Here is a 72,089-nt window from a genome sequence, read left to right on the forward strand (position 1 = left end):
TAGCTTCAACTAAGTCTCGAACCATTGTTGCCAAATATGGAGTACGGTTTGTTGCCAAATACAGAGTACGGTTCGAGTTCGCGATTTGTTCGGGTACGGAATTCCTTAGTAACTACAGTATCATTCGTCACAGAGTACACATAGACAATATGATATTCAGTTTGATTTGTTAAATATATAAATAGTTTGATTGTAAAAACATTTATAATTATACATTTTGCAACTATTATTTATTATAAGGAATTATTTGTGTTTTATGGAATTGATTACTTGTAAGCAATTATTTGTTTACAAATGAAAGACAATTAATTTACTTAACTGTTTAAACAGAATATAATAGGGAGATCAAATTCTTAAACCAAATTGGCAAATTAAATGATGTGTCACTAATAGGAAATAATCCAATTATCAACATCCATATCATCTGGTTTATAAAAATTTGGTTAAAAAGTTTAGGTAATATTAGGGAGACCAAATTTTAAAACCAAATTGTATAAACCAGATGATGTGTTTTAGACATGGCAATTAATTCCTCAACCCGCTAACATGACACGAAAACGACACCAAAATAACGGGTTTCAAATCAACATAACAACTAATCATGTCATTATCAGGTCACTTGTTAAAAACTCATTAATAACAGGTCATTAACGGGTTTACACAAGTTACCATGAGTAACCCATTTCAACCGATTAAGAAAAAAAAATTATTGATAATTTTAGAGTTAAACTACTAAAAAAGCTTACCATAAAATACAAGAGTCATAGTGTATATTTGGACATTAAATATGTATTGTTGTATTATTATTCTATATAAGTACAAAAAAAAAATTGGAAATTGACATAAATAGGCTATTTTCTTAATCTTTGGACCAAAATAAGACAAACCAAGCATGCACACCATGCACAAAAGTGAAATGATGAAAATACCCACATATAAATTGTAAAAACTCACAGCTCATTATGCCATTTTTCAATTTCGAATTTGGGGGAGGGAGAGCTGTGAGCTGTGTGGGCTTTTGGGTTGAGCTCAAATGTGTGAGGTTTGATTTCGAAGAGAATGAAGTTGAGAGAGAGATGAGAGGAGTGAGCTGGGTTTTGGGTTGAGCTCATAGCTTTAATTTCAAACACAGGGATGTCAAGAGAAAAGTGAAAAGAGTGAGGTCAGGGTTTTTTGGGTTTGAGGTTAGATCTGTGAACTTTGTGTATTATTCTTCCATACTTAAAGATAGAACATTTGTGCCATATTTTCTGTTTTGGCCGGAAAGTTCTATTTTTTCCTGTGATTGAAGCTTCGGCAGGCATAGTAAGGTAGGGTGTTTAGTTCCAAGTTTTTATATCAATAATTTATGGAATAAATGGGTTGTTTCTAAGATGAACTAATACTTAAAAGTTAAATTAGGTTTGTGTTTCATGTTGGGGCCTATGGGTTGTGGAAAAAAACATTACCTTTTGACATGCTAGAATACTGGGTATGTTCCAAGTTTTGTTTCAAGTGTCCAATTGCAGAAATTTGTGAAAAAATTTCCATTATGTGCATATGGCGTGCATAGTGTGCAAGGCTATAACTTAATATGAGAAGAAAGAATGTTCTAAGGCTGGAGTAAGGTGGATCAGAATACGAAGACCTTTGAAGTTCGGTCATGGACTCAACATGCTCCGTTGCAAAGCTAAATACACAGAGCAGCGATGCCACCATCATCTTGTTCCAGAATAAGTGGGCGAAGTCTGCATCGTTGAGATTGCCCATGCTTGTACATTTCCACCTTTCACTGTGATGCACAAATTTGGTTTTAACACCTCAAAAGTCCAGTAATTGATTAATAGCTTTGGACTCATCGAGCTGCATAAATGAATCAGCAATGCCACCATCATCCAGTTCCGTATAAGTGGGCTAAGTCCTTCGACTTTGTTGAGATTGATCATTCTTGTTCCGAAAGATACAAAAACCTGATCTAGTATGGAGTCAATAAGGTTTCTATATTCTTTGAAATTCCTACAATCTAGGGATTTGGCTTGCGCCGCAAGTAATCACACTCCTAAGACAGTGCAATATTTACTAAGGGTGGGCAAACGGGGTGGGTTATAGGGATTCGGGGTTGGTTCGGGGCTGGTCCAAATAATTTATAGAGAAAATGGGGCGGGGCGAGGCGAGGCTGGTTCAAGTAAATAATGGGGTGGGGTGGATCCAATTTTGAATACAAGGGCCCCCGGCCCAGACCGTATCACACACATACAATTCATACGAGTCTTCTCACTAACTCAATTCTCACTTTCACGATCTCTCTCATGAACCCAAACTAAATCTCCTCAACCTTCCCTCTCGAATCTGTATAGTCAATAGTCAAGTTCTTCCGCTGGTTCATGGATCCAGGTGCTGAGATTCCAACCTCCTCGTTTGATATATTCTTTAATTGTAAGTACTAAGTCATTTGCAGCCGCCGCTGCCGCCTCCTCCTCCTCCTTCTGTTGCTTCAACCTCAATACTCCATCGAACCTCTGACCTCACCACCTCCTAGGCCCCTGCTTCTCTTCTTCTCGCCACCCAATTTCAGTTTTATTTTATGAATTCGAATTTGGGGATTTAGGAATTAGGGGTTAATTTCCTAAATTATTCGATTGAGGGATTCAATATTGCTATTTGTGTGTTGTGGCTTTGTGGATTATCAAATGGGTGGACCATTTGTTTTCAATTGATTTTTGTATGATTTTATTTTTCGTTAATTCTGTGGTTGGGGCCTGTGAAATGCTTGAAAAATGTTGGATTTATTTTGGATTTGTGCGTTTCATTTCACCTATTGGATTTCTTTTGGTTTGGGGCCTGGGATATTCTTGAAACTTAAAATGGTTATTAACAGGAAAAGAATAAAATAAAGGACCCGTGGACCCGTAGGAAAAGACCCGTTTCAGCCTATTTTAAATAGGCCAAGTTAGGTACGGTTCCAAATCTGAAACACCCACCACCTGCCTCACCCCACCCCATTGCATTTACAAACAGGTCTGGTCTGGTCCCTCTAATTTTGGGCCTGGCCTGGCCCATGCCGACCCCTAATATTTACTTTTAGATATCCTCTAGGATTCTTCCGGTTTAGCATGGATTCTATATCCAAAAAGGCCTTTCTCTTGACTAATATAAGTACAAACCTTTAGGGTTCAATTCTGGTAGCGCAATTATGACATACTTTATTTCGTTGCCTACTGGTTGTATCTTATCAATTGCTTACTAACTTGACTGTCGGAGAGTTTTTGCCCGGCACCCCACTAGTTCCAAGGTTACTTTGTGGTTATTTGCTATTTTACGACTAGTGGAGTCTGGCCATTTCCACCCCACGCGGTGGTGCGTGAATTTAGGTCCAACAATTTCTCTCTCTCTCTCTCTCTCTCTCTCTCTCTCTCTCTCTCTCTCTCTCTCTCTCTCTCTCTCTCGAACGACTTATGCAATTATCCTTTTTTTTTGTTTTTGTTTTGTCAATTTTAGCTTTTAAATCTTAAAATAAAAATTTGTAGGATTAATCCATGTGGCACCAAATGATTGGATAGTTGGAACATACTTGTGTGCCGCATCAGCAAATTGATGTAAAACTTGATGGGAAGCTAATGGAAGGACCAAATGGATTTGTGAAACTCATTTTCCAGGACCAAATCCTGATAAAACCCTATTAACATTATAATTGATAGTTAAATTTGTACTCCTGAGAACATTTTTTTAAGTGGAATAATAAATTGGTATCGAACTTGACATATATGAGGTTCAAACCTAATATTTATCAATTGCAAATGAAGAAAAAATATCACTAAACCATAGTACTAAATAGCTATATACTTCTAAAAATTTAAACCAACTGTGCCATTATCATGAAACATAGTTAATAATTGTATTATCTTCAAGTTTGGAAAAACTGAAGCAATTAACAATCATGCGTGTTAGAAGTAGTGGATTGCCTTAATAGGTATGGTTTGCTTTTTCAACCCACTGCATCACAGATTTAGATCTTTGCCAAATTCTAGTGTAATTTAAAGTAGCAATATCCCTAATCGTGTTCTTGTCAAATTCCCCAAGTGTGCTGTGTTCATTTCGAAATGATCCTGCCCTTGAACACAAATACTTCCTAATATTGTATTTGAAGCAGTTCGAATTCCTTATGATCTGCAACTGAAAAAAGTTCTTGCTAATGGTAAAAAAGGAGTGTTGAAAAGCTCACTACTTTGTAGCCTTTAATGCGCCCTACAGGAGATTTCTACTAACGCGATTTTTTCTAATAAACGCCTGTCCAATTCAAAAAAGTTTCTCTCACCCAGCTGCTATTTCTTACTGTCACCCACAGATAGTGATCTAGTCTCTCGTGGGGTAATATGTTACTTAAAAGAGAAAACCTGAGGCTAAGGGTACGTGAGCTTCAAAGCTGGAATTTCTGAGTCTATATACATATATTGAGAATAATTGAGAGCAATGAGATTAGAGTGAATTAAGAGGAACAGCCTATTTTATCTTCATTTGTAATCTTGTTTACTTTGATATTGGATCACTCAGAAGTGAGCCTAACTTACGGTTAACCTCATTATATCTTGTGTTTGTGGTTAGCCATCTTTAGGAAATATTTCCTAGCAGCACCGTTTTTCCTTTTAATCCAAATTATTGAGCCACTTAATATTATGATCTAGTAATATTCTTCTTTACTTATAAGTGAGAGGTCTTAGGTTCGCTTATCGCCAAAGGTGAATTTGAACCACATTATTATGGCATGCCCATTGTAAAGCTTGGTCCAATCCAACCTAGACTTGTAAACGGGTCGGGTTTATTGGGTGTGAGTCGGATTTAACCCGACCCGTTAATTTAATGGATCATCCGAATCCAACCCATTAAGTTAACGGACCATCCGAACCCAACCTGTTAAACTAATAAGTCAGCCGTTTTACCCATTTCACCCGTTAACAATTTTTTTGTTTTTGCATTTCATCCAAAACAAGAAAAGATTGGTGCTTTCAGTTGTTTTCTTCTGCTACCTCAAAACCCAAGTCTCCCTTGCAGCTGACTCCATCACCGCCAACCAATATCTTTATTGCGATTCAAAACCCAAGTCCTTACCCTGTCCCGGTACGCTTTACTTCGTCCTCCAATTCTTATATCAGTACAATATACATATATATACCTCTACATATATATATATATATATTATATTTTTATGCATTTCAGTTCTTTGCTTGTAACACTGAGATTTGTACTCTCTCTACCGCAACAGCAAAAGTCTTAGCATTTCAGAGACACCCAAAAGATTTTACAGTGCAGAGAGAAATAGAGAGAGAGAGAGAGAGAGAGAAAGATTTGGGTTTTGAGGTTGAGGTTCCAGTGGAGTTCGAGGTTGAGGACCTGAGGTCCGGGCAGAGTTCCCAGTTTTGAGTAAAGTTCTTGTTTTTGTTTTTTTGGTAGTCTTAGGTTTACGAAATTGGACAGAGTGAGGGTTTTCTATTAGGAACATTGAAATTACACAAAAGTTCTCAACAACGGGTGTTAACGGGTAGTTAATGGGTTTCGCGGGTTCACTCAAAATGATTCGTTATTTAACGAGTTGACCCGTTAACCACCTGGCCCGTTTAGCATTCACCCGAATACTAATTTTAACAGGTTGAGTTAACGGGTCAAGTTGAAAATACCTGGTCTACTCCAACCCACCCCTTGTTATATAGATGATATCATTTGGTCAAAAGAAAAAAAAAAAAAAATTATTGGAGATGGACTTGGGTGGACCGGGGACTCTCCCACGGGCTAAGTTCAGTCATACAGAAACCTTAACCCATAAAATAAATTCTACATTCAAAACATGTCACAGACTTTGAATACATGATTGATTAAGTTGTACTGCATACAGAATCAATTAAGGGGGCGAAGAAGACACCAAAAAGGGAGAATGGGACACTAATTAAAAAGTAGAGATGTTGAAGAAAATTAGCTCCTGGACTTGAAAGGAATGGCCCTGATGACTATCTGGTGGTAGATAGCAGCAAGAGCAGCACCAATGAATGGTCCAACCCAGAAGATCCACTGCAAACAGAATAGATTGTGTACAAAACCATCATTAATAAACCGAAAACTCATCACGAAATTGCCTAATTAGTTTTGATTAATTCACTTACGTGGTCATCCCAAGCGTGCTCCTTGTTGTAGACAATGGCGGCTCCAAGACTCCTGGCAGGGTTGATGCCGGTTCCAGTGATGGGGATGGTGGCCAAGTGAACCAAGAACACTGCAAAACCAATGGGAAGAGGGGCCAAAATCTGCATACAGATATATATACACTCCAAGTTAAATTACAGTCCAAACTCCAAAGGAATGATCTTTCTATCCACAGAGCTTCAGAGAATGATATAGTATTAACTTAGGCTAAACAAAATTAACAATTGTTCGAAAGTGTCATCATTTGGTCAACTCCTGGAATGAACATAATTTGGACAACGATCCGATACGTATCGTGGGTATCGGATATTGACCCTCGTCCAAATTTAAAGTATTTGTGCAGCATAAGGTAAGAGACCATACAAATTAGATTGCCAAGCACATGTATAATTTCTTGTTGCTATTGTTAAATGGTAGGTCACATTGCCTAAACAAGGATTAAACTAACACCCCCTTTTCCATTTATACGCATATATACAAAGAAGGAGGATTCTCTTTCCTTCTAATCTTTCTTCCATTCTCTCTCCTCCCATTTGAATGGTTACGGTTAAACAATGTCAACATCTTATATTGGTTTTTTCATAGAGACAATAAGACAAAAAGTAATATATGAGAGGATAAAAGGGAAAGGGATGGGAATAGTAGAGGTAAGAATCCTACTTCTTATACAAAACCCACCAAACACCAGTGTGGGACTCACATGCACGTGAAACCTTCTGAGTAACAGCAGAATTTTCCACCTTAAGGCACCAGAAACAAACAAAAGCAAGCACATGGCAAGCATCATTGTTTCCCAGGATTCACAGAACTGGAGAAATGACAGATTTTACAGTCCCAATGACTAGATCCAATAACAATTTCATCCATTTGGGCAGCTTGGATGGAATTATATACCCATTTAAACATAATCTCAGAAAAGCCAAATTCTGGAATGTACCAGCTCAAACAAGAATCAACAAACAATTTAATCCATCAGACTATTAATTAACCAAAAGATTCGGCACCAGCTCAAAGAAGTACTAGTCCATGGAAAAAGTAATCAACTTCTAATTCAAATTAGCAAAACAATTAACAATTCTAGAAGCTTCAAAAGCATACATATAAGTCAGAGATGATAACAAAGATTAGTAAAAATAATAATACTTACAGGGACATGAGAGTCTCTGGCATTCCTCTTGGCATCAGTAGCGGAGAAGACAGTGTAAACAAGGACAAAAGTACCAACAATCTCAGCTCCAAGGCCATCACCCTTGGTGTAGCCATGGTTAACAAGGTTGGCTCCACCACCCAAAAGCTCATACTGGTTCTTCTGAAAGCCCTTCACAACACCAGCACCAGCAATTGCACCAAGGGTCTGCATCACTATGTAGAAAATGGCTCTGGTAAGGGAGAGTTTCCTTGCCAGGAAGAGCCCAAAGGTCACTGCTGGGTTGATGTGCCCTCCTGGTACATGCAATTGAAAACACACAGATCTTGTCACAAAAAGTATTTTATCACAACATTTCAAGCATCGAAGGTAGCAAATCCAGGTTAAAAGTTTAAAGAATCAAATAGTTGACCCATATCCAATAATTTAAAGAAACGTACAAAAAATTACCCTACAGTGAAAAAATGACGAAACCCATGAAATATACACCAACAGAAAGATGTTTTCCAGTGAAAGTTACCCAACTTCATGCAAAAAATTGAAAACTGAAGATATGGGAAGGGAGTAGAAGAAAAATAAAGAAAACCAATATCAAAGTAATTTGAAAAAAACACAAAATATTTATCCAAAAAAAAAAAAAAAAAAAGGGAAGAAATTCGACCCATGAAATGTACACCAAAAGAAAGCATTTTTTCAGTGAAAGTTACAAACTTTATGAAAAATATTGAAAACTGAAGAGATGGGAAGGGAGAAGGAACAGACCTGAGATACCAGCAGTGGAGTAAACAAGGGCAAAGATGGTCCCACCAAAGGCCCAAGCAATTCCTTGGATGCCCACAGAGGCACACTTGCCTAGTAGTTCTTTTGACACCCATGACAGTAAGGATGGTGATGTAAAGGAACAGGAAGGTGGCAACGAACTCAGCAATGCCAGCTCTGTAGAAGGACCAGGAGGTGAGCTCACCTGGCTCAAACAATGGAGCTGGTGGTGGCTCCTTGTAGTCCTTGTGTGTCTGTGCAGAGGTCCCAATGGGTTGCCTCTCTGGGAACTTGTTTGCTCCAAGCTTCACATCTTCTTCCTTGCCCTCCATGGCTGAGCTTTCTCTCTCTAGGTGGTCTGGTTTTACACTCAGAGCTAGGGTTTTGTGAGTTGCAAGAAAAGGCTGAGATATGAGGCGAACTTCTATGGCTGAGATATAAGGCGAACTTTTATGGCTGAGATGGATAATATCAGTCTATTATTATTATTATTATTTATTTTTAACAAACGATGGTTTTTATATAAAAAGGTATGCTTAATTTTATAATGAGATAATAATAAAGTGGTTTAAATTCGTTTTTGACGATAATTAAATTTAAAATCTTATACTTATAAGTAATAAGAAATATCAATATGATTATTTTCCAAAATAAAAAACATTATTTGTGGTAGTCCTTAATGAAACTAATGTAATTAGTGCTAATTAATGTTTAGAATAATATTAATGAAGAGGGCTTTAGAGATTTTGTTTAGAACAATATTAAGGAGAGGGTTATAAAGATTCGGAGATGGTTCTGGAAGGGGCAGGACTTGCCGAAGGATTGCTGACACGTTGTGGTTGGTTTGTTTTTATGTTCTTAAACTCTACGACAGTTTTCCTTAATTATTTATCTGGATTTGTCGGGCTTTTAGAAATTAAGGAATGATTTCGGTTCGGTAACCAATACCGAAAATTGAATCAAACTAGTTTAAGAATTAAAAATCTGTATTCAAACCAAACCATATTTTTTAGGTTTTCAAAAAGAAAATTATTATTAGGACTCTAAAAATCTCATTTTGCACTCTAAATTTTCTATAATTAGAAATAAAAATATATTTATGAGAAGTGTAGTTTAAAACTTTTGGAATGTTGATAACAGTTCCCTTCAGAAATTCGAGAATCGAATTGGTTCGGTAAAAGCATATCGAAAAAGAAGAAGAAAGGAGAAATTGCGGGAGGATTCCTAATAGCAGCAAGCTTGCAAATAAGAAACAACCATCAAATTCTTAAACTCTCAAATTCAACTCATCCCCTAATAATTTATCCCAAATTAAAACCCTCAATTTTGAAATAGAACCCCCATTTGGAAATTAAGACCCAAATTCCCTTTCACAAATTCTTAAACCTTGAAATTCATCCCATGATCTTAGTAATTTATTCCAAATTAAAACCTTAAATTTAAAATTTATCCCCAATTTGAAATGAAGATCCTTAATTTCTCAATTTCATAATTCGTAGTTAGACTTACTTTGAAGGAGAGAGACAAGCGGGACAAAGTGGTGTTGGCGGGGTGCCGTCTAGAACAAGGAGAGAGACAATTGAAGGAGTGGTAGTGGTGATTGGGTTCAAGATAGAGAAAGAGAGAAAGAGAGAGAGAGAGAGAGAGAGAGAGAGAGAGAGAGAGAGAGAATTGACTCTTGTTGTGAGATTGTATCGTGTGGTATATTGTTGCTGGAGAAAAAGATAGAGAGAAACCGTCGGAGTCTAAGGAGAGAGACTGTCAAAGTTGAGAGAGAGAGAGAGAAAGATGGGTGAAGTTGTTGAGTCGAGAGAGAAGATCACAAGTTCTGAGGTGAGGTCGAGAGAGAGTTGAGTTTAAGTCAATGGTTGAGAGTAAATCACAACCAATCTAACGACAAAAGGGTTGGCTCTTCAAAAATCTCATTCTGCTCTTCACAAATGTATTTTTTTTTAAATATAGACAGTTTGAAGTGCAAAATGAAAATTTTAAAGTGTCCATAACAATTTCCAATAAAAATTATATCTCGATTTTCCCCAACTAATGTGTCTGTAATCCTTAAACACATACTGAGTTTTTTGGAATTTTTCAGTTCAGTTACCAAATGGTTCAATATAATGGGCTCGATATTTTTTCGAGTCTGTTTTGTTACAATTGAGATCGGGTTTGATTTTTTCGATCATTTTTCCAGCCCTATTTGGAAAGCTATTTCATCAGTTGTTTTGTTAAATTCATCTAGGTAGCGTTTGGTACGTGGGACGGGATGTAACGTAGTGGGACGAGGCGTTCCGTCCTACGTTTGATGCGCCAAATTGACTAGGACGCGTCGTCCCATGGAATGAATTTTAGTCATTTTTTGGTTCTACTTTACCCTCTGGAACGACTTGTTCTAGCCCATAGGACACAAAATTATAATTTTTTGGACAACAATACCCCTCATCTTTTTCATTAATTCCACTGTCTATCCCTCTCTCTCCCGTAGCCTCCCTCTCTCTCGTAGCTTCGTTACCCTCCCTGTCCCTTGTAGCCTCCTCCACCACAAACCCAGCAACCCAAAAACAATCCTTTTTTCTGTGAAAATCACTCTTTATGGACAAGGATAGTGATGAAATGTCTGTATTCAGTTTGAAAGAGCAAGAGAAAGACCTTGATTTATTGTAATTACAACTCTTTGGGAAAATGCAGATGCTGCTTTTTTTGTTTTGATGATGATGATGATGCCAGGACAACAACAGACTGGTTTTGCTAAAAAATTCTGCCATCCATGGCCGATCGATCGATCTCTTAATTCAATTTCCACCAAAACCCCTAAACAAACAAACACCAAACCCGGTTCTGTCGCATAGCAGAGAGGAGACCACGGCCGTCGGTTCAGTCCCTCCGTGCTCCACCTTCTTCTCCGGCGCTGTCACCTTCGCGCTCCACCTTCTTCTCCGACACTCCGACAAAGCCTCTGTAAATTGAAAAAAAAAAACAATTTGGGATTTTTCTGTCTTTGGTGTGAAGAGAAAGAAATTAAAAGAAGAGAAATATGGGTTTGAATTGAAGAGAAAGTATGGGTTTGATTTTTACTGGGATCAATCTGGGCATGCAAAGAACAAGAAACATAAGGAAGAAGAGAAAGCACATAAATGGGGGAGAGAGAGAGAGTCAAATAAAAAGGGTAAGTTAGTCATTTAATCCCATTTTGTCCTGTTCCATCTTGCCAGTACCAAACATGACACAAAATCTTTGTTCTGTCCCATTCCATCCAGTTCTGTCACATCCCGGCCCGGGGCGCACCACTTCCTGGGCCCGCTCCACCACCTTAGCACGATATTGTCCGCTTTGGGCCCCGACCACGCCCTCACGGTTTTGTTTCTGGGAACTCACACGAGAACTTCTCGATGGGTCACCCATCCTGGGAATGCTCTCGCGCGCTACTCGCTTAACTTCGGAGTTCCTACGGAACCCGAAGCCAGTGAGCTCCCAAAAGGCCTCGTGCTAGGTAAGGATGGGAATATACATTTAAGGATCACCCCTGGGCGATGTGGGATGTCACAATCCACCCCCCTTAGGGGCCCGACGTCCTCGTCGGCACACACGCGACCAGGGTTAGGCTCTGATACCAAATTGTCACATCCCAGCCTGGGGCGCACCACTTCCCGGGCCCGCTCCACCACCGTAGCACGATATTGTCCGCTTTGGGCCCCGACCACGCCCTCACGGTTTTGTTTCTGGGAACTCACACGAGAACTTCTTGATGGGTCACCCATCCTGGGAATGCTCTCGCGCGCTACTTGCTTAACTTCGGAGTTTCTACAGAACCCGAAGCCAGTGAGCTCCCAAAAGGCCTCGTGCTAGGTAAGGATTGGAATATACATTTAAGGATCACCCCTGGGCGATGTGGGATGTCACAAGTTCCGTCCCATCTGCGTACCAAACGGTACCCTAGTTCCCACACCTAATCCCCAATAAACAATGTGTAAATAGAATTTGGTATATATATGTAGTTACATGTTGTGGTCCAATTTTCAAATTATTTAAACAATTTTTTCTACTTTCTTCTTGGGGAGGGGAGATAGGTGGTCCTTTTTTTTCTTACCAAGTAAAAGCTGGTTGTTTTATATGATAACTGTATGCCTTGCATGTTGCAATATAACGGTATAATCGTTAAATTAATCGTTAAATTATGAAATAAAAGTAGTTAAAAAACCTATAATCACATCGAGCGGTGATATATGTTCAAATTTATCAATTACACTGTTAGTCTAGCATCACAGATACACACTGTTTGGATACTGATTACTGGTCAGTTTAAATATAATTTTGTGGACACAATTTTTGTTCGGACACATTATTGGTCGCCATTATACACACAATTGTATTTCTGTTTGGACAATTGAATTTTTAATCATTGGATTTATATACATTTTTAGTTTATATTTCTCACTGGTTTAACAAATTTATGTGAGTATATATGGAGGGACATGACAAAATCTCTCCTCAATATGACCTTTTTATTGTTTGGTTCAATCATTTACAAATTTTTTTGGGTTTAGAACTCTAACTTTTTACCACTTAGTACTACAGTTTAGTTGTATTCCTCTTCATTTGTAAGTGAGATGTTTTAAGTTCGACTTTGACTAAAGGTGAATTTAAACCACATTTTTACTAGCTCGTTATGAGACTAAGCCCACCTCACTTTAATATACAAAAAATTGTTTTTTGTAGGAAAAAAAAAATTCCAACTATTTTTTTTTAATTGGGTTTGACGTTGCAAAACTTGGGGCGGTAAATGGTGAGGTGTCTAAGTTCGTTTGTGAATCTCAACGGCATGGAAAGCAGAGCTGCCTACAAATTGAGTTCAACGGGCGGGAAATATATGGCTAAGAAAATTTGGCCGTTAATTTTGTGACCGTTTTCGAAACTGACAACCCTTTGTAAACCACATGGACACCCAATGACGTACGACATGATCGCCGGGTACTATACTATGACAATAGTTTTGCTTACAATCCAACTTATTATCTTATTTATTATTATTGAATAAATTTAAATTTCGAGTTTTACGTGATAAATAGATGCAAATTTCAAAATTTAAAGTTATCCAATGACAACAAGTAGAACGATAAGGGTTACCAACACTTGAACATAGTGAGTAAAAATACACCCCCCTACTATATACTAATGCATAATATCTATGTCGAACAACAAGGACAGGACCATATTGTCCACAACTCCAAGCCTACAGTTGAGATGGTGAATAAGTAATCTCATTTACTACTAAATACCATGTTTTGGTTTCGAGAACGCTAATTACGATCAATCGCTCATGTGTTTTGAGTAACTTTTAATCATTAATGCATGATGCATCTAAAACGCACAATGCATCATAGTCTTAAATCACCCTGAAAATTTTGTGGACATCGTTAGTAGCATTATTCTTAGTTATATAAGGAGATTTTAACTTTGATGTAGAGTGTGCAAATAGCTATAGCTAGTTCAATTACGCTCATGTTTGCATACTTGATTTAAATTTAAATTAAGTGTGTATATCACAGGAAAGAGTATATGTGATTGCATTGAATTGCAATATAATGTTTTAATCCTCTTCATATATTTTTCGATTGAATGTTCAAATTCTAACATGTTTATAGAATAGAGAATGTGTATTATACTACTATAATTATTCATAATCAGTGATTACCTAGTAAATGAACATTAACCTAAGCATCTACAATATCTAACCCAAACAAAAATAGAGGAGTAGGGGCAAGTTTATCGTGGACAACTCAAGACTCATGGTCATGGGATGCCTTCTTGTTCTTGGTCTTCTGCCGCAACTCACATGCAACCTCCAGCCCCACAATGCAGCCTTAGGCCCCGTGACAACTCTATGTGACATTAAAAACAACAAAAACCAGAAATAGGGCTCTCTATATCTCAAAATCCCATAAAGAAAAAAGATATCCGATATAACACGACAGTTGGCGTAACAGTGTTGATCTATATCTTTTGTGTTTCTCTACTTTTCTATGTCAAAATAGACACCACCCATCAACTAGGATCACCAAATCCCACTTAAGCCAAGGAACCAACAATTGAATAAATAACATAAGTTTAGTCAGGCAACAAAATAAGTGACACCAAAAGTCAGATTAACAATATTTTGTGTCATGTAAACTGCTCTCAAATGAAGACTTAATATATATGTGTGTGTTTTTTATGTTTTATTGGTTTAATTGTACAAGAAATGTATGTAATAGCTGTGATAACTTAAACCCTAGTCACGACACAAACTTATCCCGAAAAATAATGTTCATACCTCAGTTGCGACACAAACCCTTACCTCACTCATATCTCACTCGAACCCACCAACGTACGTGGGCCTAGGCTTTTGATCCCAAACACCTCACACTCACACGTGGCATGCGCATCACACGCCAGATGAAAGCATTGTGAGCCCATGGGGTCAGGCCTATCGGCCATTCCATAATAGAGTTGATGACTCTTTGGCTAACCAATGGTTCAAATAACATGATCGTTGATTGATCCAACAGTCATATCTCAAATTTTTTATATATTATTTATTTTTACTCATAATCCAACAACTATAATCAAATTGAGATCAACTTTACCGGTAATATATATATATATATATATATATATATATATATATTCAACGGCCCTAATTTAAATTAACTGCTAAACAAATAATAATAATAATAATAATTTAACTCAAATTCTACCCTAAAAACTCTATAAATACCTATGTGTATGTTCAAACATCCATACAAAAATTATTTATTTCATACAATTCTTCCATTATTCTTCTACCCACTTTCAAGATTATTTCTTCCCATTTTCAAATTTTTTGAAATGCCAAAGATCATGTAAGAAGGCCTAATGGTCAAAGTGGTGAAGATATAGCTTTATGCGCATGAGTGTCATGTGTTTCATGTTGTTCCAAGACTTTCATGCGATGAAGATATAACATTTGAATGGAAATTGTAACCCTGAGTTAATTTGAATTCATTAGGTGTCGAATCATATCCATGGAGATCTTGTACACAAGAATTCAAGAGGTATTTTGTTAGTAAACAAATTAATTCTTAGCATGACAAACTCTGACCTAGATCGAGGCATGCTAGCTGTCACGTGAGAGTAACGTAACCATATGCACAATACGGAAGCAATATTGATATAGAGAAATATAAATAAATACAAACCAAGTATACCAACAATACCAGTTAAGAAAAGGTGCTAGTGCGAGATTAAGTGTGAAATACACAACCAGAGCATAAATAACCTAGGTGCAGTCCGACAGGATAAGTACTAATTATACAACACCCAAAGGTGATCCTACATTTGTGAATTATGTCAGAAACTCCGCTGGAAACCTCGTAAGCCACCAACGATAACTCCTACCTAGAACCTGGATAAGCGCAAAACAAAAAGTGTGAGTGGGCAAAAACAAAGCTTTTCAAAACCATTTCATTTCTCAAATGTTCTAACCCCTCACTGTAAAACCTGTATAATTTCCTAGAAAATAGAATATAAATATATATATATATATATTCGTATCTCAAAACCATGCGCAACAAGCTTTAATCATAAATATGCCATGCCAAATATCTCAATACGACAGAATAAGTAACTCAGGTAAAATAGATCAATGAGAAATAACATATCAGCCGGATCCACCTAAAGTGGCATGTACGACTGAACTCCTAGCTTATACATCATACCTGCACACGAGTCGGAACCACCTATAGTGGTCTGTACGACAAGACTGGGTGTAAATAAATACGCTCTAGTGCTATGATCACGTGAAGACTGTACAAATAATCGCGGGTCACCTACGAGTCGGAACCACCTATAGTGGTCTGTACAACAGGACTGTGCACCTAACTTGGATCCAAGGTGAGCGTATGGTGTTGGAGGTGAACATCACGTGAATGACTGTGCCCTAACCATGGCAGGAGCACTAACACCGAGGTGCATGCTTATGAGCTCTCAACACATCTCACATAATCATCAATTTACATAAACAATCTACAACTCACCTAGTACTTACTTGAGCGTCCACATCGTCAAATCACATTTATGCATACTATATTAATTCAATGATCTACTTATAAATCAATATGCGTGGCATTTCTAAACATAAATTCATTTAGATCGATTTCTGGGAAAAATCTGAAGTATATAGGTATATACGGAAAACCAAAAGCCCATCATTGGTATGTGGAAGCATCGTAGCCTCCAAGCCTTGATTGACTATGCTTGTCCTGAGGATAGGTCTCACCTATATGCGAAACAACTATAAAAATGTTAATTTAGAGCACATAAACGAAACTAGCTAATAACTTCTCAAACATTGCTCAAATGGGGTGTTTGAATATACCAACGTGATTTACTCAACATCACAAACATCCCCATATTTTTAGAAAAATTTTCAACCACCCACGCGCTTACCAAGGCACGGCCAGACGCGCCGACCACGCGCAGGCACGTGCCTGGCACACGTACAGAAACCCTAACGGTGTTAGGAAATATTCCGTCCAAAAATGGAATATACCGTTATATATACCTGACGCCGTTAGTATATTCCGTCAAAGTTGACGGAATATTCTTCGTCTTCTCCGGTGATCCTCGCCGGAACTGCCGCTGGCCGTCGTCTACGTTGCCAGAAACTGGAAAAACTTAGAACTTCAATATCTTCTTCATTTCTCAACCAAAATCCATAAAATTTGTACCAAAATGAAGCTTACAATGAGAAGAACATAATCATACCACTTTGGGACCTAAACCCACTGGAAAGTCACCTGAAAAAAACCTTCGATATTCTGGCCAAACCTGCAACTCGCTAAACCTGAGCTTCCTGACGTCCAAATCATTTCAAATTACTCCCCGAACTTCATGCAGATGTTTCAAGGTTCCCTATAACCTTAAAACTCGTTGAAAACTTCACGATCATGAGTGCATAAACAGTACTCCAAATCGGGGTTCTTGGTTTCTCGGGAAAATGAAGGCTTCATGTCTAACCAAAGGTATCAATGGGTTTCTGAGATTGCAAGGAACTCAAAAGCAACCTCCTCGACATTGATCCGTGGTTTGAAAGCTGAGTTCAAAGAGTGACCATACAATTTGTACGGACAATGGATGGAAGCTGAGAAAAGGAGAGAGAGAGTGTCAACGGGATGCTTGGGTGTGTGAGTGTATGTGTGGTCCAGTTTATAGCTAACCAAAACAAAGAAAAATAAAACCTAAATCCTAAAGAGTTCAAAAGTCTAGGAAAACTAGGAATTGGACCACAACCAAAAATATATCACACATAACACGTCTCAACATCCAAGGGTAAATTAGACATTTCATATCGTCGATAAAAATAATTCGGGACGGGCTGTCACATAGCAAATATATTATATTACGTACACTGATAACAGCTAAAAATATTGTTCGTAAAAGATAATTTCAATTATTGAAATGGTACGAGGGCTTAAGAAAGATTGAAATACGGAAATGTATGTCAAATGTACTTATAATGGGTAAAAAAAAAAAAACTAATGAAAAAGGCTTGAAAACTTTGAATTTTAATAAAAAACCATGCAATAACTTTATTTAATAGTTAGGACAAAATCCAATACTAAACTAGTCCAATTAAAATGGCCCAAACAATGAGTTTTCTATTTTGTCCCCAATAGCAAGCCTTTGTTTGTTATGGATATCTCAGCTGTGCTGTGTCTCCCCCATTTCTTCATGATTGACAGTAGACGATCTCCTCCTGAAGAAGAAAAGGAAAGAAGAAGAGAGATCGTTGCCAGTGACCCAACACCAATCATTCTCTTATCCGATCACCCACCTCTAATCCCTTCTCTTCTATAGCAATCATGACTCGTCGTCCTCTGTTGTAAACAACACCAATTCTTAAAGACGACCTCCAGCAATGGACGTCGTCGTTTCGAAAAGTCTTGTCTTGCGATTGTTGAAGCCTTGGCTTGAATCTTGCAGACGATTGCATAGTCGTCCCATTAAACTGTCAAAAACCTCCTTCTAGCAATCTCCCTTTCATTTTGCCTTTTTTATTTTTTAAAAAAAAATTAATAAAAAGTTGTTAGTTTGATTTTTCATTTTATTGTTGATTAACTTTTGCTAAGCTGTTGGGCATAAGTGCTTGGTACCTTGGAGAATAGCAGGAATCAAGACCACACGTCCTCATTATCTTGTGCAATGTATTAATCTTTTTGGAGAAATTTTATTTGATGTGACTAAAGCTTTTGTGAATTCTTCACCGAAAGGAAAAAAAGTTCATGTAGATAGCTATATGTTATGTCAGTGATCCAATTTTTTGTGTTTAGATTAGTTGGTTTTTCTGACCAAAAAAAAAAGAGATTAGTTGATTTTTTACTATTAATTTTAATAGTCGCTTGTATACTCATATTCAAACGTAAAGATATAGTATTTGGCTTAAGACATGTATGTTAATTTGTGGTGAGTTTAGTGTTTTCGTGCAATTAAAACACAAAATAGGTAAAGAAATCCCTCTAGTTTAGTCTTTCGTTCAATTAATTTTGAATTGAATCATGCCCTAAGATAAATTGAAAACTGCAACTAAGAAAAGAAGACTAAAGCTGAAATCACTTACTGGAAGACTTCTGCTTCTTTCTGCCTACTTCAATTGGGTGGTAGATGAGGATTTGGAGGCATTTGAGGTTTGAACTCTAGTTCTCTTCCTAGTAGGGGTTACCCGCGGGCCGGGCAAAGTAAGACGAGGTTGAGGCCGCTCCTCGAGCTCGAACTTTGATGACTCTACCATAGTTGCCCTTGCCCGCCGAGGTGCTTGGGTCTCCACTTCAGGCCCAGCTTCATCTTCTGAGTCATCGAAGAGCTCGAAGATGTCTCCAGTATCTCCAGCAGCTTGGCTGGACCTAACTTCTTACCTTGCTGCCTCAGTCACGGCTTCTTGAAGGACCAGTGCATTTGCAACTTCCTTTTCTGGCCCGACATCCACCTCTTCAGTGTTGCCTTGGGCTACAAAATCAAAATAACCAAATAAGAGTTAATGGAGGAAAGATTATGAAAGCACACCAAAGCATTACAAAGAGAAGGGTAATGAGATATAACTATTAGAAGAAGCTGGTTCTTCTGGTTGTTCGCTTCCTTCCAGTTGTCAAGCTCTTTTTTCTTCGGGTAAGACTTGAAAAAAAGTTGCCCAAAGAGGCGATCATGGTCCTATCTGATGTCTTCATTGTATTTCTTCGACTACTTAGCCTCCGACCAAGTTGCAAAGGATGAAGTACATTTAAAGTTAAGGGCCACATTATGGGCAATGCAGCTCATCACTTCCAAGCTACGCTGAGCTGCTTGGAAAGTCATGTCGGGGGAAGAATGGAGGCAATATGAGGTTCTACAGTGCATAGAATCATCGAAGGGCAATGGGATCGTCTGCATGAAGCCTAGCTGCCTACCACAGAAATTTGGGTGGTAGACCTTTAGCCCGCGTTCATAGCCACAATTGCTCTGAACTCCCCAGGGCAAGTCTTGCTCTTAGATACATCTTACAAATTTCTCCTTGCAGAGGTTACTGGCATCTTCCCTGAATGCGTTTTGGAAGATTTGGTCCAAGAACTAGGGATACCTTCTCAGCACGGAGGCACCTTACTCTAAGTCTGCCTGAATTCGACAAACTCTAAAGAAATATAGGCAGGCAAGTGTTGAATGGTTAATGGGAGACGCTTGTCAAAATGTGTGCTGCAGCCACTCATTTTGGGAACTTCAATCTGGGCGCCCGGAATTCAGGGAAATACCACTGGATCCACAATTGGACCATCCAGGTTGGTCCATTGAGATTGGTCTTGAATGGCTTACCTCTGGTCATCTCGTACAGCAGGTTGTAGAGATGTGCGAGGAGGAAAGGCCCCATGGCCACGTCATTGAATGAGTGTAAGGCCTCTACCAATGAGATCCACTCTAACTTCACTCATTTGGATTTGTTGGGGAACACATGTTTGTTCAGCCAGTATAGGAGGAAATACATGTATTCTTGATCCATATTTACAATGGATGAGGGCGGGCTGAAGGTCTTCTTGGTAAAGAGGATAAAACCCATGAAGGACATCCCATAACTTTTGAAGGTTTAAGGGGTGCACTCTAACCAAGTAATAGAATCAGAAAGCTTTTAGCAATCGGGTAAGAAGGGGAAGAGCAATCATGGATCACATCCATGAACCTATCTGAGGGCCTTAGCCCGAAGACTTGAGCTGTGTCGAGGATAGTGGGAGATATAGGACCCATTCTAAAGTCGAATGTGTTGGTCCCAATGTTCCAGAAAAGGAAAGCCATGGTCAAGAGCTTAGGCTTGGTAATGACAGTAATCTTGGAGAGCATGATGAACTTGTAGATGCCATTGTACATCTACTACTTCTTCCAAATTTGCACGAGCTCACTCACCCACTGCGGCCATGCCTCATCCTTCGTCAGTGAGAAGCCTCTTCGATGATTGGACCATTAGGAGGTCGAGATGCCAGCCTCAGCAGAATAGGGATTTTGGGTGAACCAGGTAGCAGAAGGCATGTTACTTTCCACTGCGATTGGGACTTGGGCAATCCAGGTTGATCCTAAAAAATGAACATCTCCTTCCTCAAAGAATATTAAGGAGTTCAAGCTAGCTTGAGGATTATGAAGGTCGTTGAGTCGGCGACACGTAGTGTTGATCCCCTTACCAGACTCGCATGCAGGACGAGTTTTGGGTGCCATTGATTGATTGAGTTTGGAGAAGAAAATAAAGAAGGCTGAAGACAAAAAGCAAGAATGAACTACGAAGGCAAGAGAATTCTGGGAAATCTGGGAAGTTTGGAAGCTCAGAAAATAGGATTGCTAAAGGTATTTAGCCGAGAAATTTAAATGGAGATTATATAATGGGCAGTTAGTTAACGTTGGAAATCGTGGGTTAGTACAAAGTGGTGCAAGTCCCAGCGTAAAGCGGGTGGTTGATGTTTAATCATTATTAATGTCTCGGTTGGAAGACTGTACAATGATTAAAGGGGGTGCTATTTGGGTTGATATTTAAACATTGGGCTTTGCATTAAGGAAAGCCCAAAGGCGCCAAAACAAGTTGAACTTGCCTGAAGCCCAGCATTGAAGCCTAAAGCAAACTAAAGCCTTTCCAGCCAAGGCATAAGCTATGTGCCTTTGATTGAAGTGACAACTGACAAGGACCAACTCACTATCAGCCAAAAAGCACTTTCTAATGGCATTACAAGTAAATAGATGATGACTCACTGCCCTCCGAGAGTTATCAGCTAAGAATAAAGCCAAGGTAGTTGGGCCAAACTGCCTATAAAAGGGGAAAGAGAGAACAGAGATAAGGGCACTCAAACAACCAATCAGTCAACATACAAACTCTGCTCTCAAGCCAGTTCATACCCAGAAAAAGCTGAAACTCGCCCAGATTTAGTCCTTTTAGCAATAGTTCCTTTAGAAAAGCTATCTTTTGTTTAGTGTAAAAGCTTTACTACCTTCCCTTAATTAGTGTTGTAGTATCGATTCCCTCATGTAAAGCCTATTTACCATCCATCATTTTTAGCATACAACCTCTGTAAGCCCAAAAAGAAGTGGTTGCAATAGTTTAACCTTGCCCGACAAGGTTAAATCTTGCCTAAGTCTCTTTATTTGTACTTTCATTTGGTAGATCTGTCACTTCATGTACTTTTTAGTATGTATTCAAGTCATTTCCAATTGTTTTTGATAGGAGCATATTTAGGCGACTTACTTAGCTTGTTTTCGTGCATCTATGTTGTTAATTCATAGTTGTTTTAGTAGTTTAAGCCATTTTCGTGTGTTTTTAGGTTCATATGGCTAAGGAAGCAAAAAGATGCATTTTGGAGCATTTTGGAGCAAAATTGGGCTTGGAATGGATAGCATATGATTGGAGCCAAAGTGTTGGACGAATTTGAAGGCCTTGTATTCATTTTGGACATAAAACAAAGGGCCTAGCCCATTCTCTCTTAAACCAACCCCAAGGCCATGCATTTCCTTCCAATTCCAAAGCCCACAATCACTTCAAAAGCCATGCAAAGAACCATCCATTCCATAAAAAACAATCCATCAATTCACATGCAAAACCACCATTAACACACATGCACCCAAACAAAGCCAACCTAGCTAACCCTACATGCATTTCTTTATTCATTCTTCATCACATGCATTCATCATAATTTCCAACACAAAACAGCCAACACATGCAACAAAACAACTCCTTTGCCGTGAGCTTCCCAATTCCTTTCCAACATCTCACATGCATTTCCACCTTCCTACTTCATCATTTCACCACATTCTCCCTCTTTAACTCACATGCATTCATTATTCATTCACTTTGCATTCCCTTTGCAATTACACCCCACATGTCCATTTAATCATTCAACCACATTCCCATTAACCACAAAACAAATCACACAACATTACCCAATGCCGTGCACTCTCCATCACAATTTCAGCTTTCCTCCTTGCAATTCCACATGCATTCACTTCATCATTACACCACCACTCATTCTTTAATCCACATGCACATTCAATCATTCACTCAAGCACCCTTGTGCCATGTTTCCCCCTTTGTTCCCACCCATCACATGCATCATCATCAAACAAACAAGCCTTTGCCGTGGGCTTTCCATACATTTCCAGCTTTCCCTTTTATTTCCACATGCAATTCTTCATCATTGCAGCCACAAACACCTTAAACAAACAGCCATATACATCTCCACTCCTCCTATAAATACCCTTGCATTCATTCATTCACCATCTCATCTCATTCACAACACAACACACCACAAACACTTCCATTTTCTTCCTTAGCCGTGAGTGTCTCTCCATTTTCTGCACCATTTTCTCCACCACTCCTCATCCATTTCCATAATCCCCCAATCCATTCAACACACCAACAACATCCCTTAGTCCTTGTGCCACAATAAAGAGGAAGATAAGAGGGCCTAAACGTTCATACAATTCACGTTTGAGTTGTTGGAATGTTTACGCGTTTCTTTGATTTCAATGTTTAAATTCAATTCTCTTTGTTTTGTAATATGAGGAATGGAAGAGAAGAGTGCCTAAACGTTCATACAATTCAAGATTGAGTTGTTGGAATGTTTAGGTGTTTCTTTGATTTCAAAGTTATGAGGAACTAAACCCTTTTTGGCTAGGGGTGATTTCAATACCATGATTATTTATGTAATATGAATTGATGAATTCCGGTTATGAACTCTTGATTCGTGAATGCAATTGGCTTAACTATTTGATGATTAACTTATTTGTGTTTGTTGATTGAGGGTCGACACTTAATTAGCATGCATGAATATGTGGCTAAAGTTTAAGAAGGTTTCACATAATCGTTACTAACTTATACTTGAAAGTAGTGAAGGTCGCTTGTCACGATCGCGTTAAGTTTAATTCTTAGCATGAGTAACATGATGTCATAGTTGCAAATGCTTTGTCAATGCTTATGGTTTTCATTTTTCTTAATGATCTTCGATTGTATCTCTATTATGATGACATGTAGGGAACTTTTGAGAATGTTTTGGGTTGTCGAATGATGCCATCCAATCCAATAATATAAGGAAAATCTGAGGATTAACTAGTGATGTCACGGTTAATTTGGGGCATTGTCGTTCATAATTCAATGAAGGAATAACTGGAAATTGATTCATATGCATAAATATCATGTGTGGAGAAAGAACCTCTAGCTAATTCACCAACCATCTTATTTCATCAATTTCATATTTACATTCTGTCTAGTTATTAACTTGTTTCGTTATTTCAATTTTCGTCAAACCTCAATCCCCCTTTTGCTTTAATGTTCAATATAGTTAGAAATCAATTTAGTTTGTGTTTTTAAAGCATTTTGATTCTTTTGGTTTGTCTTAGTGTTTTAACGTTTAGTTTCACATTCTTTGAGTCTAGTTTAGTGTTTTATATTGTTTTTACGTTTTTAAGTCAATTTAGAAGGTTTTAGCAAGCCCTCCTAATCCCCGGTCTAGAACGATCCCTCACTTATCCATTCTACTACAATTGTCAAACGAGGGTTTAATTTGAGTGTCAAGTAATTTTCGCATCAAATTTTGGCGCCGTTGCCGGGGATTAGCAACTTTGCTAGTCCCTTGTCTTTATTTTTATTTTTTTTTGTTTTTCGTGCATTCTTATTTCAGATTCTTAGTTTGTTTGTTTTCTTGTTTTTCAGGTACTGTGTATGACTCGTAGCTCTCGGCCTATTATAGAGAACATCTCCGACTTTGACGGTGATTTTGAACGCACTTTGAGGAGAACGAGGAGTCAACAAGAGCCACCACAACCTGGGCTTGAAGAAGACGAAGTAGGTGAAGAAGAAAAGCCCACGGATCAGATTTTTGAAGAAGAACAAGCCATGGCAGGAGATAATAGAACCATCAAGGAGCTTTCGGCCTCGGGTTTGGATAATGCATTGCCTCTGTGTATCCAATACCCCACGGCTGCAGAGGGGAAGACTGAGGTGTTTGAACTCAAATCCAGTTTGTTACACCATATTCCGAAGTTCCATGGCTTGTCTATGGAAGACCCCAACAAACACTTGAAGGAGTTCGAGGTGGTTTGTTCGAGCATGACCCCTGTCACTGTGGATGAGAGTATATTGAAGATGAAGGCCTTTTCATTTTCACTTATGGACAAGGCCAAAGATTGGCTCTACGAACTAGCCCCGAAAACTGTGACTTCGTGGGAGAGTATGAAGCGTGCTTTCTTGGAGAAATTCTTCCCTACTTCGAGAGTGATTCTCCTACGGAAGAAAATTAGTGGTATTCAACAGAATCATGGTGAGACATTCCCGGCTTATTATGAGCGCTTCAAGGGCCTTGTAGCTTCATGTCCTCAACATCAAATGAAGGAGGAACTTCTCCTTCAATATTTCTATGAGGGCCTCCTTCCTATCGAACGTCAAATGCTTGATGCATCAGCGGGAGGAGCATTGGTAGACAAAACACCAAGGGATGCCAAGATTCTCATAGCCAACCGAGCGCTCAACGCTCAACAATATGAAGGAGTGGGCCAAAGGGAAGCCCCACGGCAACAAAGTGTAAATGAGGTGAGTGCTATTTCTGAAATTCAATCACAACTTGCTAATCTTACTTCTCTTGTTTCTCAGGTTGTGATTGGTCCAAAAGCACAAGAACACCTAGTTTGTGGCGTGTGCTCAATTCAAGGGCATCCATCCGACAAGTGCCCTCAACTAATCGAGAATGGTGGGTGGGAATCTGCCAATGCAATTGGTTTCCAAGGACAAAATCAAAACAACCCATACTCGAACACTTACAATGCCGGATGGAGGGACCATCCAAACTTCAAATGGAAGGAGCCACAACAAGCTGCCCAACAAGGAGGATTTAGGCCAAACCCCCCTGGTTTTTATTCCAAGCCGTATGCACCCCAACAACCCCAACAACCTTCGGCATCATCTCATTCAGGTACGTCCTTGGAAAGTGATCAAGCTATGCAATTACTAACCTCAATTTCGCAGGGGTTGCAAAATCAAAACAACCGGATAGCAAATAACGAGAATGAGATGATGGATATGAAGAAACAAATAGGGCAGATTTCTGAGTTCCTTGGACAGATTAGAGAGCAAGGAAAGCTTCCTAGCTCAACCACAGTCAATCCAAAGGGAGGATTCGAATCCGCCAAGGCCATCACCCTAAGGGGTGGAAAAGAAGTTGGGACCGAGCCAAACAATCCCAAATCTGCCCAGAAAGTAGATGAAGAGACGACACAACCTGAGGAAGTGTCTAGCTCACCCACGGCAAGGGTGAAAAACCCAATGCCGCAGGCCCCCAATCACCCTAACTCGGCCAAATCAGGTAATTTAAGTTCAAATTCATGTACTTCACGTCCTAATCTGCCCAATGTACCTTTTCCTCGCAGGTTCATGCAAGAAAAAAAGGAAGAAAGCGAGAAGGACATTCTTGAAACGTTCCGGAAGGTGCAAGTGAACATACCGCTTCTCGATGCAATCAAACAGGTTCCAAAGTATGCTAAATTCCTCAAGGACCTATGCAATACAAAGAGAAGAATGGCAAACAAAGAGGTAGTGAAGGTAAGCGAGAATGTGTCCGCTGTTTTGCAACGTAAACTGCCTACCAAGTGCAAAGACCCCGGTAGTTTCACGATTCCTTGTGTGATTGGACATAATCGTTTTGAACATGCCATGCTTGATTTAGGTGCATCCATAAATGTCATGCCTTATTCTATTTATGCATCTATGAATTTGGGTGAATTAAAACAAGATGGTGTAATTATACAACTGGCCGATCGTTCTAACGCGTATCCAAAAGGAGTTTTGGAAGATGTGCTTGTGCAGGTGAACCATTTAATTTTTCCGGCTGATTTCTACGTCCTAGACATGGAGGATTCAGCCCATTCTACATCTTTGCCGATTCTCCTTGGTAGGCCATTCATGAAGACGGCTCGAACGAAGATTGATGTATACAAAGGCACCTTGACAATGGAATTCGATGGGGAAGTGATTGATTTTAATATTTCTGAAACTATGAGATATCCCGTTGATGACCATTCTTGTTTTTCCATTGATGTTATCGATTCTTTGGCGCAGATATACCTTGAAGAATTGAACGAGGACGCCCTGGAAACAACCATCACTAAGGCCATAGAGTGCAAAAAATGAAGGATTTGGGCCAATGCAAGGCCACGGCAAGGAGGAGGAATTCTTTGCCATGGGTTCTAGTGAAGAAATAATTGAGGTTGTGGTAGCCCTTGAGTCATTGCCACAACAATATGGTAAGGTTCCACTCTCACTTTCAAATTCAGTTTCCACTAAGATGCTACCTTCTGTTGTTCAGGCACCATCGCTTGAACTTAAGCCGTTGCCGGGCCATTTGAAGTATGTGTTTTTGGGAGAAGGCGAAACATTGCCCGTCATCATTTCATCAAGTCTCACGGCAATGGAGGAGGAGAAGCTTGTGAGGGTGCTGCGAGAACACAAAACGGCCATAGGGTGGACTTTGGCCGACATTAAAGGAATAAGCCCTACCACATGCATGCACCGTATACTTCTTGAGGAGGGGACTAAGCCATCCCGAGAGGCTCAACATCGTCTCAACCCTCCGATGATGGAAGTGGTGAAGAAGGAAATAATCAAGCTTTTGGATTGCGGAGTGATCTACCCTATCTCCGATAGCCGTTGGGTCTCTCCAGTTCAAGTCGTTCCCAAGAAGTCTGGAGTAACTGTTATCAAGAATGATGAGAATGAGCTCGTGCCTACACACATTCAGACTGGATGGCGAGTATGTATCGATTACCGGAAGCTAAATGCCATGACTAGGAAAGATCACTTTCCTTTGCCATTCATTGACCAGATGCTCGAAAGGTTAGCCGGTCATGCTTTTTACTGTTTTCTTGATGGATACTCTGGATATAACCAAATTGTGATAGCCCCGGATGATCAAGAGAAGACCACATTCACATGTCCCTTTGGAACATTTGCTTATCGTCGCATGCCATTTGGCTTATGCAACGCACCGGCCACTTTCCAAAGGTGTATGGTAAGTATATTTTCCGATTTTGTTGAAAAGATCATTGAGGTTTTCATGGATGATTTCAGTGTGTTTGGGAGTTCATTCGATAATTGCTTGGATAATCTGACCTTAATTTTGAAACGATGTGTTGAAACTAACCTTGTCTTGAATTGGGAGAAATGTCACTTTATGGTGAAACAAGGTATAGTTTTAGGACATATTGTTTCAGAAAAAGGAATTGAAGTAGATAAATCGAAAATAGACCTTATACGTCACTTACCCTCTCCTACTTCGGTTAGAGAGGTACGTTCGTTTCTTGGCCATGCAGGGTTCTATAGGCGTTTTATCAAGGACTTCTCCAAGATGTCCAACCCTCTTTGCCGATTGCTTCAAAAAGATGTGCCATTCAAGTTTGATGAAGAGTGTAATTCGGCATTTAACCAACTCAAGGAGAAGCTAGTCTCGGCCCCCATTATTGTACCTCCAGATTGGAGCCTTCCGTTCGAGCTCATGTGCGATGCATCTGACTATGCATTAGGAGCTGTTCTAGGACAAAGAAGAGACAAGCGGCCGCATGTCATATACTATGCCTCTCGGACTCTCGATGATGCCCAATTGAACTACTCCACGACGGAAAAAGAACTTCTAGCTGTGGTTTTTGCTTTAGATAAATTCCGTTCATATTTAATTGGTACTAAAGTAATCGTTTATTCTGATCATGCAGCTTTGAGGTACTTGCTCACGAAAAAGGAAGCAAAGCCGAGGCTTATCCGTTGGATTCTTCTTCTTCAAGAATTTGATATTGAAATCCGGGATAAGAAAGGAAGCGAGAATGTAGTGGCTGACCATTTAAGCCGAATGATCCACGAGGAGCATGAACAGTACCTATCCCTGGATTTAGTGAATTACTTGGTGGCTAAACAATTTCCAAATGAACTAAACAAGCACCAATGTGATAAGCTTAAAAATGATGCACGTTTCTATGTTTGGGATGACCCTTATTTGTGGAAGTATTGCTCAGATCAAATTGTACGTAGATGTGTGCATGATTCTGAATTTCACTCAATTCTAAGCTTTTGTCACACATATGCATGTGGTGGTCATTTTGGCACACAACGCACTGCCCTCAAGGTTCTAGAGTGTGGTTTTTATTGGCCGACTATATTTAGGGATGCTAGAACCTTTTGTATGTCTTGTGATCGTTGCCAACGAATGGGTAACATAGGTACCAAGGACCAAATGCCGCAAACCCCTGTCTTTAATGTTGAAATTTTTGATGTTTGGGGCATTGATTTCATGGGCCCTTTCCCTCCATCTTATGGTTTCACTTATATCTTGCTAGCCGTTGATTATGTTTCTAAATGGGTGGAAGCAAAAGCCACCCGTACTAACGATTCTAAGGTGGTTGCAGATTTCGTGAAAACTAACATTTTTGCTAGGTTTGGAATGCCGAGAGTAATCATAAGTGATGGAGGGTCTCACTTTTGCAATCGGACCATTGAGGCGTTGCTAAGAAAATACCATGTCAACCATAAGGTCTCCACACCTTACCATCCTCAAACAAATGGCCAAGCCGAGGTGTCTAACCGAGAAATCAAACAAATTTTGGAGAAGACCGTTGGACCAACAAGGAGGGATTGGAGCTTACGTTTAGATGATGCACTGTGGGCATATCGTACGGAGTACAAAACACCCATTGGGATGTCACCTTTTCGGCTCATCTATGGTAAGCCATGTCATTTGCCCGTAGAGTTAGAGCACAAGGCACATTGGGCCGTGAAGACTTTCAACATGGACATAGATGCAGCGGGAGTTCATAGGAAGCTCCAATTGAATGAACTTGAGGAGATTCGGAATGAAGCCTATGAGAATGCCCGGATGTACAAAGCCAAGACCAAAGCATTCCATGATAAAATGATTCGAACCAAGACCTTCACAGTTGGGCAGAAAGTGTTACTTTTCAACTCTCGCCTACGTTTGTTTCCTGGTAAGTTGCGTTCTAAATGGATTGGCCCGTTTGTTGTTACTAACGTTTTACCTTATGGTGCAGTCCACATAAAAAGCTTAAGGAATGGCGTAGAATTCAAGGTGAACGGGCATCGGTTGAAGCCATATTACGAGCATGGTGTGGGGCAAGTGGTGGAAGACATTCCTTTCCATTCCGTGGGCTTAAATGAAGATTGAAGAGAGTACTCGTCCGGCTGCAAGACGTAAAAGAAAGCGCTTCGTGGGAGGCAACCCATTACAGTGAATAACGCTTGTTCATTGAGTTCCGAGTGATTACAAAAAAAAAAAAAAAAAAAAAAAAAAAAAAAAAAACATGGCAGAAAGATGGAGCCTTTACAAAGGTTGTGTACGTGAGGCCCCACTACGTGGCAACACTCTCGGAGCAGAAGGCATCGGAACAGGAGGTCTCGGAGAAGAAGGCATTGGAGCAAGAGGCATCGGAGCGGAAGGCATCGGAGCGGGAGGCACCGAAGATAGATCATTCAAGGCCCCAAACCTTGGTGGAACGCTGGATGACCCAGGAAAGAGGTGCCTCTGGAAGAAAGCTGCAAGCCTTTGACGGTCATCAAGCTCATCAAGTTTCCTCTTCATGCCTGACGAATAATTGTTGGCAAGCACGTGCAAACTCCGGTTCTCGTACTTAAGCTGTTTGATCTCCTGCTTAAGACTCTCCACCTCCGCCATCAAGGATTCAACCTGACGGGAGCGAGCAAGAAGGCGTTGGCCCATGTTGGACACAGAGCCAGCGCACTGAACACTCAGAGCCAGGGATTCTTGAACGGCCAACTCATCGGACCGTCCTGAAAGCAGCTGACTGTCTTTGGGAGTGAGGAGGTTCCGAGCCACTATCGTAGCCGTTGTTGGATCCGTCATCACAGAGTCCTCATCTGTAAGAGGACCATGAGAAGATAAGAAAGACGGGCACCATACCTTATCCTGACGAGGCGCGACCGGGTCACTGCTTAGACTCAAATCTAAGCAAATGTTCGATGGGTTGGATGAGCTAGCCATTGTTCAAGAAGTTAAAAGAGAAGGGTTGGATGGAGGAAAATCTCGACAGGCCGAAGATGATTTTTGGGAAGTCTTCAAAGTGTGCAGATAGAGATGATCGATCACCTCTATTAAAGGAGATGCGTTCACCGATTCAGAAATGAAGAGACACCACTCTTCAAAACCGGATTTCCCGGCGTAAAGATCGCCAGCTCTTCAAACGCAATCCAGGCTTTTCAGAAAGCGTGTGCAAATTTGTCAAAAGCTCCCAGCTTTTCAGAAGACGCGTGGAAGGCGAGAAATCAGCTGCACACTTTAGCCGACAAACGTGGGTGACAAAGCCGAAAGCTCCCGGCTTTCCAGAAAGCGAGTGCAACTTTCTGAAAAGCTCCCGGCTTTCCAGAAAGCGTGTGCCACTTTGTCAAAAGCTCCCGGCTTTTCAGAAGACGCGTGGAAGACATTGCCGTATCCGCACTGCCATTTGCCATTACAATTCCTATATACATCAACATTCATGGCAAGGCATACACCCAGAAGCGCATAACTTTCCTTCTCGGCCGAAAATGTAAGCTGCAACCAACCCTCTCAAACATGCTCAGATTTCTCCTTCTCTTGAGAACACACTTTCAAACATGGATGTATCCCCCAAAAAAGATACCAAATGCTTGCAGTACGAATGAGGAAGAGGAAACGGTGGATCGAAACATATGGATTCATTCGCTGCCTCTTCGAAAGCAAAGGTATCTCATATCATCAAGGGCGAAAGCAAAGGTATCTTATATCATGCTCTTTCCCTGTCTTTTCCTTTGTCCTTGATATTACTTGCATGGCAAAGTGAAAGAAGCAATCAGCCGGCACTTGGAGTCTATCTGGACTCTATTCCCTGGTTGCTTACCTAGCTTTGCTGAGCTATCCTCTAACCCTCTTCAGTACGAATTGGAGAGATTGAACAAAGAAACAGATAAGAGGAGGAAGCTCAGACCTTCAGGGGAGACCAAAAGAATCTTGCTGCCCAGTTCAAGAGTAGCACAAAGGAAAATCAACGATGGGAGCAACGCAGTTCAAGAGTAAGCCTGTGGAATCACAAAGATCCAAGCCTCACTGCAATCACCAAGGAGAAGATGGAACGAACACTCCATAACCAGATTTGCATCTCTAAACTCTTCTCTTTGTTAGATACATTTTGCCATGTTTAGTATGTTTAATTGCTGTTTATATGTTTGTTTGTGTTTAGTGTGGTTTTTAACATTGAGGACAATGTTTGATTTAAGTGTGGGGGAGTTACTAAAGTGTTTTGATGCAAATTCGTAGGGTTTTATCCACCATAACTTCAAATGTTGTTTCTTGCTGTTTTTAAGTGTGTTTAGTGTGTTTTGACTTAAAAATTCGAAAATCACATAAAAATTTGAAAAACATGTTTTGAAAAGCATAAAAAGAGTGTTTTGAGTCGTTTTTGTGTCGTAGGTCACCTTCCAACACAATGATAAGGATTTGGTTTCTAATTGCATGACTGTTAAAAAGAGTTAGAAACATGGAGAAAAGTTTGATTTACTCTTGGTATATGCTTGGTTATGGTTATAATGTATGACTTCACATGCAATCATAAAAGAAAAAAATTAGTTATGTAACATGCTTGAAGGAAGGAACTCAAACAAACGCTACAACCCTGAGAGACTTGAGCCTATAACGTTCTTTGGAGAGTATAATCTGTGATTTCTTGTTTTCCAAAGTTGTTGCATGATCTCATTATTCTTTGCTTGGTTACTACTTAGAAGGCGTTTCATCATATAGTTCCAAATGCTAGAACTCATGCCCATTTCATTCAAAGCATGTTATTGATTTACATAACATATATCAAGATGAAGTTGTGTAGTTACCACCATAGCCAAATAACCTCACTTCCCATATTTCGTATATGTTGTAAGTTTTACCCCCGTTGAGCTTTGTTTAGCCTTTATTCTTTGTCAACCCACATTATCCTCACCTAGCCTAGTTTAGGACAATCCACACCCTTGTTCTTAAAAGATAGTGAGCATAACTTAAATGAATTCCTTTTGAGTTACATTATGCAAGAAAATGAGTGTGGGGGAAGGAATGCTTGTTCTTAAGTATATTTTGAGTTTCAAAAGAAAAGAAAAACAGAAAAGAAAAGAAAGAAAGAAAGAAAAAAAAAGAGCTTTAAAAAAAAATAAAAAATGAAAGAATGAGTGATTGAAGAAAGGGCTCAAAACACCAATTCTGGCCCTAAATTGTCTCCCTTTTTGTTCCAAAGTTGAGTTTTCATTCAAAAAGTGAATTCTAAGTTGATTCAATTGCCTTGCTCACTATTTCTTTAAGAACCTTTGTTTTCCATATCCCTTCTTTGTTATCCACACGCCCCAAGCCCCATTACAACCCGTGACTTCAATCTTGAGTGTTATGTGTTTCAATTTGTGGAGTTTGAACTTGGTATGAGCATATGGTGTCACTGGTTCTCGCGTCTAAGTAGTAGCATTCCATTCATGAGATCATATCTAAACATGCTTATTAACTCCAAAAATTGCGTTCTTTGTGATACATATATGTGAGTGTTCGTTTTCATGTTTACATCAATCTTCTCACATATGACTAGATTAGGGTGTGTAGTTAGAAAATCTGAGTGAAAATTGAGTGCATATCTTGTAAGGAATTAAGCAATTTCTCTAAGGCATGTTACTACATTCAAAACATGGTTTTAAATGCTTAATTGTGAACTAGTATATGGTGACTATGATTAAGAATGTACTTAAGTGTGAAGATGACTAAAATCTGTGGGAATGATGATTTTTAACTTGTCATGTGCATTGGAAATCCCTAAGACGGTTGTTGGAAGGTTTAGGTTGTGTTTTACTTGTTTTGTTTCGTTTCGTTTTGTTTTGTTTTTCTTTCTGTTTTGCTCGAGGACTAGCAAAAGATAAGTGTGGGGGAGTTTGATAGGAGCATATTTAGGCGACTTACTTAGCTTGTTTTCGTGCATCTATGTTGTTAATTCATAGTTGTTTTAGTAGTTTAAGCCATTTTCGTGTGTTTTTAGGTTCATATGGCTAAGGAAGCAAAAAGATGCATTTTGGAGCATTTTGGAGCAAAATTGGGCTTGGAATGGATAGCATATGATTGGAGCCAAAGTGTTGGACGAATTTGAAGGCCTTGTATTCATTTTGGACATAAAACAAAGGGCCTAGCCCATTCTCTCTTAAACCAACCCCAAGGCCATGCATTTCCTTCCAATTCCAAAGCCCACAATCACTTCAAAAGCCATGCAAAGAACCATCCATTCCATAAAAAACAATCCATCAATTCACATGCAAAACCACCATTAACACACATGCACCCAAACAAAGCCAACCTAGCTAACCCTACATGCATTTCTTTATTCATTCTTCATCACATGCATTCATCATAATTTCCAACACAAAACAGCCAACACATGCACCAAAACAACTCCTTTGCCGTGAGCTTCCCAATTCCTTTCCAACATCTCACATGCATTTCCACCTTCCTACTTCATCATTTCACCACATTCTCCCTCTTTAACTCACATGCATTCATTATTCATTCACTTTGCATTCCCTTTGCAATTACACCCCACATGTCCATTTAATCATTCAACCACATTCCCATTAACCACAAAACAAATCACACAACATTACCCAATGCCGTGCACTCTCCATCACAATTTCAGCTTTCCTCCTTGCAATTCCACATGCATTCACTTCATCATTACACCACCACTCATTCTTTAATCCACATGCACATTCAATCATTCACTCAAGCACCCTTGTGCCATGTTTCCCCCTTTGTTCCCACCCATCACATGCATCATCATCAAACAAACAAGCCTTTGCCGTGGGCTTTCCATACATTTCCAGCTTTCCCTTTTATTTCCACATGCAATTCTTCATCATTGCAGCCACAAACACCTTAAACAAACAGCCATATACATCTCCACTCCTCCTATAAATACCCTTGCATTCATTCATTCACCATCTCATCTCATTCACAACACAACACACCACAAACACTTCCATTTTCTTCCTTAGCCGTGAGTGTCTCTCCATTTTCTGCACCATTTTCTCCACCACTCCTCATCCATTTCCATAATCCCCCAATCCATTCAACACACCAACAACATCCCTTAGTCCTTGTGCCACAATAAAGAGGAAGATAAGAGGGCCTAAACGTTCATACAATTCACGTTTGAGTTGTTGGAATGTTTACGCGTTTCTTTGATTTCAATGTTTAAATTCAATTCTCTTTGTTTTGTAATATGAGGAATGGAAGAGAAGAGTGCCTAAACGTTCATACAATTCAAGATTGAGTTGTTGGAATGTTTAGGTGTTTCTTTGATTTCAAAGTTATGAGGAACTAAACCCTTTTTGGCTAGGGGTGATTTCAATACCATGATTATTTATGTAATATGAATTGATGAATTCCGGTTATGAACTCTTGATTCGTGAATGCAATTGGCTTAACTATTTGATGATTAACTTATTTATGTTTGTTGATTGAGGGTCGACACTTAATTAGCATGCATGAATATGTGGCTAAAGTTTAAGAAGGTTTCACATAATCGTTACTAACTTATACTTGAAAGTAGTGAAGGTCGCTTGTCACGATCGCATTAAGTTTAATTCTTAGCATGAGTAACATGATGTCATAGTTGCAAATGCTTTGTCAATGCTTATGGTTTTCATTTTTCTTAATGATCTTCGATTGTATCTCTATTATGATGACATGTAGGGAACTTTTGAGAATGTTTTGGGTTGTCGAATGATGCCATCCAATCCAATAATATAAGGAAAATCTGAGGATTAACTAGTGATGTCACGGTTAATTTGGGGCATTGTCGTTCATAATTCAATGAAGGAATAACTGGAAATTGATTCATATGCATAAATATCATGTGTGGAGAAAGAACCTCTAGCTAATTCACCAACCATCTTATTTCATCAATTTCATATTTACATTCTGTCTAGTTATTAACTTGTTTCGTTATTTCAATTTTCGTCAAACCTCAATCCCCCTTTTGCTTTAATGTTCAATATAGTTAGAAATCAATTTAGTTTGTGTTTTTAAAGCATTTTGATTCTTTTGGTTTGTCTTAGTGTTTTAACGTTTAGTTTCACATTCTTTGAGTCTAGTTTAGTGTTTTATATTGTTTTTACGTTTTTAAGTCAATTTAGAAGGTTTTAGCAAGCCCTCCTAATCCCCGGTCTAGAACGATCCCTCACTTATCCATTCTACTACAATTGTCAAACGAGGGTTTAATTTGAGTGTCAAGTAATTTTCGCATCAGTTTTCTATTTGAGAATCCCATTTGCATTCAAATATGGTTAAGTTAATCAATTTGCTTTCATTAAAATAAACTGTGACCGAAGGAATGGTTTAAAAGACCCTGTACTCTCTTTATTCTGGACGTACAAGATTATGAACTAAAAGTCCTTGTTTACAAGGCAACAAAAAGAACTTAATGCAAACTTAACCCATCCGTGACAATCCTTTAATAACAAGAAGTCTGAGTAACTTGAGGCGCAAGTAATCAACTTAAATCACATCTGTTCAACATTTGTTATATTGAGAACAATGGCATGCCTAGCACATTGTTAGTATTGATTGCGAGCCTCAAGGCCTACACCTAACGCTCCACAAAGGCATCTTTTTAACTAACTCTAAGCTTATATTGCAGCACACCAAGCAGCAAGTGCAAGTCCGACAACCAAGTGCCAATACCCCTGGGGAACTATGCGAAGAAACAATCCATCTTTGCCTCAAATAGTTATATATTCCATGGTGGTGTAAATGAAAAAAACAAATTGTCACCTTCTTAAGTACAAATGATTGACAGAAGATATCTAATTGTGAGACTTTATTATATTGATAAGGCTTAATTGGATTGTTAGTCTCCGTGGTGATAGAGTAGTTCGAAGATAGCCCCTGTGATAAAATAAAATTACGATTTAAGCTCTTGTGGTGAAGTCTGTTAGGATTTAGGCCCAAAATTGAAAATTTCGTTAACTCTCCGTTAATTGTTAGTACATAAAGCTCACATATGAGTGTAAAAAAATAAAGTTAGCCTCACATGTAGTCTTGCATGCTCACAATTAATGGGGAGTTCCATTTTAATCTAATATGTGTGGCTCACTTGCTAATAATTAACAGAGAGTTGACGAAATTTTCGATTTTGGGTCTAAATCCTACAGATTTCACCATATGGACTTAAATCCTTATTTTTTTTTTTTCCTACCACAAGAGCTATCTTCCAATTATCCTATCACCACGAAGACTAATAATCCAATTAGGCCTATTGATGAAAATAACAGCACAAAAGGAATGGATATGATAGGACTTCGATTCATGCCTTTTGGTTTGAATGATCTGATTCAAACAAAGAGGTGTACCAAAAGCCTTTTTCGATGTCCTTGAAAATTTGACATTTCATGCCATAAGAGATATGTGTAGAATTGTCCATTAATTGTTAATTGACTTAGCATGCATATACACATGCCGCAAGGATCATGCATTTTCCCCTATAATTTGGCATTAAAAAGTTATAAATTATGCATTAATCTATATCAATGAAGTCTGCTTCTAGGATACATGCATGTTTCCATGAAATACATGTCGATCAATAAGGTCTTGGTTTGATGTTTCAAACTGATGAGTTTGCTTGATTGTGGTCACAAATAGGGTGAAATTTTCCATAGCCTCTCCAAGCCCAAAAAGGATGAATAATCGTGAATTGTCACCAGTTGTCCCCCTTTCTAAAAAAGAAACATAAAGAAAATTATACATATATCCAATCACCATGACTATTGAATTAAATAAATAGAAGAGGCTAAGGTCCAAAGAAGTGTTTTAAGGCCTAAGAAGATAAATTATATTCATAGGCTTTGATAACGTCAAAGCAACCACAATTATGAGAGATTTGTTGGGTGGCTTAAATATCATTAAGATATGGGGATATTTACTTAACAAGAAATAAAGGAATTTGCTACTTAAAAGTGATAATATGCATGCATAAAGCTTTAGAGATCTTTCTTGTAGATACGTTAAATGTGTAGGGAAGTCTACTTTTTAGTGTTAGTAAATTTTGAATAAGTTCTAATATGTGCATCGAGGACTTAACCTTTGAAAATAATTACTCTGGTATGAAATACAAATTTCATAAGATTCGATGTATACAACATAAGAGATAGTCAATTTAAGTGGTATGGATTATTAAAAATTAGACTGGATAGTAAGTTGATCATTGAAGGAAGGAGGCTAAAGCCAACATAACTAATAAATTAGCCAGGCTAAAACCAAACTTATTTGATTGGAGATACATGGTCTAAGTTCAATAGGCAAACTGGTTGAGCATGATTCAAAGAAGTTAACACACTATATACCTCATTCCTATATAGAAGAAATGTGTTGTCTGCAGAAGTGATAGCGTATATATTTATACTTAATGACACTATTATCTTATAACAAATGATAGGAATGAAGCAGACTATTAATCAACATTTATCTATGTGAGAGTAGAAGTGTGGTCGATTCTATGAGAATGAGATGACTAAATTCTCTAAATCTTTCATGAATCCTAGATTTGCTCAGGACCAATATGAACATAGTCATATGAACCACAATATATTAAGAGAAGAGGCGTGTGTTGCTTATTGTCTTGGTGTACTATACATGGTGAATAGTTCAGTGCTCTTATACACATTGCATCACCAGTAAATTCGATAAGTATTCAATTGGGTAGGTTCAAGTCCAAAAGACACATCTCCCGATACATCTCTTGTACGGTTGTACTCTCAAATTCATCCTCATTTGTCATGTGGGAGACTCTATTAAATTATAGGAAAATTTAGTATCCGGTCCCTAGTTATTAATGTCATTGGCTGAGGCCTTATTAGTTTTCAAATTTTGATTGAAGTCCCTAGCATTAATGTGATATATAATAAATTTACATGTTTATTATATATTTTTTAAAATAAAAATTTGTAATTGATTTAGGGTTTTAATACTCACACCTCTATTAAACTCCTAATTAATTTTCAATTCAAACATTTCCAAAAAAACAAAAGAAAAAAAAAAGAAAATTAGAATAAGTTTGTACCTATTAGTTTTATATATATCAAGATTCTCAATTTTTTTAATCTTAAATATACCAATTCATATAGTTTATAGTTCTGATTGGGTTTATATATTTTTTACTCTTCTACATTAATTAAAAAACTATTAAGACTTTACTTAAATAACATCCGTAAGATAAATGAGAGTAAATCTATACCATTGGATTCTATTTCACTTATATCATTAGAACTTTTTTGGATGAAAAAACCCCTTCTCTATTCCAATATTTTCCAATTTTACCATTTGATCAATTTAGGTAAGCGAAAATATACTTAAAAGAAAATTGCGTTTTTATGTTTTGGATATGACAATATGGTATGTATATACTTATTTAGTATTATGTTTTTCATTTGATTATTTATTAGTTTAAAATATATTTTCCTTAACGGGTAACGGGTCGGGTCATATTACCTGTTAATATTATCGGGTTGATTTAGGGTCGGGTCATTTTACCTGTTTATTTTAACTAGTGTTACACAACACCACCCGTTAAAATATTGGGCATGACACAAAAACGACACGAACACGAAAAACACGACACGAATGTCAGGTCTAATCTTGGCTGCTTGTAAATAAATCAAAGGATATAGGCCTAGGGGTGTTTTTGGGCGGATCAAACCGGATAACATTTTCAATTCTCGTTTCAAAATTTTGGAATATTTCTTTGGACTTTCTCATACATGCAATTTGTTGTACGAACAATTTTTTTTAGAAAATGAAAAGGAAAGAGGGAGAGAGAGAGAGAGAGAGAATGTGGGGGGGGGGAGCGGGAGATTTTTGTTTTTGTTTTTTGGTTTTTTTTTATTTTATATATATATATATATATATATATATTGGAGGTACATCACTTGTAAGTGAGGTTTCAATAAAAAACAGTAAAATTTGGAACTGTGAAATTTCATTATTGCCCATCATTTTTTTGTGTGATAGAAGACTAAATTGTCTTTTCATCCTATTTTGGTTGACAAAGAGGGGATCATTAATTAATAGAGATTATTATTATTATTATTATTATTACAAGCATTTACCTACACATTCTGTGTGTATGAACACATTTTTTTAGAAAATGAGAAGACGAGAGGGAGAACGGGGGAGAAGTGAGAGGTTTTTGTTTTTGGTTTTTTGTTTTTTTAATATTGGAGGTATTTTAACATCACCTGTAGGTGATGTTGCAATAAAAAAAAAAGTAAAATTTAGACCTGTGAAATTACATTATTGCCCATCATTTTTTTTTTTTTTTGTGTGATAGAAAACTAAGTAGTATTTTCATCCTTTTTTGGTTGACAAAGAGGGTTTCATTAATTAACAGAGATATACCAATTCGTATAATTTTCATTTTTTTAATCTTAAATGTACCCATTCTTAAATATACCAATTTGTTATATGAACCTTTTTTTTTTAATATAAAATGTGTAAATTTTTTTATATAAAATGTACTCATTTTTTAAATATAAAATCCATTACAAAAATTTATTTCATTTTTAAGCTTATATGAGTACATTCTTTTTTTTCGTTGTTTTGAGAATGTATCTATGTCAAGTTTAATGAAAGAAATTTACTAATGTTATTAAGCCTAATATCTTCTTCTTTTTTCTATGTTTTGAAGAATGTATCCATGTTTTGGTACAATAATTTTTTTTTTTTTTTTGTTGTTAATTTGATGAATGTACCCCACACACACACACACACACACACACACAATATAACACAGAGTATAATTTATATTTTATTATTTTTAATCCCACAAATTATGGGTTATATTTAAGATCTCATTAATATAGACAAATACAAATTTCAATTTTTAATTTTTAATTTAAAAAATATAGTAACTTACACTATTATATTATTGTCAGGGACTTCGATAAAAAAACTAAAAACAAACAAGGTTTCTGTCAAAGAATATTGATAGCTAGGAACCGCATCCAAAGTGTCCCTAAATCATTTTTAATTTTTAATTTAAAAAATATAGTAACTTACACTATTATATTATTGTCAGGGACTTCGATAAAAAATCTAAAAACATACAAGGTTTCTGTCAAAGAATATTGATAGTTAGGAACCGCATCCAAAGTGTCCCTAAATCATATTATGTAATTTAACATTTGAATGGAAAATTATAATCGTGAGTTACTTTGAATTCACTAGGTGCCATCCTTTTTGAAATGGCACTACAGTTAGGACATGGATCTTTTCAATGAATATATAATTTTTAGCAAAATGGTGTCTATTTAAAGATGAAAATTACATTTCTTTAATAAGTAGTACTTGAATTTTATATAAACTCATAAAATCATTGACATTTAGGAGTAGAAAATGTCAGTTAGTTCTTACTCTTGAAAAATAAGGTTCCCCCACTCTATTTCTCTCATTCTTCGTTTGTCAAATTCCAAGTCGTGTCTTGAAAGTATGAAATATGTAAAGTTCGCTAGAGTCCGAGGTTCTGGTGCTTCAACTTTGGAATATGTAAAGACACCCTTAACACAACCAAATTCAACAATATATATCTATACAATAACATGTCAACAAGTTTTCATAACTATACATCTTACTGCAATTTTTTTTGAAAACGTTGGCTGAAGAGGGAGAGTTCTGGGCAAAGGAGACAACAACTTTAAGAATGGTAACGGTTGTCGATGGGAGAGAGCTTAAGTTGAAAAATAATAATAATAACGATTGCCAAGCACCATTTGGATTTAATCCTACAGTTTGTTTTGATGGATTTGTTTTTTACCGCTCAAACTTGATCCAACGGACCATATCAGGTCTGCACCTAAAGTCCGCAAACTGCGGTCCACACCTAAAGTCTGCAGACTCCGGCCCGCACCTTAAAACTCGTTTGAAGTTTCCATCTGCTCTTGCTTATGTCAATAAAATTCTGCAAAATTGATAGAGCGCCCTCGTTCAATTCAAAGGGCAATAAGCTTACATACAAGATTACCAAATTAAGATAAAGCTCGTCGGTTCTTTGCCAGATTTCTACAAATTATACAATGCCAACACTAAAATATCATACAAGAAAAGGCTTTCTAATTACTTTGATTCGTTCACTTCTTGACTGCCTTCAAGCTCGATATGTGGGCAGGGTCTTTCCGGTTCTCCTCTCGACCACAGAATCTGTAAATCACCTCTCTTCTTACCTAATGTCAGCAAAGTGCCTGCATTGGAGTGCAAATTTTGATCAGTTTAACTTAAAACTACACCAAGAATTATTCGGAAATAAACTATCCGGCCTGGTTCTTGATTGCTTGACAAGACAAATTATCGCTTGTGCGGTGCCCTTGGGCTTTACTCACGTGTTTAAACGTTAAATGGCTGGGTAACGTTGGATTAGATTTATAGTGAACGAGAAAGAAAGGGATTTACCGAGTGTAAATGGAACAATGTAAAGAAGTGCTGGTTGGCCATGCCCATCCATCAAGTTTAACGCCACGTATGTGATGAGAAGACCTGCCAAAGAATTCGAAAAATCATGTTTTTTTTTCTTTCTGGGAAACATGTCTAAAGCCTTATACAGTAGTTGTTGAAAAACGCTCTTTATTATATCTTACCTAATCCATAAGCAATCATCGCCCATAAGAAGTACCCAGCACGGAGACTCTTATTTGCCAACCAATCATACCTGGAAAAACCATTAATAGTAATGCTAAAGATTTATTCCATATAAACAGTGCCAAAATTTGACACATTGAGAAAGGCTTTTGCAAATTGGGATAGGATGTGGAGACTAAACCTGAGTGAGAATGCAACAAGCAGGCCTGGTAATAGGATGTCACCAAATCCTATGATGCTGAAACCACCCCATGGGTCGAACATGCGTGGGATCTTTAGAAGCATTGGAATACCATCCTCTCCACTTTTGTCGCCACGGGCTACCTGTAAAAGCGACACCAAGCCATTAAATGACTCAAGCATTTAAAATCCCTCAAAAATGAAATGTTTATATCATATGGGCCCTAAATGTAGCAAGTAGAGAAACGTGCAAGGATCACTTACCACAATCATCACGCTTTCATGGAACAACTTCTTAGAAACAAACACCCAAAAGATGTCATACAAGAAGGCACAACTGAGGAGGACCGTACCCACCTGATTAACAGAACCACCTCATAAGTTTCTAGGAAGGATTACGCATATAGACATATTACACATACATATACTTATCTAGTATCATCTTCATTAAAGCTTCCGAGATGAACAACTACCATCCAATAACAAAAGACAAGTGATTTAAGAAGATCAACTTTTCGAACGACTAGACAATGTTGAGGAAGAAATACACACATTTGAAATTTTTGATTGACATCATTAACAGTAGAGACGCCATAAGGGGTGAACACATTTAGCAAATCAAAAAGTACAAAAGTGTAAATATTTGAAGTCAATCAAATTCCAGTAGAAATTTTCATACGCAGAGATATTCAACTGCACAGGTGGGACACCTTGCACTTTAACAGCTACAAACCCATAATTAGAGTCAATTACTTCCATGAATGAGCAGTGGTTTAGAGTGTTTGGAAAACAAATTGCCTACTATGTTTTTACCAACTACAAACTAATTTCGGGCCAAAAAGAGGAATACCCGTAAAAGAATCATTAAAATGAAAGCCATCATTAGTTTGAAGTATTACCTTCAGATTAGGTATTCGAACAATTTGAAGAACTGTGATTATCAACGCGATTCCCTGATCAAAGAATCATCAAAATGAAAACCATCATTAGTTGAGACAATATCTATACTGCATTGCTTTCAGTTCAAGAAAGAAGAGACAATCTGTACTACCATTGGGAAGAATTCTTTTGATAGGAAAAGTTATCTTACAAGTATATCTTGACCAATCCAGGCAAAGGAAATGTTGCGATAAACTGCCCAAAGAACAGAAAATGTTATGCAGAATGGAGAAACAGCCAAAGTTAGGTGTGAGACTGCTCCCAAGATAGGTACTTTAATGTACGATTCTCCAGTACGTTTGAACCACCTGCGGAAATATATGACTAGTTTAAGACCTTAAAGGGAGTTATCACTGCATGACTCATTCAATCACCAGTTGTCTGGTCTGTCTTTAGTTTACTGAAATGATTCGGTCAAATTAACCTAGAACTCGAGATTGTCAAAGTTGCAGTTACAGAAGCTTAAAAGTTGTGTGAAATACTCAAAATTCTTGAATAATGTTCTAGAAAATATTCAGAGAATCAGAAGATATGAAGAATGAAAATGTCCACATTGAAGATAACTGCCCCATAATCTTATGATAAACCATCCCAAGATAAAAGGGAAATATAGAAGTATTCACTTGAAATTTTGATTGGCCCATATGCATACAGGCACACACTGACACTGAAAAATAAATAAACAAAAACTGATAGCAAACTGTCGCTAGTCAGGTGATTAAAAGGAGAATCATAATAAAGTGTCAGAAATTCTCAATAAGAGATGAAACAAATTGTACCTCAACAACAACGCAACCAAGCAAGTTTGCAATCCCTGGATATAAAGATTGATGAGGTTAGATATAACCATTGGACAAAGCAATAAGCACAAACTATATAATGTGAAATACGTTAACATTCCAAAACAACAGCCTGCAGAATAACTTCAGAATGTAAATGTTTACTGTGCAGGGAACTTGAGATGAAAGCTCTGTGCGAGTATAAAAGTGAGTATAGAGAGGTATAATACGTTGATAATTAGAACTGGGAGGACTCATACCTCTACACCACCTATGCAGAAAAGAACCACCAAAAGCTCAACAAACCAGGATGACATAAGCTCGTACAGTAGAACCAAGAAGCATGATGCAATAACAACAAACAAGACCGCTGATGTTGTGCTGATGTCTACTACACTAGCACCTAGAGGAGTTTTGGCACGTGGAATTTCATCAGCAGCATCCTACAAGATAAGATATTTGAAGTCAATACTTACAACAAACTGTCAGTAGAACAACACTCTGGGAGAGGAACATATAAATATAAACCTAAAACTATTTAGTTACGGTTGGGAAAAGGAGACCTTTAATAGCCTTTCATGTTCAATAGCTGCTTCTCTGGCACTCCATGCAGACCAAAAGGATGCACACAAGATGGTGCCGACTGCCATCAACCATAAAAATACTTCTGCGATGTCAACTACAGGTCGCTTTGGAGAGTACAGCTGCACAGACACTGCAGAGAACCTACAATTAGAAAGCTATCCAGTAAAGGTATAGGTATCCATGTATATTATACCCAACAAGAGTTCTAAAATTATTTACAACCTGAAACCTGATTGAAAAGTACAACCAGTTAAGACAAATGAATAAGCCGAGTATAGAGAAAAAAACGAAAAAAGCATACCCATAGAACTGTTACAAACTTTTGTAGCTTAGAAATCACCTGAGTGTAAAGAACCTTACCCAATGAATTGCTCATTAGCATATTTTCCAAGGTCGAACCAGCATCATGTGGGAGCATGACTGCTGGTATGTGAATATCTAGAGCAGTTTCATCTGGCTCACACACCATCTTGTAAAGTTCTGCAACAAAAAGAGAAGTTTGATATGAAATGAAAACGGTTGCAATGCATTTTATTTCCGCTTGTTACATTTCTATGTTTCAACAATCATATATACCAAAAGAAACCTCGAAAATTAGTCTCTTAACTAGGAAAATGAGAACTAAGATGATAGTTTCCATCTCCCTAAGCAGTACAACAACAAAAATACACGCATGCACGCACGCGCGCACACACACACACACACACAGAGTCTCTTAACTAGGAAAATGAGAACTAAGATGATAGTTTCCATCTCCCTAAGCAGTACAACAACAAAAATACACGCACGCACGCACGCACGCGTGGATGATAGTTTCCATCTCCCTAAGCAGTACAACAACAAAAATACACGCACGCACGCGCGCGCGCACACACACACACACAGTCTCTTAACTAGGAAAATGAGAACTAAGATGATAGTTTCCATCTCCCTAAGCAGTACAACAACAAAAATACACGCACGCACGCACGCACACGCACGCAGATAAAATATTTAGATACTGAAGCTTCCTCAACGCACCATTGCTGCATAATGCTACACATCATATAGCAGGGACATAAAATCTTTACCTTTCTGGTTATTTATAATGAGGACAGCAGAAGCATTGGCAGCTTGGGCAATATTTGCCTTAGTTGTGAATTTGCAGTGGCCTCGGTCCACCACGATGACATCTCCAGCAAGCTAAACAAAAGCGAAAAAGCAAAATGTGAAATTGATGTTAACAAACATATAATTTATATGCTTGCTATGTGTGAGAACAAATGTCAAGAGAATATAGTTTATACATAAAACCTTCTTTTTTGGTTTGCTGCAACAATCGCGAGGATCAGAAAGAACAAGGCGAGTTTGTTGTGCATTTTTCTCCTTTGATGCAATGGTAGTTCCAAATCTAGCACCCACACCAACAAACTCACTTGCTTCAACTCCATCAACCCAAGTTTGAACTTTTACCTGCAAAACAGTTTGTGACAGAGCAGTAATCATATATACATAGAAACATAAATTACCAAAAGGTCGTCTATTTCACATGATTCATCCAGAAAAGGAACTTCACTAAAGCCGATTGAAACCAACTCCTCAAAACAAGATACGAACTATTAGGTTTTTTTCAAAAAAAAAAAAAAAATTTATGGAAACATCAGTATATGTCCCAGCAAATAACAGCTGACCACAAGTCAACATATTTCACTATCAATTTAAAACGGGAAACGAAATATAATTTAAAAACAAAAAGAGAAGGAAACATCATTATGAGTCAAAACCCAAAAGAGTGGAGAGTTTATCCATCCATAATGTCTCCGTCCCGGAAAACTTCATGGCTTAAATACCATTGCCACTGCCAGTTCTCGATCCACAATCACGAGACAGTACAAAATATAAAGTATGACTTCAAATTAATTACTAAAGTTCAATGTAGTAGAGGAAAACAATAAACATCCAACCCAAACTCCTTTATCCACCCAAAAGGGAAACATTTCGAAGGCCAGGAGAAAAATAGAAGGAAATATATAAGTATGAGCAGGATGCCTACACAGGGAGGATATAGAAACTTACTGAGCAGTAACTTATGTTGTTCGTATCAATTTCAGTAAAACCAAACAACAACAACAACCCAATTCCAATCCAAAAAACAACCAAAAAAAAAAAAAAGCAAACTCAATACTTTTAACTTCATGGGTGTAAATTAACAGCTCCAAATTACCCAAATATGGAAATTTTAATCGGATAATACACAAATGAACCAATTTTACACAAAACCCATGAACAAAAAGCAAAACCCATTATCCAAAACACAACCAAAAAAAAAAAAAAACCGAAAAGTGTCGGAAAGAAAAAGCAGCATTAGATTACCAAAACGAAATTGTTCTCACACCCGGGCTTCTTCGGAGATGAATCGTCATCGTGCACTATATCTCCGGCAGTGACAGAGCTCGGACGACATACCAGTAGAATACTCAGAGCAGAAACAAAGAGTAACCCACAAAGCCTTTGCAAATCCATGAGTTCTTGAACCCCTTCCCCTTCCGGCGATCTTACAAGAACAACCCTATTGGTTCTTCCTTCTCTGCATCACAGAGTTCCAGAGATTGTAGCTAGAAGAAGAAAGAGAGGGACTTTTGTTTATGTATTTTAGGATGCTTACTGTTGAACTTTAATCAAATTGGTCCTCGAATAAAAATCTATTACCACTGTCTTTCAACTTATGAAAATGTGTAATTATTTTAATTTTCATCAATTTCATTAGAATTTTATCAAAATAAGTTATGTTTGAAAGACCATTGCAACAATTGAGATGTTTCAACTTATCAAAACATGTAGTCATAATTCTTTTCGTCAACTTCATCAGAATTTTGTCAAAATAAGTTATGTTGGAAGAACCATTAGTACAATTAGGTTAAAGTTGAGGAATCATTATTCCAATTGGGTTAAAATTGAGGGACCAATGGTAATGAATTTTTAGTTAAGGAACAATTGATGCACGTTTTAATAAGTTGAAGGATCAATGGTAATGAATTTTTAGTTAAAAGACTATTGCTCCAATTGAGTTAAAGTTAAGGAATCATTGCTAAAATATTGAATTAAAGTTAAAGAATCATTGCTAAAATATTGAGTTAAAATTAAGAAATCATTGCTAAAATTTAGTCCCAAAAAAAAAAAAAAAAGAATGTAAAATATTAGCTCAGGCCATAATGGAAAGTGTATATGATTAACTAAAAACTTTTTAATCAAAATGATCATTGAGATTTGCATAACACGTCACTTTGATCGCTGAGATTGAAAATCAATAAAAATGGTTCCTAAGATTGTCCACCATTCATTATTTTGGTCATTCCGTTAAAAACTACGTTAAGTGTCCCAGAGGTCTTGGCTAAAAGTTTGGACAATTTTCAAAGTTTCGTAACTCAATTGTTTCTTAACCAAATTCGACCCATAATATATCAAAATGAAGATAGGGAAGTGTAGAATAAGATTATACCTATTTGGAAGCCCAATGATTGCCAGGGATGATCGGAAAATAGCCTGAAAGGTTTCTGATTTGCAAAAAAAATTGGAAAACTTGCTGGAATCTGGTAAGCATTAAACATTCATAACTTCTTCAATACTCAACGAGTTGATTGATTCAAAAACAAAAATTATACTCGACGAGACAAAGAGAATGGTATCTCTCTTAATAGCTAAATCGCCGTGATTTGGCTGAAAAACGGCTTGAAAGTGGCTGTCTTGGTCTCCAGTTAGTCACTTTCGAGCCGTTTTTTAATCACTCGATTTCGTTAAGTATTAAAGAAGTTATAAATGTTTAAACTTTACCCAGTTTCTATGAGTTTTCCAGTTTTCTGGTGTACCAGTCACCTTTCAGACTATTTCCGGCCATTTCCTGCAACCATTGAGCTTCCAAATAGGTATAATCTTGTTCTACACTTTTTCATCTTCATTTTGATATATTATGAGTCTAATTTGGTTAAGAAACGATTGAGTTACGAAACGTTGAAAATTGCCCAACTTTCAGCCAAGAGCTCTAGGATACTTAACGGAGTTTTTAACGGAATGACCAAAATAATGGATGGTGAACAATCTCAGAGACTATTTCTATTGATTTTCAATCTCAAAGACCAAAGTGATATGTTATGCAAATCTTAGGAATCATTTTGGCTAAAAAACCTTAACAAAATTGAAAATTAAGTGTTTGTCTACTACGGGTTCTGTTGCAGAGTGACGTGTACATTGCTGGAACTTGCAACCTAATTGTTGTTTTAAGTAAATAAATAAGTAATTGTTGTTTTAAAAAATAAATAGAGTCACCAGAGGAAGCCTTGTTGACAGCCTGGCGTATCATGCATGCTGTACCATGCCCAATGACTGCTAAATGTTTCAAGTTTCAGTGGAGAAATAATTCGGTAACAAGAGATGATCCACAATCTTATAAGCATGAAATATCATTAGTTGACACTACATCAATGTGACAAGGTTTTACTCATCTTTTCCTTCTAGATTGATTGGTGAGGCATAATGAACATTCATATTTGGTAAAAATCAAATGACTGTTACGTGGATTTCTTGTTTTTTCCAACAAGTCCTCAACATAAACGTGTTCCCACAATGCATTATGTTTTTGTGCTGTTCGAGTTACATGTGACCACGACTCCATTGCAAGAATTGACATAAGTTGAAACGCTAATAAAATAACTAAAACAAAATTTTAAATTTTAAATGTAACATTGTATTACAGTTAAGTAATATTTATTTTCACTTGTTAGTGAAACATCTAAGTTCAATATTATACAAAAATTTTAAATTACAAATCTACCACAATAGAAAAGTTGAAACAAGATGAGGGTTACGTTTTCATACGCCGCTATCCTCTCCTTTGACCCCACACATACGTAACGGAAAATGGTTTGTCGGGAGCATCACGTTTTTCTCTCTAAGCTTGTCTTTCAATACTTTAAAATTTGTTGGCTTAAAAATAAGGTAATGTAAATGAAAACGTGAACATTTTTTACATTTCTAGTGGTTCTGCATGGCTTGTTTGGCAGTACTTTGGAAGAGCTTTTAGTAAAAGCATTTATGAGCATAAGTGAATTTTAATCTTAGTGTGGGGGTGGCCAGTAGCTATACTAAGTGAAGATCAACTCGTTGGTGGTGAGATTGAAAAATATATTTTTTCTGAAAAATGATTTGTGCACGTCACTTTTCACCGACCGAAGACTTCTTTTTTATAGCCATTTGATTAAACAAAGCAAAACAATTAAAAACCAACGGGCAAAATTAAAAGAGTTTAGAAAGCAAAAAATCTTGCACAAAAATTCAATCCTGTTGCAGTTCTATTAGATTAGGAATGTGATTGTGTAAATCCTAGTAGATATAAGAATGTATCTTATATTTCTATTAGGAGAAGATTACCTATTAAATGTTGTAATCCTAAGTAAGGAATTAACATTCCTTACTACTATAAATAAAGGCATAATGGGGTAGAATAACACACACCTACAATTACACATCTCTCTCTTCCTCTCTACAATTGCCGCACCTCCTTCTCTCTCTCTAGCCTCCATAATTGTTTAGTAAATTATGCTTACAACAAATCCTTATTTGTTTTGTTCTATTCATATCTTTGTTACTATGAAAGGATAAGATTTTGGTAGGCAAATGAGAAATTGATTGTTACATCCCACATCGCCCAAGGGGTAGATCTTGTAAGCCTTATATGTATATTCTCATCTCTATCTAGAACGAGGCCTTTTGTGAGCTCACTGGCTTTGGGTTCCGTAGAAACTTCGAAGTTAAGCGAGTAGCACACAAGAGCAATCCTAGAATGGGTGATCCACTGGGAAGTTCTCGTCTGAGTTCCCAGAAACAAAACCGTGAAGGTGTGGTCCGTTCAAAGCAGACAATATCGTGCTACGGTGGAGTCGAGCTCGGGATATAATGGAGGCCCAGGCTGATATGTGATACTGATGATGTTAGAGAAAATTTAAATATTCACAAAACTGAATCAACAGACGCCCAAATCATATCCAAATCAAGGAAAAGTATGAACACCAGAAAATTATAACCAACAAAATCATATCTAAATCAAGAAACAAAATCATGAGAAACAACCACATCTGATTGTATTTAAATGGCAAAGGGGTAGGGTGAAATTTCTCACGGCCTCTCCATGCCCAAAAAGAGTGAATAAACGTAACTTGTCACCAGTTGTCCTCCCTTTAAAAAAAAAAAAAACAAAAAAAAAACAAAAAACAAAACAAATTGGCAACGCAACAGTAAATTTGAATGGCATACTTGGAAATGTATTTTCATTTTTGGTATGCAATATACTCGTGTAGAAAAGAAATTCAAAAGGTTCTGTGGGATTAGCCATGATTGTATTTGATGCTTTAAATTAAAATAAAATACCAATATTGTAGATTAGTGTAAAATACCGATACCGCTTATACTCAAAATCAAAATTTAATTAGAGAGAGAAAGAGAGACCTAACTGGACCAACCAATTGGATTAATTTAAATTGTCATATATTGGCAAATCCACGATTTCAGTTTACATGGTAGCACTTTCTACATTCTACACACTACAAAAATTGTGTTACCTAATAACTTGTTCAGGGTTAAAATTTTCAAATTTCTCCAAAACTACACTGCCTCAAAGACCACCTCCTCACCAACCTGCATACATACATAAAGAAAATGTTCAGATAAATATAACTCGCTTTAGAAATAGGTATTTATCAGTACGTAGAATTTATACCAGCCTCTAGTAACCAAGAAGCCGTTATCAACTAGGGCTGGGTTCGGTTCTTAACGGTTCGGTTTTTTCTTAAAACCGAAACCGAACCGAAATTTCGGTTCGGTTCGGTTTGGTTCAATTTTTTTTCGGTTTTTCTCGGTTCGGTTTTTTTTTCGGTTCAGTTTTTCTCGGTTCGGTTTCGGTTTTTTTTTGGTTTTTTTTTTTTTTTTTTTTCCTCCAAAATTGAAAAACTGAAGGCAGGGAGTAAATTCAAACAATTGAGAAACATACATGAAGCAACACGTGGAGAAAAAGTAAAAAAATTGAGTAAAAACGAAAGGAAAAAAGAAATGCAAACAATTGAATAATATATATACACACACACACACAACAGATAGAACATAGAAGCATGCAGAGAGAAGCGGTAAAAATCTCTTAACTTATTTGATTATCTTGAAAACCCATCAGGTAAAAATATGTTCGAAAATCTGGTCTTCATATATAAAAATATGTTCGAAAATCTGCCATCTTAGTCGAAAATCTTCCATCTTACTCATTCAAATATTAGTCGAAAAATATTTTCTTTAGCTCTGTTGTTATGCTTTATGCTGCTAAAACAATAGCTAATATCATGAAAAAACGGGCATTAGCCTACGATCTTCTAGCATCCTACATACCATTATCTTATAAAATTAGAGGACAAGGAAAACAGACACTGGACAGAGAGTATACATAAAAATTAATCAGAACTAGATAAACCTCCATCGCATAGCAGACTAAAACACACGAATTTACTAAGCCGGAAGAAAAATGCATTCCTCTTTGTCCTTACCCCTAGACTTGCATCATTTTCTAAGATGAGCAAATACTTCACCCATCAAAAGCAAGTTACTGAGAAGAAGCACTTATGCTCTTAGAGAAAAGCTGCTCAACTTAATTTCACCCCCCACCAAACCAACCAAGAAGCACAACCCAGAAACCTATAAATAAATTACTGGTACAATTATAACAACACAAAGCCTACAGTCAAGTTGGCTTGCAACAACCAACCCAACCCGTAGGGAAAGGGTTCAAACCCCGATGGCAACATGTATTTTTTAGTATTTATATATGATTTTTTTTTCGGTTCGGTTCAATTCGGTTCGGTTTCCAAACCTCAAAAACCGAAACCGAACCAACCAATTTCGGTTCGGTTCGGTTTGGTAGTTTCGGTTTGGTTTTTTTCGGCCTCGGTTCGGTTTGGTTTTCGGTTTTTTTCGGTTTTCGGTTTTTTGAACCCACCCCTATTATCGACTGCATTCGCATATAATGTATATCGCTGACTCGACCAAACAACGGTTGATACACACTTGGTCACATGCATTCTAGACGGTTTCCAGATATTAGAAGTATCTTTGTGGAAAATTTTCAAGTCGATGGTCCGAGGCTCCACTTAACCACCTACACAATCGTCATGTGTGGGGTTTTATCACAAAATGTCTCGGTGTTAGTTAGAGTGGGATAATTCTATTTAAATTGCTTCGCTTTCCTTCCTCTAGCCGATGTGGGACAAACAAGGGGTTCCAACACTCCCCCGCACATGAGATCCCATTTATGGGTCACACGTGAAAATCCACATCAACAACCATGTGGAGCTATGTCAGGACTCACCCATCTCGCGGGGCCAATGGGGACCCACCCAATCACATGGCATCTTTGGCTATGTGGAGCTGTAATACCTTGGAAAATTTAAAATATGTGATTATGTGGAAAATTTTTAGCAATAAAGGGAAATGATGAAAATGCCCGAGGGGGGCTAACCGTGATTTTTTTTTTCAAGGATGTATTTTATCCTCATATATTTTATCATATTTCTTGGCATATTTGGATAGAACTCGATCCCACGAACGTGTAGGCGCAAACCGTTCATGAAACAGAGTCATAACGAAAGAGTTATTAACGTTTAAAGTGAGGGACATTTTTGTATTTTTGACCCTCATCTAGAAAGCTTCAAATTTGTTGGAGCTCTGATCAATGCCACATGGGTGGTTGTGATGAAGGGGGATGGAGAGAAAGGAGAGATAGGGGGATTAGGGTTGCCCAATCAGAAAGTAGAGAAAGGAGGAGAAAGGAGGAAAAGAAAAGGAAGGGGGATCGAATCCCTTTGAGGACCCGTGACCCGACCCCCGGTGCCATCTCTTAGCTTTGGTCACCATTAAGGATGATGTTGGTATCAAAATGACCCTTACCTCAAGGGCAATGGATCCCTCTCCCACTTTCATTCGAAATTTGATAAAATTTAAGGGATTTCGAGAGAAAACCATATGGAGGGGTGCACGGGTTTGGCTTTGATTCACCATAACTTGAAGCTAATTCAGTCCATCACCACCACCCATAGTCTTCTCTCAACCTTGGGAACAAAGCCCAAGCCTTGGTTGGGATGTTGGGGCACCGGAGGTGGCAGATCGAGAACACTTTTTTCTAGGGTTTCCAGCAGTTCGAGGACCAATTTGAGGTGTTTCCCGGCCGAATTGGACTTCGGCCCAGGTATGAATATTGTTCCTCTCATTGAACTCTAGAAACCTGTAAAATCTGGTAATTTTTAAAGTTCGTCAGAATTTGGGGTTTCGGTTCGTCGGAAACAGCCGTACATGGCGGTGCGTGGGCAAAGGGCGATGTTGCCTTTTTAAACTAAATTCAACATTCTGAATCCATATTTGAAATGCTTTTGGTGTGATTCACTTGTTTGAACCTAATTAGTGATTTTTAGTCACTTGAGTGATTTTTTTTGAAAATGATTTAGAAATTGAATTTGTGAATTATGAATGGCTTGATCCCTTCGTAGGGTACGTAGGCAGTAGATGCAACCATAATAAAATAACTGAGATTTAATCTTTTCTTGGAAATTGTCTAAGAAAAGGAAATTGGTGATTATCTTCCAAAATAAATTTTGGGCCTATCTTAGAATTTGCTTCCAAATAAAATTTTCGGGTCGTTACATGAGCCATGTCGGGACTCACCATCGCGGGGGCCAAATAGGGACCCACCCAATCATGTGGCTATATGGGCTCGCCTCCTGGCTCTTATACAATGTGGAAATTTTTCAGGTCGACGGGCCAAGGGCCCACTCCAACAACACTGATACTGTCCCCACTTAAAGATCTGCACAATCCTTAGGTGTGAGGTTTTATCACAAAAGGCCTCGGTGTTAGTTAAAGTGGGGTAATTCTATTTAAATTGCTTTGCTTTCCTTCCCCTAGTTGATGTGGGACAAACAGGGGTTCCAACAATCTCCATAGATCAACACAATGTGGAAGTATAACTTCATTTACCTTAACTAAATGTACTCCTTTTGGAATAGATCAACGACTCTCAGGTAACCTGCATCAGGTCAAGGAGAAACAATGATCACTCTCTACATATAATATTGCAAGATCTAGAACAATTATTGCACGTAGTTTTTATCTAAATAGTGTAGAAACATATAAATCATCAATAGAAGCGCCATTTATCAAGTCAATTTTTCCCTCGTATAAAAGAGTCTTCTGGAGATGCCAAACAGAGGTAACCCAAGTAGATACAAGTTACAATCAATTAATCTAGCTCCATGGAAATTCATTCGTGTCTATTCCAGCTTGGTGAAGCTCGTCAACATACTGCAATGCCTTTCATCACTCTTCCCAGTCATCGAAGAACTCTTTTTTGTCACCTTCTATCTGATATGCTTCATGCCCTTTGCCAGCAACCACCTGCAGTAATGTAACATAATCTTAAAAGAGAAACAAGTAAAGTCATGAGGATCAGAGAACAATTCCAAAGAGGGTAATGAACTACTGATCACGTAGCTCATTCATCTGACTCGAACTATCTATGTTATAGTTGTGGAGCCTAAAATAATTCTAAAAATTCTAGAGGCAACACGTGAACTTTTATTCAAGAAAGACAAGATTGCCCTCAATAAATGAGTAGGTTTCTCAGATGTTCCCACGCACAGCTCACATCCTTGGAGGTCTCAGCAGCTGAATACGACTGCCCACAGCTCACCTACCCTTGGCAAGGAATTAAAGATAAGGATTAATTACCCAAATCCTATCTTTAATACATTCCCATTTGAAGATTGACTCTAATCAAGTAGGTAATCCTAATTTAAATAAATTAGGGACAATTACACCATTATCTCAAGATATTGTTTCCTATTTAATATCTTAGGAATATTTATAGAATATCTCTCCATTAAACACTATGGCCGACCCTTTCCTTATAAATACCCCATATTTTACCAAATTTTTAGAGCTTTTGCAACCTAAAAAAGCCCTAAACGCTTTACTCTCTTAGAGAAACTAACTTAGGCATCAGAGGTATGTTGACCTAACCACCCTCCACCTTGTGGGCACTTGAGGCTTAGGTCTTTGATCAAATGTGTTAATTGTTTTAAAGATGCATTTTCGTCAAGACTGAAGACGGTGAAAATTTCCATTCATGCAGAAGGGCGCTCCTGACGACCTAAAGACCCTTAACGCTGGCTATTACTGGGCAACCATGCATCAAGATGCCAAAGAGTATGTACAAAGGTGCGACAGCTACAAGCGCTTCAAGCCCTTGCCCGCACTACCTGCTAGCAAACTCCACCCATAGACCTTTGGCCATTTATGCAATGGGAGATTGACTTGGTGGGACCAATGCCGCCTACCACTGGGGGTAGAGGCATGATAATCATAGCGACCGACTACTTCACAAAATGGGTTGAAACCGAACCCATGACTACAACTACCTAGATAGACATAGAACGCTTCATATGGAAGAACATCATCTGCTGCTTCGACATCCCACACTCTATCGTCACCAACAATGGTCCGCAGTTCGTGGGCAAAGATTTGGAAAAGTTCTTTGGCATCAAGCAGCACATGTTCACGCCCCGGTATTCGTAGAGCCATGGGCAGACCAATGCGTCCAACAAGACCATCTTTGACTGCTTTAAGAATACCTCTCAAACAAGAAGGGCAAATGGCCAGACGAGCTCCTCGGTGTTTTATGAACAAGCTGCACCACCAAAAGGCAAACAACCGATGAAACTTCATTCTCTTTGGCGTATGGTTCTAAGGCGATCATTCCTACCAACGTCGTGGTGCCAAGCATCAGCACTATACTGCCGAATTTAGAGCAAAACAAGAAGGAGATGGTCGCCAACTTAGACCTGGCAGAGGAAGAGCGTGAGAAAGTTATCAGCCGCATTGCGGCCTATCAGCAGCAGCTCTTCTTCAGCTACAACAAGAGGGCTAAAATCCGGCAGTTCCAGCCACAAGACTTAGTCCTTAGAAAAGCCCTCATCACTGCCCAAAGGGAATGCTCTAAAAAGATGGCTCCCATCTGGGAAGGTCCGTACAAAATCAACCGAGTAGGTGCTAGGGGCAGCTACACCCTCACCACTATGAGCGACAAAGAAATCGACAAGCAGTGGAATGCCTACAACTTGAGAAAGTGCTATGTGTGACCTCCTACCATTCCTTGAACCCTATTCAAGACAAAGAAAGTTCGAAGACTCAAGCAGCTCAACAAACAAGACCTCGCATGTCGAGAATTATAAGTTGTTGTGCCATTATAGCCTACGAGCAAAGTTAATAAAAACCTCTATTTTTAGTAAAGATTGAAAGAATTATTCACAAGCTTGGGCCAAATGCATAAACAAGCTGACAAACCCTATGACAACCAAAAGACAGTCCTCTGCCCTGCAGACATGGCGTAGGCTCTCCAGTGTAGAAGGGTAAACGAATACCCCAACACCCATCCGGGTAAGCTCTCTAGCGCGAGAGGATAAACTAATTATCCAACACCCATCCGGGTAAGCTCTCCAATAAGGGGAGGGTAAACTAATCTGGAATATCCAGACGTGGATAGGTAGTACGACTGTTCAGTTCCCCTGAATACAGCGACTACCTGAGCCGGACGATTCCCAGAATTGGCCACGATAATCTTTCCCCTGGAATAGACTTAGCCAATTGAAGGATTTAATTCCATGAGATCCCAAGTCTCTAACCGAAAGAGACACTAAGTGCAGGACCCCTACTCATGAAAGAGCTCGCGTGACAAGATGGTCTGTCCTCGACATGCAAGTCTTCATAAACGTGACTTGGTTTTAAAGTGTTGTAATACTAGTTAAGCGACCTGCAAAATCAAGTTACAGCTCAGAAGGATGTGGCATCTGAAGTGCGATTCTGCCTACACTTCACGCCTAAAACGCATTTGAGAGCCAGAGACGACACCTGAAGTGGTTACGCGAGTCGTCTACTTTTGTAAGTGAGACACCCGGGCGATGACCCAATGGCTAATAGCCCAAGGCAATCTGTAAGCCGAGACTTACACCTACTATAACTACGCGGATTCTTCTACTTGCTTAAAAGCAGCACTTCCGGCCGATGGTCTATAGTTTAAGTTTTGCTGGGATAAAGCCGAGGTATGGCTACAGCAGTTACGTGGACCTCATCTGCTTCCGATGAGAAACATGAGTCCAACTGAAAGCTTTATAAGTTAAAACTTCGCAACATGCCTCGGGATGGCCTAGGCTAAAAAAGCCACTCAAAAGCCGAAGTACGACCATAGTGGTCACGCGAACTCTTTTACTTTCTACGAGAAGCACAGTGTTTGGCCGCTAGCCCTATATGTTAAACATTTCGCAATACGCCCCGGGAGGGCTAAAGTATGAAGCCATCCAAAGTGGAGATTCATAACTATAGTAGCTACACGAACTCGCCTGCTTCCTACGAAGGTAACAAGTTCGATCGCCAGTTTTATAAGTTAGAAATCTCGCACTTTTTCCTCTTGTAGGTAAAGCCTTGAAGACAAAGCTAAAACTTAAATGACAACGTTGGATCGACTGCTTCACTGAAGCAGCTCACCCAGCCGACCGTTCTAGGATAAAGTTTTGTAAAAAGCATGGCGAAACAAAAGGATAAAGCAAAACAAGGAAAGCTGTTTATTAAATTTCTAGCAAATTGATAAATCGGCTCGAAGGCCAGCAAAGTTCAAATAAAGCAAACAAAAAGGAAAAGAAGAAAATTTCTAAGTCTAACCAAAAAGACTACTCCTTGGCAGCCTGTGCAAGCACTGGTTCCTCGATTGCCACACCTTCAGTAGCTGTACCGCTAATAGCAACCAAAGCTTTCATCAGCTCATCTTCAGCCACCTCTACTTGGATTGCATGACCCTCAGCTGCTCCACCAAAGGAAGCCTCAAACGAGAAATCAAGCAGATAAACTGGAAAAATGGAAAAAGCCTCGAAGTCCTTCTCAGAAAACTCATAATCTGACGGCCTACCTTCGAGATGCTCTACATAGCCAAGCTTGTATAAATCGACCTGATAAGAAGCAAGTGCCACTTTATGACTAGCTTTCTCATTCTTTAGCTGCACATTCTCCTCAACAAGCCCAGTGTAAGCACCCTGTATCTCATCCAGTTCATTTTTCAGGTTCTCTCTAAATGACAACACACCTTGTAGATCCACTTCCTTAGACTGAAGCTTACTGGCAACCTTTTTGAGATGAGACACTTCAGCATGCATGAAGATAAGCTCATCGTCCTTGGTAAAACAAGCAGATTGTAGCTTTGAATTAACACGCTCAAGGTCATCGACCACCGGAGAAACGTTACTGACTTATTTCTTTACAACTTCCAACATTGGTTGAGTCACATTAAGCCTAATCTTCCAGTCAACGACCTCTTGATGAGTAATCTCCAGCTGCACAGAAGTAGGGATAAATACAGCAGACCCCTTCAAAATGGCAAGTTCAGATTTGACCTTCTTGATTTTTTCAGCAGCTAAGCATAACTGAGCCACCAACGCCACTTCGACCTCCTTAGCACACTTGACAGCATTCTGATCAACGTGCATAAACTCAGCTAACAAGATCAAAGTCTTATGCATTGTGGCAGCTATAGAAGACCTCCTCGAGTAGGCAGTACGCTTCACAAAGGAGTCTAAGCAGACGATAACTTTCCCTACACTGTTAACAAACTTGGCACATGCATTGAAATCCTCAAGCAGGTCAGCCTTTAGCAGCGCATAAACCTCAGGAAACTCTCCAGCCTTAGACTCGGTGGATCTCTCACAACTGCTCGTGCAAGCAGATTTCCTCTTCTCAGCAGACAAGTTAGTGATAACATAACGAGGAATAGGCCCATGAGCTACTTTAGCAGCATAATCCACCTTCCTGCTCTTCATAGAGGCGAGCCTTTCAGAAGTCGAACTAGACTTGGCTCCAGACGAACATTTCGATACAAACCCGGACACCAGGGCACCACCGAACCTTTCCGCTGAGCAAGCTTCTTAGCAATGAATGCTGTCACCTTTGGAGCAGCATGTTTTATAGGCTCAGGCTCAATGGTCTTTTTGCCCCCCTTTGGGGAAATTAGATCAATGACAAGCTTCTCGATGGCAAACGAGCTTCCATGAGCAGTAGAAGAAGTTCTTGGCTCTTTCTTCGCCGAAGGCTCACAAGCAGGTGAGGAAGATCTCTTTTTTCCACCTACATTGGCAACTGGCTCTACAGCAGCAATCAGATGAGCCAACACCTTATCCTTTATCCACTTTATCTCTTCTTTGAAGGCAACTTGTCTTTCTCCCAATGAAGATGACTGAGCATCTAGCACCACTCAATGTACTTAGCAAGAATGCCTAAGGTAATGTGCATTTTCTTCATATTTGCCGAAGTCCTTGAAGTCGAGCCAAACTTCGAATCTACACAAAGTGAGAAGAATGATCGATAAATTGAAGTCATGAAGCAGCTGGACAAAAATTCAAGTAGGACAAGAATGAAGCAGTTCACTTACCACTGATAAAGGTAGTCGGGACACACAGCTCAAGAGAAGAGTCAGACTCCCACTATTCGCTCACCTCCAAGGTATCTCTTGCCCACTCATGATTACCTTTTATAGAAGCATCGAGCAGTCCTTTGGCGAGACCTCAGCTGCCCCACACCTTCCTTATGACCGATCTCAAAAAAGTACCAAAACTCATTTATGGTCAAGCCAAAATAAAAAAGCCTACTAAAGTTCGAGAATCCCACCATCGCAAAAATTGCATTTGGGGAGCACTAAGCAGGCACGTATTTCATGGAGTAGATCACCTCCTGGAAAAGACGCATTTATGCTCATGTCGGTTGTCATCCTTCACTTGCTTAATGCGAACCCCTAATGGAATCGCATGCTTGTACGCTTTAAGAAAATCCTAAAATAGCTCGTCGGAATTAATCTTGACATGCGCAACCTTGGAATAGCCCACTTTGCCGGAAGAACCACCTTGACGGTACAAGGGTGGAGGATATTCGTCACTTTTACGATCGAATGAAGACATTTCAAAACCTCTGCAAAAAGTACGAGGAAAAATATTTATAAGGCAGCTTGCGAGGAGAAAATAAAAAATAGAAATAGAAGGACCGCGAGCCCAGCACCCTTACGCCAGGCCTCATAACCCTCACATTTCTTTGTAAGTAGCTCGGCCCAACTCGGGGGGAGGCCCACGCCTTCTCTCCCCATTTTTTCTTCGCATGCCAGACGCTCCAAGCGAGCCCGTATGGCTCTTCAACCCAAACTAACAAAAAATGGGACGAGTGCCCCACGCCTCTTTCCTTCTTCTTTACACCACAACGCTGCCCGAATGCCTCATGCCTCTATGCATGTAGCCCATTCAGCTCAATCTGGCGAGTAGGAAGGCCCGTGCCTCATGCCTCTCTTCTTCTTCCGCATCTAACGTGTCCCAAAGCAAGCCTAGCCACTCGGCCCAGATCGCAGACACTAGAAAGTTGGCCCATGCCGATTTCTCTCCCTCTCACCATCCACTTATATGGGCTCCTGCCCAGCAGCCCTTAAGGCCCTGCTCGACTTGACCTTTCAACGCCTCAGTGCCGCCAACATCTTGGCCAAGCCGAGTCGATCTCTTCCCGCACCACCTGCAGCCTCATGGCATCTCTGCCATGCCACTCATACCTTCTCGGCCCTTGTCAAGCCAATTTTTCATGTCCTAAGACTCCTAAAAAAATTCAAGAAAAAGAAAATTCAAATTTTTTTTTACCTTGGTGCAGCATGAAGAAGAACAACGAGAGACGACTTTTTGCAAGGACAAGAAAAGAAGAACACTAGGGGAGGAGGAATAAAAATTTCCTCTAGCTTCCTTGTTGGAATAATGATCGCACTCCAAATTTATTTAATCCTTTACTTAAGGCAGAATTAAATAGGTATTGGGGGCAATTGTTTTCCTTTTCCTAGAAGAAGTCTATTTCCAAATCAAGAAAGAAGATCAAGTTCAAATTGGGAAGCAATTTTACAAGCCGAAGCAGCTTGAGATTCCTATACCTACTATCATGCGTGTAGCACAGTAGGTGTGGGGGCATTTGTGGAGCCTAAAATAATCCCAAAAATTCTAGAGGCGATACATGGACTTTTATTCAAGAAAGACAAGATTGCCCTCAATAAATGGGCAGGCTTCTCAGATGCTCCCACACGCAGCTCGCATCCCTGGAGGTCTCAGCAGCTGAATAGGACTACCCACAACTCATTAGTCCTTGGCAAGGAATTAAAGATACGGATTAATTACCCAAATCCTATCTTTAACACATTCCCATTTAAACACTATGGTTGGCCCTATCCCTATAAATACCTCATATTCTACCAAATTTTTAGAGCTTTTGCAACCCTAAAAAAGCCCTAAACACTTTACTCTCTCAGAGAAACTAACTTAGGCATCGGAGATCCGTTAACCTAACCCTCTACCTCGTGGGCGTGTGAGGCTTAGGTCTTTGATCAAAGGTGTTGATTGTTTTGCGGGTGCATTTTCATCAAGACTGAAGATGATGAAAATTTGCATTGACAATAGTAGCTAGAGTAATCATAATTTGTTTGCTTACATACAAGCTTGTTTCATTTTCAAAACCTTTTTAAGTTTCTTTGTTATTTGCATCAACATTCTATCAGAATTTCAAAAAGAATACCACTTCTCTGTCTTGCAAAACCAAAAATACATACTAATTCTTTTGGGGTAGTGCGATCCATACACCCATTTTTACTTCTTAGACACCCCTTTCAAATTCCGGCCATCAAATCAAATGAATTGAAAAGATCAATGGCTAAAAACTACCAAGGGTGTGTGAGAGGTAAAAGTGGGTGTGTGAATAGCACTAACCTTCTTTAATTTTTCCTAGAGGTGTATGTGAGAGGTAAAAGTGGGTGTATGAATAGCATTATCCTTCTTCAATTTTTCCTAGAGGTGTTTAAATGCCAAGTCTAAGGGGTTCTGTCCTATTTATACATAAATCATGGATATGGAGCGATTTGGGGATTCAGAAGCTTACAACCATATCCCCTTCCTCGCCCATTGCAACGGCATAACGTACAGATACTTGTCTAATGTCATGAATGAAAAGCCTATGACCATTTGCAACAGGTGGGTACTAATCATTCTTCCCATGTTTCAAGTAATCCTGCATTGACCATCCTACACCAGTCAACATATCATCCAAGATCTCCACCGATACAAATGACAAGTTTAAGCATTAGGACACCAAGCACTTGATCATACAAGAGAATACTAAACATTATACAATAGCAGTTCTGGAGATACACCGGTCATGCCTAAATTTAGAGTCACCCAAACATTATACAAATTACGGCATCTATGAATTCTTTTAAGTTGAGAATTTTTTTCAACGTCAAGAATAGCATGTAACAAACAAAAACATTGTACCAAAACAACATTCATGTGTTGAGATTTGCTATACATACATTGATCTTCATTCTTTGGAGGGTCAGACGGCAGTATTGTCACGTTGCTTTTATCTGTTGCAATCTTCGTCATCGTGGATCTTTTCCCTCTGTCACTCTCCCCAGGACAACTAATTACTTCACATAAAGCACAAACAGTTGGTCAGGAAAGAAAGACAACTACATTTTTTGCAAACTTTTAAATTATTAGAGCTCCATAATTGGTGTAGCATTTCTGAGTATCAATAGTGATGCTAAAGAATAGGGAAAAAATTATGATAAAAAGACACTTAGTCTCTTATAGACAAAACACAAAATAAGAATAGCCTTCTATTAGGATGCTGTTAGTAATTGTTGATTGTTAGTGCTAAGTATCCCATCCGTTAGTAGTTGTTGATTGTTAGTGCCAATAATAATCTGTTGGTTAGAGATAAAATTAGGGAAATATCTTGTAACTGCCTTAGCTTGCAGTTCAGTATAAATACTGAACACTTGTGCAAATGCAGGGATATTGATAGGGATTTTTACCACCTACAAAAGTAGGGATAAACACACTTAAAAATATTTGCAAGAGTACAAGGTCATCGTAGTATAGCAGCTTAAACAAGGTCATTTTTCCACAAGGATTGAATAAATAATTTGTATTTAAACTAATCATTAGCTAATTGTTTAGAAAAAATTTCCGAAAATATTGATTTTGAAATTTAAAATAAAAACTAATTTAAAATAAAAGCAACTAAATAGATCAACAAAGTAAAGAAAGCAAAAGAAAACATTTTTGGAAAACAATTTAAACACTAGGGTTCTACCATCACCATTAACAATCATATGCAATTTTACCAATTACTTATGAATTTCCACATACATGCTTTGAAGGTTAGGTTTTCCTAATGCATATTTTCCTCATGATGTTCAAGCAAAAACGTATATCTAACATGCAAAACCCTTTGAAAAATGATGCAACCCTTAAGAGCGTGAAGCCCTCTTTAAGTGAAGTTACAATTACTAATATTAAGAAGCCCTCTTCAATTTCAAGATGATGTTCCAGCAAAAATTGCATCAAATTACTTGTCTAAAAGCCCTAATGGTCGCGAATCACTAAGACAATTAGATAGTTTAATATCCGTGATTAATAATTCAAAGCAAGCATGCATCAATTCATAAGCAAATTAATAAAATCACATATTATGCTAAGGTTTGTAGCTTCACCCTAGCAAAAGGACCAGTTACAAACAATCATAATAAAAACTAAAGAAAATATATTAACTAGAATAAGGATTGAAAACACCTTGTAACTAAAAACATTTGAAGTTCTCCAAAATAATGCTAAATTCTCTCAATGTTGCGTCCCAAACCCTAATAACTAAAAAGCCTTATTTATACTACTCCAAATTAAAACCCTCATAGGAAAGGTTTTCTAAAAATTAGGAAATAAAACAATAAAAGGATAACTAGGAATTACATTCCTATTCTTACTAGGAAATCTGCCTATCAAAGATATAGCCATGTTTCTAGACCTTCAAGAATCCAAAACAGGCCCAAAATGACTTGAATTAAAGCTTAGGATCTCCTCTTCAAGTTCCAAGAAGAACCCAAGTCCAAAATCCATAATGTTCCAGCCTAAAAGTCACAAATAACCTCTGTAGCCCAATCTGCCAGCACTGCACGCTGAGCATAAATTAATTCGCCACGATCAAATTCTTCGGGATAAAATTATAAAATTGTGGCACAACCTTCTTGAAAAATTCATGAACCCGCTGCAATTGGAATCACTAAAAAATTCCACCGTTTGATTACTTTATGCACACTTTTGAATTCTCATTCTCACTTTATGCACACTTATTTTGGTACAACCTTCTTGTGAGCTCATTCTCACTTATTTTGAATTCTTTTTCTTTCTTTTCTGCACGCTTTTCTTTTTTTTTTTTGTCTTTTTTTTTCTTTTTTGTGCCCTTTCTCTTTGGCACACAAAACGTACAACCTCATAGATTTCCAACGAAAAACCTTCCCCCATACTTGTTTTTCTGCATATTGCAGATCAAAAGGAATTCCCAAGAAGTCATGCTCCATTATTCTTTAAGAACAAGGATATGAATAGTCCTATACTAGGCTAGGTAAGGATAATGTGGGCTAGCAAAGAAAATTAGGCTAACTAAGGCTCAAAGGGGTTAAACCTACAATACACATGCAAAGGGTAAGACTTTTTGGCTCTGGTTTAACTAAACAATTTCATCTTGTTATTTGTTATGCACTCAATTTTATGCTTTGAATGAAACGGGCATGAGTTCTAGTATTTGGAATTAAAATGATAAAAACGCATTCTAAGTAGCAACCAAGCAAAGAAATAATGAGATCATGCAACGACTTTAGAAAACAAGAATATCAAGATTAATAACTCTCCAAACAAAGAATAGCCTCAAGTCTCTCAGGGTTGTAGTGTTAGTTTCAGTTTCTTCCTTCAATCATGTTACAAAAACTGATTTTTCCTTTTTGTGATTACATGTGAATTCATAAACGACAACTATAACTAAGCATAAACCAAATAGCATATCAAACTTCCACCCATGTTTGTAACTTTCTTTAAAAGTCATGCAATTAAAAACCAAATCCTCATGATTGTGTTAGAAGGTACCCTAAGACACAAACAAGCAACAAAAACGACTCTTTTTGGTTTTTTTTTTCTCAAACTTTTTTTTTTTCAAATTTTTGTAATATGACACACTAAAACACTTTAAAATAGTGAATAACAACATTAGTAGTGATAGGTGGTGAATTTCAAAAATACGTCATGAAAAGCATTTATTTTCCCCTCCCCCCACCAAACCAAACATTGTCCTCAATGTTGCAAACATAGATGCACACGCAAGAAATCAAACAACTAACACATATGACAATAATGGCAAAGTAAAAGCAATAAAAAGTAGGGTTAAGGAACACAAATTTGGTTTTGGAGCCGGAGATTCCTAGGTCTTCTTCATTTAAACACATGGGTTGCCTCCCAAGAAGCGTTTTCTTCCAATCGGAGGATACCTCTAATTAAGCTCCACTAGAGTCCCTAGCATGGAGGGGTACACTCTCCACGACATGCTCCTCGAAACTCTCGTAGTAAGGCTTCAAACGATGTCCATTCACTTTGAATTCATGTCCTATTTTTAAACTATGAATTTGGACTGCACCAAAAGGGAAGACATTAGTAACAACAAAATGACCAATCCATTTAGAACGCAACTTACCTAGAAATAATCGAAGCTGGGAGTTAAAAAGTAACACTTTTCGCCCTATAGAGAACGTCTTGCTACAAATCATCTTGTCATGAAAAGCCTTCGTTTTCTCCTTATAAATATAGGCATTTTCATAAACCTCGTTCCGAATCTCTTCAAGCTTATTCAATTGAAGCTTCCTATGAAGACCAGCCACATCTATGTCCGTGTTGAACGTTTTGACTGCCTAATGCGCTCTATGCTCCAACTCAACCAGAAGATGGCACGGTTTCCCATAGATGAGCCAAAATGGAGACATCCCTAGTGGTGTTTTGTAGGTTGTACGATACACCCACAATGCATCATTTAAGCGCAAGCTCCAATCTTTCTGAGTTAGCCCAACTGTCTTCTCCAAAATCTGCTTGATTTCTCGATTAGACACCTTGGCTTGCCCACTTGTTTGAGGATGATAGGGTGTTGAGACCTTATGTGTGACATTATACTTCTTAAACAGCACCTCTATGGTTCGATTGCAAAAATGGGAACCCCCATCACGTATAAGTACTCTTGGCATTCCAAATCTGGCAAATATGTTAGTTTTGACAGAATCTGCAACCACTTTGGAATCATTAGTACGAGTGGCTTTTGCTTCCACCCATTTTGATACATAATCAACTGCAAGTAAAATATAATTGAAACCATGACATGAAGGAAAAGGATCCATGAAATCGATGCCCCAAACATCAAAATTTTCGACAAAGTAGATTAGGGTCTGCGACATTTGGTCTTTTGGACCTATATTCCCTGTTCTTTGACAACGATCACAGGTTGTGCAAAAAATTCTATCATCCTTAAATATAGTAGGCCAATAAAATCCACATTCTAGAACTTTAAGGGCTATCCTTTGAGTGCCAAAATGACCCCCACATGCATATATGTGACAGAAAGTTAAAATTGAATTAAACCCCAAATCATGCACATACCTACGAAGAATCTGATCAGGGCAATATTTCCATAAGTAGGGGTCATCCCATACATAAAACTGTGCATCCTTTTTAAGTTTATCACGTTGGTGCTTGTTTAGGGTTCTTGGAACTTATTTAGACACCAAATAATTTACAATATCAATATACCATGGCTCACTTACCTCAATCGACAGCAGCTACTCATCTGGGAACACTTCTAGGATAGGTAATGGCTCTTCATCATGCACTAAACGGCTTAAGTGGTCATCCACCACGTTTTCATTTCCTTTCTTGTCCCTGATTTCGATGTCCAACTCTTAGAGAAGAAGCATTCATCGAATAAGCCTTGGCTTGGCTTCTTTCTTCGTGATCAAGTATTTCAACGCTACATGGTCAAAATAAATTACGACTTTAGTTCCAAGTAAATAAGAACGAAACTTATCTAAAACAAACACAACAACAATGAGTTCTTTTTCAATGGTGGAGTAGTTCAATTGAGCATCATTCAAGGTCCATGAGGCATAATAGATGACATGCGGCGGCTTGTCCTTCCTTTGTCCTAAAACAGCCCCTATTGCATAATCTGAGGCATCACACATAAGTTCAAAAAGAAGACTCCAATCTGGTGGAACTATGATGAGGGCTGGAGTTAGCATTTCCTTAAGATGATTGAATGCCTTCTCACATTCATCATTGAACACAAATGGCACATCCTTCTGTACAAGTCAGCACAGAGGTGTTGCAATCTTTGAGAAATCTTTGATAAAATGTCTATAGAATCCTGCATGTCCAAGGAAAGAACGAACATCTCTCACCGAAATGTGAGAGGGTAAGTAGCGTACAAGATCTATTTTTGATTTATCAACTTCAATTCCCTTTTCTGAAACTATATGACCTAAAACTATGCCTTGTTTTACCATAAAGTGACATTTTTCCCAATTTAAAACAAGGTTAGTTTCAATGCATCGTTTCAAGATTAAAGTGAGATTAGCTAAACAATTATCAAACGAATCACCAAAACACTAAAATCGTCCATGAAGACTTCAATAATCTTCTCAACATAATCAGAAAAGATACTTACCATGCATCTTTGAAACGTGGTTGGTGCATTACATAAACCGAATGGCATTTAACGATAAGAAAAGGTACCAAATAGACAAGTACAAGTAGTATTTGCTTGATCGTTCGGAGCTATGACAATCTGATTATATCTCGAATACCCATCAAGAAAGCAATAAAATGAATGACTAGTTAACCTTTCAAGCATTTGATCAATGAACGGCAGAGAAAAGTGATCATTCCTTATGATGGCGTTGAGCTTCCTATAATTGATGCAAACTCTCTAACCTGTTCAGATACGGGTGGGCACAATTTTGTTCTCTTCATTCTTCACCACAATGACTCCCGATTTCTTTGGAACAACTTGAACCGATGAGACCCACCGACTGTCAAAAATTGGGTAAATCACTCCACAATCAAGAAGCTTAATAATCTCCTTCTTCACAACTTCAATCATTGGGGGGTTGAGTCCGCGTCGAGCCTCTCAAGATGGTTTAGTCCCTCCTCCAAAAGTATGCGATGCATGCATGTTGTAGGACTTATCCCCTTGATATCGGCCAAGGTCCATCCAATGGCTGTTTTGTATTCCTTCAACACCTTTACCAATTTATCCTTCTTTTCTGCCATGAGTATGGAAAAAACTATGACCGGTAAAGTCTCTTGGTCTTCCAAGAAAACGTACTTCAAATGATTTAGTAACGGTTTAAGCTCGAGGAAGGGTGCCTGAATCACTGAAGGTAACAACTTATTAGAAGAAACGAGAATTGAATTTGGGTTTGGAGGCTTACCAACATGTTGTGGTAACAATTCAAAGGCAGCCATCATCTCGGCCACTTCTTCATAAAGAGGCACGGCAAGGGCATCCTCATTCCTGCCGTGAGTGTGCACAATTTCTGCCCCTTGGTTTTTAAGTCTCGTTCATTTTACAATAGTAGTTTCAAGGGCATCCCCATTTAGGTCTTAAAGATATTCCTACGCCAACGAATCGAGTATATCAATATAAAAACAAGAATGATCATCAATAGGATACCTTATGGCTTCAGAAATATTGAAATCAATAATGTCACCATCAAATTCCGTTGTCAACGTCCATTTGAACACATGTATCTTGGTGCGGGTTGTTTTCATGAAAGATTTTCCAAGTAGGATCGGCAATGAAGTAGAATGGGCCGAATCTTCCATCTCAAGCACATAGAAATTGATTGGGAAGATTAAATGATTAACCTGCACCAAAACTCCTTTCGAATATGCATTAGAACAATCGGCTAATTGAATAATAACTCCATCGTTTTTCAACTCTCCTAGTTTCATAGATGCATAAATAGAGTAGGGCATAACATTAATGGATGCACCTAAGTCTAACATGGCATGCTCGAATTTAGTATTGCCTATAACACAAGGGACTGTAAAACTACATGGATCCTTGCATTTAGGGGGCAGTTTTCTTTGTAAAACTGCTGAAATATTCTCACTTACCTGTATCACTTCCTTGTTCAAGATTCGTTTCCTCGTTGTGTAAAGCTCTTTCAAAAACTTGGCATACTTTGGAACTTGCTTGATTGCATCAAGGAGCAGGATATTGACTTGCACTTTCTTAAATATCTCTAGAATGTCCTTCTTATTCTCTTCTTTCTTAGATTGCATAAATCTGTGAAGGAAAGGCACATTCGGTGGAATACTGTTAGGATTAACTAAATTTGAACCTAACTTACCTGTATTGGATGGCTTAGAAGTTTTAGAGGGCTACGGCAAGGGTTGTTTTACCCTTGTCGTGGCCTTGTCTTCTTCCTTCTCCTTGAGCAACAACTTATCATCCTCCTTTTAGCTTGATTTGGATGTTTGTGGGTTGGTTCCAACATCCTTGCCACTTCTTAACATGATTGCCTTGACGGTTTCAAATCCTCTATTTGGATTTACAACGGTTAAACTAGGTAGTTTGCCTTATTCTCTAAACTGTCCCATGAATTCCATCACTTGCCCCATTTGATTCTTCAATTCACCCACCTCTTTGGCTTAATTTTGTAATCCCTACGTCAACGAAGTTAGTATTTGAAGAATTTTATTGTTATCCATTAACGAACCTGAATTTGGTTGGGCAGATCATGGTTGAGGTTGTATTGGTGCGAATGGCCTTTGAAATATCCCGGGAGGGAGAGGGGGTGTCTATCTAAATCTACCTTGTTGTTGAGTTTGTTGATGCTCCCTCTACTTCATATGTGGGTGATCTCTCTAGCTCAGATCATAAGTGTTGGAGTACGGATCATACTTTGGCTGATTGTGGCCTTGATACCCAATGGCGTTGGCACTTTCCCATCCCCCATTCTCTATCAATTGAAGGCATTGATTAGAGGGGTGTCCTTGCATAGAGCACACACCACAAGAACTATTCCCTTGCACTTTTGATCCTTCCACAACCTGTGACCAAAGAATAGAGAGATTAGCTATTTGAGATTGAAATTCTAAAATTGAACTTACCTCATTAACTTGTTGTTGCCGTGGGGGGTCTCTTTGTCCAATTCCTTTGTATTATTGTGCATTCAAGGCTATATTTGCAATTAAAATCTTTGCATCAACTGGTGTCTTATTAACCAAAGCACCTCCTGCTAAGGCATCTAGCATTTGTCTCTTAATTGAAAGAAGTCATTCGTAGAAATATTGAATTAGAAGCTCTTCTTTCATTTGATGTTGAGGGCACGATGCAACGAGAGTCTTGAAACGCTCATAATACGCTGGAAAGAATTCTCCTTGGCCTTGTTAAATTCCACTAATCCTCTTCCTCAAAAGAATAGCTCTCAAAGCTGGGAAGAATTTCTCTAACAACGCTCTCTTCATGTTTTCCCAAGAAGTGACGGTTCCAGGTGACAATTCAAAAAGCCAATCCTTAGCCTTTTCCAAAAGAGAGAATGGAAAGGCTTTCATCTTCAAAATATTGCCATCCATGTTGATTGGTGTCATACTTGAGCATACTACTTCAAATTCCTTAAGATGCTTGTTTGGATCTTCCATGGACAGCCCATGGTATTTGGGAATGTGATGTAGCAAATTAGACTTCAATTTGAACTCATCGATCTTGCCTTGAGCTACCCTAGGATATTGAAAGTAGATTGGCATAACACTGTCCAATCCCAAGGCTGAAAGTTCCGTGATTGTTCGATTGTCCACAGCCATGTCTTGTTCCTCTTCCAATTCCTCTTCAATTTCAACTTCAGATTCAGAATCAAAACTAGAACTAGGTGAATTGAATTATGGCTGCTTCCTCTTCCTTCTCAAAGTTCGTTCAAAATCGTCGTCAAATTCTAATATATGCTCACAAATAGGTTGAGAACTTTGAGTCATAAACTAATACCTAAAACAAAGAAAACAAAACAAAACAAAATAAAAAACACAAGAAAAATGAAAACATAAACAAAGGGGAAGATTAGCAATTTTGCTAATCCCCGACAATGGCGCCAAAATTTGATGTGGTAAAAACTAACACACAAACTAAACCCTTTTTAGACAATTGTAGTAGACGTAAGTAGGGATCGTTCTAGACCGGGGATTAGAAGGGATGCTAATCAACACAAATTAGAATTAAAAACACAAAACTAGACTTTAATGACTCAAAACAATGCAAAACAAACAAATTGAC

The 72,089-nt window shown here is 38.3% G+C and overlaps 2 protein-coding genes and 1 pseudogene across 2 annotated transcripts; all 3 read right to left on the minus strand.

Moving 5' to 3' along the window:
* Positions 1-5,786: 5,786 nt before the first annotated feature.
* Positions 5,787-8,424, minus strand: LOC125479985 (aquaporin PIP1-3-like). The gene is given in 5 exon segments (XM_048590169.1): positions 5,787-6,039; positions 6,132-6,272; positions 7,319-7,614; positions 8,081-8,171; positions 8,173-8,424. Coding segments are annotated over 5 exon segments (861 nt in total). The 5' UTR covers positions 8,410-8,424; the 3' UTR covers positions 5,787-5,943.
* Positions 8,425-41,635: 33,211 nt separating this feature from the next.
* On the minus strand, positions 41,636-47,426 carry LOC103963860 (signal peptide peptidase-like 2). Its single transcript, XM_048590165.1, has 14 exons — positions 47,133-47,426; positions 46,074-46,232; positions 45,851-45,962; positions 45,141-45,260; positions 44,759-44,910; positions 44,456-44,638; positions 44,196-44,230; positions 43,568-43,724; positions 43,377-43,430; positions 42,742-42,834; positions 42,479-42,621; positions 42,297-42,367; positions 42,112-42,195; positions 41,636-41,903 (listed from the first exon to the last, which is right to left on the minus strand). The coding sequence occupies exons 1-14, from the start codon at positions 47,280-47,282 to the stop codon at positions 41,779-41,781; spliced, it is 1,638 nt and encodes a 545-aa protein (XP_048446122.1). The 5' UTR covers positions 47,283-47,426; the 3' UTR covers positions 41,636-41,778.
* A 7,659-nt stretch (positions 47,427-55,085) lies between these two features.
* On the minus strand, positions 55,086-63,328 carry LOC125479935 (annotated as a pseudogene).
* Positions 63,329-72,089: the final 8,761 nt, after the last annotated feature.

Source organism: the organism of the source record quoted next, unplaced genomic scaffold (assembly GCF_019419815.1).
Source record: "Pyrus x bretschneideri cultivar Hongxiangsu unplaced genomic scaffold, Pyrus_bretschneideri_v1 Contig30, whole genome shotgun sequence".
In the NCBI taxonomy this organism is placed as follows: domain Eukaryota; kingdom Viridiplantae; phylum Streptophyta; class Magnoliopsida; order Rosales; family Rosaceae; genus Pyrus; species Pyrus x bretschneideri.

Bases quoted from the DNA above. Each gene is read 5' to 3' on its own strand.
- LOC103963860 (XM_048590165.1), bottom strand. From the start codon at position 47,282: ATGGATTTGCAAAGGCTTTGTGGGTTACTCTTTGTTTCTGCTCTGAGT. The intron at 42,835-43,376 runs GTAATACTTCAA...TCTGTTAATCAG, and splicing joins TTCGAATACCTAATCTGAAG to GTGGGTACGGTCCTCCTCAG. The intron at 42,196-42,296 runs GTAAGATATAAT...ATTCTTTGGCAG, and splicing joins GATGATTGCTTATGGATTAG to GTCTTCTCATCACATACGTG.